Source organism: Mustela erminea, chromosome X (assembly GCF_009829155.1).
Source record: "Mustela erminea isolate mMusErm1 chromosome X, mMusErm1.Pri, whole genome shotgun sequence".
In the NCBI taxonomy this organism is placed as follows: Eukaryota; Metazoa; Chordata; class Mammalia; order Carnivora; family Mustelidae; genus Mustela; species Mustela erminea.
Window position 1 is genome coordinate 30,133,727 of NC_045635.1, and position 72,089 is coordinate 30,205,815.

Genomic DNA, 72,089 nt, shown 5'->3' on the forward strand with positions numbered 1-72,089 from the left:
CTTTGCTAAAGCAAAATAAAAACATAAAATCTAAGTTGAATCTAATATAGAAATAGTAAGATTCAGAACATATGAATGCCCTGGGCATGGAGCCTGCTTTAGATTCTATCTCTCCCTCTCACTTTGTCCCTCCCATCTGGCCATTTCTCCCTCTCTGGGAAAAAAAAAAAATTCTTATATTATCATAGTGTTAAATGGACTTAAACAAGTCCCATCCATTCATTCATTCATGTACTTCATTCAGTTTATTAAAAATATATGTACTGAGCAATTACTATGTACCAGACACATTTATTAACTGATATGTTATAGCAGGAAAATGGAATACAGACAAATATCTTTGACATCACAAAGTTTATAATTTAGTAAGGAAAAGAGAAAATTGGGGTGCCTGGGTGGCTCAGTGGGTTAAGCCTCTGCTTTCAGCTCAGGTCATGATATCAGGGTCCTGGGATTGATCCTCACATCAGGCTCTCTGCTCAGCAGGAAGCCGGCTTCCCTCTCTTTCTCTCTGCCTGCCTCTCTACCTACTTGTGATCTCTCTGTCTCTGTAAATAAAGTAAATAAAATCTTTAAATCTTTAAAAAAGAGAGAGAGAGAAAATTAACAAATAAAAAGTATGATATATATTGTATGTTAGTAATTGTTGGTCAGTTTAAGGACTATAGGCTGGGGTGGGGGGAGTGTGAGTTTTCAAATTAAGATACCAGAGAATTTTATTCTCACCCAGATGAAGTGACAAAATACTCTCTCACCTCCAAATAATTTTGCCTGTAGACGAGCATTCACTATATAGAAGGCAAAGCCTCCCAGAAATTAGAATGTAATTTATATATATATATATATTAGTTATATAACCATTAGTTCACCCTTACATTATTTCACATGCCTTAGCAAATGGTTGATGAAGACCCCAGAGTTCTACTTTACGGAATACAATATACATACTTTCCATAGAAAAGTTTTAAGTACATGTGTATTTAGTGATTCACCTTGGTCAGAGGAAAATTTCAGTATTTTTTCTGTGGAGGTAAAAAAAAATTCTGATTTTTGTGCAATACCATTTCTCAGTGGCCTGTAGGGTTTGAGTCAGCTACTAAATATACATTGAAATAACTAAACAAATTGTTGCATTGGCTTCATTAGTATTCACAATATGACCTTTGTAAAATATCTACCAAACACAATTTTGGTTTTGGCAGATTTACTATTATTCTGTCATTTCTGAAAGTAATTGGAAAATAGGATCAGTTATTTCTAGAAACAATTTCTGGTTCCTGACATTAAGACCATTTAATCTATATTCAGAATGCCTGTCATCCTCTTTGTTATTACAGGATACACATCTAATTAATTTAAAGTCTGCATCAGAAAATTTAAATATAACCCAAGGTAAAAGGAGACTAAATTTTGGCCTTATTTTCTTCTTTATGATATTGAAGCCTTATGAGAATACCCATATGAATTCTTATACTTATATTCAAATGCAAGTTTCTGTAATCATGAATACATTATATGGATCAAATTATGACTTTTAAAAAGTTAAAAATGACTTATAGAAATATAAAATAAACATTTTATTCAACTCATTAACTAATGAAGAAAACCACTAAGATAGTAAAACTGGCTCCAAGAGCATTTCATGAGAAGGAGTTTATATAGTCTAATAAGAAAACCATCTAAAATTTGTCAAAGTAAGGCTACTAAGTCATTATTGTCCTATGGGACAGTCAAACCATAACCATTAGGGTTATCTTTTCTATCAGAGAGAAACTTACATTTTAGCAAGTAACTTTATAGTGTCTAGGCTCTAATCAAATAGTAAATAGTAAACTCAAACACAGATACATTCCCCTAGAAAACTGTATAATTCTAGGTTGAATTTATTAAACAGTGTTAGAATCACATTGAAAAGACATGCTGCCCACCTTTACTGCTTTTTTTTCAAGTATTAATGATTTTCTTAACAATCTCCCTGTCTTAGTTTGGGCCAGTATAACAAATAAAAGACTGGATAGCTTAAACATTTATTTCTCACAGTTTTGAAGGTTGAAAAGACCAACATCAAGGTATCAGCATGATTAGGTTCTCATGAGGATCCTTTTCTAGTTTGCAATTGGCCATCTTCTTGCTGTGTCTTCATGTGGCAGGAAGAGAGAGATTATCTCCCTCATGTTTCTTCTTGTAAAGGCTCTAATTCCATTAATGAAAGCTCCACCTTCACCTTTTGCATTACAAAAGTCTCATCTCCAAACCCACTGGAATTAGGGTTTCACCATATGAATTTTGGGAGTACACATTCAGTCCAAAGCATTCCCTGTTTTGGCCATAAATAGTCTCCAAATATTGATCAGAAAAAAAAGTTGGTCTCATTATAGTTTAGACTGTTTATTTTCACAAATGCAATGAGATGTTAAATCACCCCATAAGATTTTTTGATCATGTAGTATTTAACAGATACTGAAGTAAAACTATTACCTTTTGTTTGTAAATTTTTTTAAGAATCCAAGATTGAACCATTTAAAGGTTTCTGTAAAATCTAGGCTAGGAAGTCAAGACCAAGAAAATCTCCCCTAGATTTTACTGTTGAATCTGTAGAGTAAGTAAATTCCTCTTTCCTCAAAGTCCCCAAAATATTCTCTGATTCTTGGCCTGCCAGGAAGTGACTGTATCACTTGTAAGTTGAAGCTGTATAAGCTAGGTACCAGGCCAGTTTCCTATGAAGGTTTTGTAGGCATGAGTGCCTTGTTCTTTAATGGTGAGCTTGCTATACCTGATTAAAAGTTATTCATTCCCAAATATAATACAGCAGTTGGTTTTTGGTTACATGATCAACTTTTCCAATCTGAGGTAAAATAGAGACAGATTCTTATGATGATAACTATTACCACAGAAATAAGAAAACTAAAAATATTTGTTTCTGAATTATGAGACTTCACTGAGAATAAGATTTCATTATTAAAATGCTTCATTTCAAGGGTTGGGAACAAGATGGCAGAGCAATAGGAGACCTATTTCAACTAGATAGTTATCAAACTGTTCTGTACACCTACAAACTCAACAGAAGATCAAAGAAAAGAATAGTAGCAATTTTATGAACAGAAAGCTACTACTTCCTGGAAGGTAAGACATGTGGAGAAGTGAATCAGAGGTGATATCTGGGAAGATAAACCACACAGGAAGGGATCCTCTGTCAGATGGCTACCGGCAAGTGATAGAGCAACGGAGCACAAAGTCAGAACACTTAGAAATCTACTCTACTGCAGGATGTCACTCCAGTGGCTAAGCGGGGTTGGAGGCTGGGGGAGTAGAACCCTTGCTGGGACAGTGTGGCCTCAGGACCCTCACGGTCACAGAAAGACTGGGGGTGCCTGAGTGTGCCACAGCTCCAAGTATCAGAGTGGGGAAGCTGGCTGCAAAGACAGAGATGAGGAGTGGAATCTCAGCTCAGGTCTGCCTTAAAACATGATCTGCAGCATAGCTGGGCCACTACTCTTCGAGCAGGAACCTAACAAGCAGCAGATCTGGGAGACTTCCCTTTTTTCCCTAGGAGGAGCAGCATAGGAGTGCAATGCAGGAACCTGCTGGGTTTGGAGACTCCAAACAGGGTCTTGTGCCAGAGACAAAAATGCTTGGTCATAGGCCAGATGAGCACAGAGTGCTGCCGGGACCAGGAAGACAAAAGTGATTGACTGTTTTTCTCTAAGGGCTCACTGAGTGGGGTCCTGAGTTCTTGGCTCCTCTGGGGCCAGAGATTGGTAGGCTGCCATTTTCATTCTTGTCCTTCAAAGCTGTACTGAAAATGTTCAGAGAACAAAAGCTACTCAGAGCAAACCCAAGCAGATTACTTAGCCTGTCCCCTGGCAAGGGTGGTATAATTCTGCCTCAGGCAAAGGAATTTGAGAATCACTGCAACAGACCCTTCCCCCAGCAGATCAACAAGAACATCCAGCCAAGAGCAAGTTTCCCACTCAATGAGAACTGCAACTCTAGCAATAGAAGAATGCAGCACATAGAATTCTTGTTTTTTTCTCCCATGATTCTTTATTCTTTCAAAGTTAATTTTTAAAAAAATTTTAGAAGACTCATTTTATACCTAAAGACCTCCAGATTGAAAGTAGGGGGCTGAAAAACTATTCACCGTGCTAATGGACATCAAAAGAATGTGGCAATCCTTATATCAGACAAATTAGATTTTAAGCCAAAGACTATAATAAGAGATGAGGAAGGACACTATATCATACTTAAAGGGTCTGTCCAACAAGAAAATCTAACAATTTTAAATATCTATGCCCCTAACATGGGAGCAGCCAATTATATAAACCAGTTAATACCCTTTTATAAAAAGGGTATTGTATCAACAATGATACAATAATGGTAGGGGCCTTTATTACCCCCCCACACAGAAATGGACAGATCATCTAAGCAAAAGATCAACAAGGAAATAAAGACTTTAAATGACACACTGGACCAGATGGACATCACAGAGACCAGATGAACATCACAGATATATTCAGAACATTCCATCCCAAAGCAACAGAATACACATTCTTCTCTAGTGCACATGGAACATCCTCCAGAATAGATCACATCCTGCGTCACAAATCAGGTCTCAACTGGTACCAAAAGATTGGGATCATTCCCTGCATATTCTCAGACCATAATGCTTTGAAACTAGAACTCAACCACAAGAGGAAGTTAGAAAGAACTCAAATACATGGAGGCTAAAGATTATCCTACTAAAGAATGAACGGGTCAAAAGTTTAAAATAGAGCTACCCTATGACCCAGCAATCACACTACTGGGTATTTACCCTAAGGATACAATGTAGTGATCCAACGGGGTACCTGCACCCCAATGTTTATAACAGCAATGTCCATAATAGCCAAACTGGAAAGAGCCTAGAAGTCCTTCAACAGATGAATGGATAAAGAAGATGGAGTGTGTGTATGAATGTGTATATATTTGTGTACACACACACACATATACATACAATGGAATATTACGTAGCCATCAAAAAATGAAATCTTGCCATTTGCAATGACATGGAACTAGAGGGTATTATGCTAAGCAAAATAAGTCAATCCGAGAAAGACAATTATATGTTCTCACTGATATGAGGAATTTTTGAAACAAGATAGAGGATCATAGGTGAAGGGAGGGAGAAATGAAACAAGAGGAAACCAGAGAGTGAGAAAAACCATAAGAGACTCTTAATCTCAGGAAACAAACTGGGCAAAAACCAAAATTGCTTCATTTCTTTTTATAAAAGGGTAAAAAAATTGAGGGTAAGAGATCTTATATGTTAATAAAAAATGCTTCATCTCTTTTTATAAAAGGGTAAAAAAATTCTAAATTGAGGATAAGAGATCTAGGGGGAAAAAAAGTGATTCCTTGTATATTCATCAGTAAATAGAGAATTAAAACAACATCAACAATATTCCAGACAAATAACCACTAATCAGATTTTCTCATCAGTTTATTCAGTCCTGTGTAATTAATTCTTGTTCTCTTGGACCTTGGATCATTAGTCTTCCTCCATGAAGTCATCTTCTTGTGAAATAGTCTTAAGCCTAATTCAATCCTCTAGCAAAGCTATCCTCTTGGAAAGACTTCTAAGTGATATAAGCTTGATAATCTTTAGTTAAGAGTCTTTTCTTTCCTTTATCAATAGTTAAGGTATTTGGTAGAGTCCTTGTGTCACAGAGACTAACCTTCTTTATAGAATACAAGAGTTCTTTTTTTTTTAAAAGATTTTATTTATTTATTTGACAGAGATCACAAGTAGGCTGAGAGGCAGGCAGAGAGAGAGAGAGAGAGGTGGAAGCAGGCTCCCTGCTGAGCAGAGAGCCCGATGTGGGGCTTGATCCCAAGACCCTGGGATCATGACCGGAGCCGAAGGCAGAGGCTTTAACCCACTGAGCCACCCCAGCGCCCCTAGAATACAAGAGTTCTAACCTGTGCGTCTTAAAGTAAAAATCAGAGGAAAGTAAAGTTCACCTACAGATGAGAATAAATGGCTGTTGTTAATTTATTACAGTAATCAAGAGTATCAAAATGGAAGTGAGCTATTAGAGTGTACAACCCAATGTTACTTCATGAGATCCCAATCCATTATCATTTGAAGATAGTAACTAAATATTATAAATAATGAGCACATTGACAAATACCCAGGGCCTTGCTATGAAATGTAAAATCTCTTAAATTTTATATATAAATCATTTTATGTGGAAAGGTAACTTAGGTAAGGATGACCTTCTTTATTTTTTTGATTATTCTTTTTATTCATCTTATAATAGTATTAATAAACGTGGAACAGACCAAATAGCCTTAATTTTTATAGTATTTTTTTCTTGTTGTTAATAAGCAGAAAGAAGAAATCTTTGTGATTTTTTTTTAGGGCCTACTGGGAAATCTCAAAGATATTTTTTGGTGTATAGATATCTTAATTTTTTTAAATTAAAGGTCTGATTTGGGAAGACAAAATCAAAACAGTTATCAAAGGAGACTTAGATGCTTGATTAAGATGGGATGATGTGTACCTGATTTACAATATTTGCTTATTTATTTGATCTAAATGGCAATATAATGTCTTAAAGTAAACCAGAAAAAGGTGACAGTGGTTGTAAGATGTACCAAGCACTGAATTTTTTTTTTGAGTAAGATACTGAATTCTGCTCTCTTAGCAGATTACAGAGTCAACTTTTTACTCCTCCTTGTTAAGGCTTAAAATTTTAAGATCAATTGTCATTTTAACAAAAAGAAAACCCACTAAAAGATTCACAGCTCCTTTTTTTATAAATTATCTTGTGAAGAAGCTCATCAACATTGAGCAAAATTTGTCAAAATGTTAATACATTTCACTCTTCTTTTCAGTCCCATTATTTGTAGTTATACAAACCAAGACTAAATTTCCTTACTGCAAAGATTCCACAGCTTCCTCTATGGATCCAGGATTTATCTTTTGAAACAGACACCTTATTTTACAAACTTCTTTTTTCTTTTCTTCTTTTTTTTTTTGATAAAATACATTCCAAAAAAAAAAAAATACATTCCATTACCTTGCAGACACACCTGTGCTTTTCTACTATTATTACTGTAATAGAGTCTCAGTTACCCACAGTAACTTTTAAGCAAATTAACTTCTTTTTCACAAAGTAAACATCTATCATACAAAATAATTAACAGATGAACAAAACTCATGAATCCATATAAAAATCTTAGAAAATCATGTATAGTCATCCATACTACTTTATACGTAATCACTACTGTATGAGAATTTTTTCAGAATTAGGGCACCTGGGTGGCTCAGTGAGATAAGCCTCTCTGCCTTCAGCTCAGGTCATGACCTCAGGGTCCTGGGATCAAGTGCCACATCAGGCTTTCTGCTCAGCAGGGAGCCTGCTTCCTCCTCTCTCTCTCTCTCTGCCTGCTTCTCTGCCCACTTGTGACCTCTGTCAAATAAATAAAATCTTAAAAAAAGAATTTTTTAAGAATTATCAATATAGTTTTAAATTTTTCACAATTATAATCAGTATGTAGAAATAAATTTGCTACCTGAACAATAAGCCAATATGAAAAGTTTGTGAATTTCAGGATTATTAGTCTCTTCATGAAAAAACAAACAATATAATAAAAAGTAAAATACATTGCATTATATTTAACATATAAAAATTTGAGAAAAGTCATAAAATTGTTTTGAAACCAGTCTAATTTGTATGAAGATTCATTTTGAAAACGTGAACATAAACATGTTCACAGTTTCTGTAAGAAAAATGTTTTTCTCTTAAGAGACTAGCATAAGATTCAGCTTCTTTATTTCCTGTAAACATTTAGAAATGTTAGGTATAGAAACACATTCATAAATCTCTATAAACCCATTAAAATAAAGCTCCGTTAATTTTGGAGACTCTGTGACCTAATTTATTAATTCCCTCAGGAGATAGAAAAATATTTCAGATTACAAGAGGCTCTTCTCAGTTAGACACCCCACAGTAAGAGAGCTTATAGCTTCATTTCTCTACTTCAATCAGAAGTCAAAAATAAATGTAGACACATAAAAATGTACCTTTTCAGGTATCAAAAGTCTGTTTTTGGAGCTATGCTAAGTTGCAACAGGGTGACATTTTTGATGGTGTGACTAAGAATGCAATTGTCAAACTTTCTTTTATAACTTTCATAGCAGATGAAAAAGAGATACCCACCACTGGGTCCTGCAGGACAGGGGACTGAGAAGCCAAAACCTTGGTTGCGTTCTAAGAAGAATAAGATATAATATCCTTTGGGAAACCCCTTTATATTGGACTGAAAGAAAGCAAAATATACAACCCTAAAATATGTCTCTTTAGCATATTAATTATTTTAAGCTAGTTATTTTTAAGAAACAGTAGACACAGGTGAAGCTCTGAAAACTGAGTAGACCTTAATCTTTTGTAAGAAATAGTTACATTTATAAGGGAAATCTCCACTTGTAAAGGTCACTCTTTGTCTGTATCAGGAAGAGAAGGTTGACTCTGAACCTCTAGAAACTGATTGATACGGAAGGCAGTGACTTAAATCTGCATAACAACCTTATTACTGTTTACTGTCCTTTTTCTGGTAGCCTCTCATAACTGACTCCTCACCTACAACATCTTTTGTCTTTAGCTGGAGATAAGATTTAAGATGTTGGCTTGGTTGGGGGTGCCTGGGTGGCTCAGTTTGTTAAAGATCTACCTTCAGCTTAGGCCATGATTCCAGGGTCCTGGGACCAAGCCCCACATTGGGCTCCCAGCTCAACAGGGAAACTGCTTCTCCCTCTGCCCGTCCCCCTGCTTGTGTTCTCATTATCTCTCTCTCTCTCTCAAACAAATAAAATCTTTTAAGAAAATGATGGTGGCTTGGACCATTTGGAGGAAAAACTCGGTTTTTCTGGGTCTTCACTATGTATACGTGAGGTATACATGTTATTTAACTTCTATTTGTTTTTCTCCTGTTATTTTATTTATTTTTTTTATAGGAGGGTTTCAGCCAAGAACCTAGAAGGGTAGAGTTAAAATTGTTTTTCCTTCCCCACAGGATGTTGAAATTTCACTCAGAGGCAGTACCTATAATCTTTCCCAGTGGTTTCCACTTTCATTCATTAGTGCTTCCCTGGTTGCTTCGAAATGTTACTTCTACCTTCCTTCTGGTATGCTAGTTCTTAAAAACAGAAGTCATAGTAAGTGTATCCGAGTTGGAGAATCACAGTGGACCTCTCTACAGGAAAATATTGCAGAGTGGAAAGAGAAGGTAGTGCTCACACATACTTATTTAAATTCAATAATGAGGATTCTGAAAAGGAAATGACTCTTGATCACTCCCAGAGTGATTCAGAATCAAGACTTTAATACCATGTGCAGCCTTTATTGTGATATTAAAAAATGGGTGCTACTAGAATTTTTCTCAAGAATTACTGACTTCAAGAATGGCAGAGGGGCACCTGGGTGTATCAATCAGTTCAGCCTTGGCCTCTTGGTTTCAGCTCAGGTTGTGATCTCACAGTTGTGAGTTTGAGCCCCACTCCAGGCTCCATGCTCATGGAGCCTACTGTAGATTCTCTCTATCCCTCTCCTCCTCCCCAACACTGCTTGCGCACATGCTCTCTTTCAAAAAAAAAAAAAAATGGAGGAACATGCAGTTTATTAAGTTTACCTTCAGATTTATTGTATGAGTCTTCTATAAAGCTATTGTTTAAAGGTAAGAAACTAAGGAATCTTTTGTTTAGGTTTCATACCTTGTTTGTCTTAGGAAATTACTTAGCTTCTTACCAGTTTCATAATATTTATTGTTAATAAATCATATTATAAATTTAAAGACTATGAGGCAATATTTCATGTGTACTCTGATCGAAATATTCATGGTTGGTCTGAAAATAGAATTGAACTTCAGGTTGACTACTATTAACTCTGCACAGAGCAATTGTTATATAAGTGAACCATTTTTTTTTCTTAAGCAAAATATAGATAAGATATATGCATATTCTACAGGTAGCATCCACAAGTTGACTGAATGGTATTTATCTCTCTTTTCAGTAGTAAATAACTAAATGTACCAGGACAATAATGAAATAGATGGTAAAGCATATCGAACAGAGCCACTGAAATGCTGTTTTCAGTAATACATAATATTTTATGTATTACTTTGGTTGATTCCTTCTGATTTAGATTATGTAGTTTCTTTTTAAGATTTTTATTTTTTTGTTTGACAGAGTGAGAAAGCATCAGCATGGGGAGGAGCAGAGGGAGAGTGAAAAGTAGGGATCTCAATGCAGGGCTCCATCTTAGGACCCTGGCATCATGAACTGAGCCAAGATCAGATGCTTAACTGACTAAGCCACCCAGGCCCCCCTAGCTTATGTAGTTTTATTACTATATTTTAACCATTATATCTGGCAATGTGTCAGAAACGTCATAGAATACATTATTTTAAGCTCACCTTGGCAGGGGCACATGAGTCACATGGAATATATTTTGGCTAAGAAAATAAAATGTTGAATAAATGCTTTTGTTTTTCTTAAAAAAATTAAATAATGATATTTATGTTTCTACTTTTGGGGCAATTAAGCCAATGAAAATTAGGAATTAAATGTAAATGGAATAAGCTAATGAAGAGCAACTTTTGTGGCTATATAAGGTGGCCAAGAAAAAAATCAAACAAAATTTATGTGAAGCATGTATAAGGAATATTATGAAAATTTACTGTAAGATCTAAACAAATAGAGGTAATGGATAGGCGGATTCAGTGTCAAATACTCAGTTGTCTGAAATGCCATTCAAACAAATATCTCAGTTGCCTTTCATGGATCCTGAGATCTTGAGATTATGGTAACTGAAAATAATCTGTATTGGAAATGGCAAAAGATATAGCCAAGCCATTCTTAAAAGAGAAAACAAAAGCTGGAGGAGGCACATAATTTGCTAGAAAATTAGATAATACCAATCAGTAGTCATTATAAAGTGCTATACTAACATAGAAGCCAACAAGTGGAGATGGATGCAACCATTTAATAATGTTGGATTTTATAAATTTGGGGAGGTGGTGTCATAGATACTTATTTTATTATATGTTTTATAATAAAGTATACATTACATATATTCTTTTTTATGGCATATTGTCTATCTGTGGTGCACATTACTTCAAATCTTAGCTGGGCAGAAATTCCAGAGCAGCCTAGCAGGATGGATATGGCTTAGGGTCTTTCTTTCTTTCTTTTTTTTAAAGATTTTATTTATTTATTTGGTGAACAGAGATCACAAGCAGGCAGAGAGGCAGGCAGAGAGAGAGAGGAGGAATCAGGCTCCCCCCTGAGCAGAGAGCCCGATGCAGGGCTCAATCCCAGGACCCTGAGATCATGACCTGAGCCAAAGGCAGAGGCTTAACCCACTGAGCCCCTGGCTTAGGGTCTTTTATGATGTTCAGATGCTAGCCAGGGCTGCCAACATCTTAAGAATTGACTAAAGCTAGAGAATCTGCTTCTCTGGTGCCTCATTCACATGCCTATGCTGGCTTTTGGAAGGAGGACTCAGTTCTTCCCTACTTTGCCTATCCATTGGTGGCTTCAGTATTTTACCATGTGTCAGAGAGCTTCTCACAGAAGAAGTGATCCAAGAAAAAGTAAGGTGGAAATTGTAACACCTATTATGACCTAGCTTTGAAAGTCACACACCATCAGACATCTATTCAGTATGGGAGGAAACCACACAAGGGCATAAATATCTAAAATGTGGAGTATTGGGAGCCATCTTGGGTGTTGGTGATCACAGTATATTTCATATATTACATTTTAAAAATAAAGAAAGAAAAATATATTTTCTGAGTAACATATGAAAGACCAACTAATCTCCCCAATTATGCTTTGAACACCCTGATAGAATGCAACTTATATAATTATTTATAAAGCCATAAGCTCACCTATAAGAAAAAATTTCACAGGGCTTATGTGTAATATTTAATACTCACTGACTGACTGACTTTTATAAGATAAATTTACCTAAAAGTATTGGGTACCTTGATAAAATAGGAAAAGCCTGATGTCTTTACATGGTCATATGCCAGCATAATATGACAGACCATTTTCGTTTTCAGTATTTTGTTTGAGGTATGAACATATTTTTATCTCTATAAAAATCAATGATTTTTGAAGAGTATTTTGGTCATTCCATATACAATATACATCCATACATTATAGTCCATATGAGAAAATGATAGTATGACATTAAGTAAATTATCTTTATATTTAGACTCTAACAAATTTAACTTGAAAGAAATATCGCAATTAAAACTGTTTACTTATTGCATATCAAGAGGATATGTTTAACTTCTTTCTATATTTCAAAAACAGTAAAATTGTTATTTTTCTTTTGAAAAATGGATGTAAGTATTGAGTTAGCAAAGTTAATGGAACTTTGCATACCCATATATATCCTGTTAATCAGGTAAGCTATAGTAAAACTATGAAATTCATTATTATACTTGGAGCCAAAGTGTTTTTGTTTTCTCCTATGTTGTAACAGATGAAATTTCTATGTTGTTATAGGAGAGTTTTCATCTTTTACTTAGAAAATTAGTACATAAGTCAAGTCTTAACACACACTTAACATCTGCTTATTGAAAGCATTGTCATAAAGTCAAATAGTCAATTAACTTACTGAATTAAAATTTGGTATGAGGTTCACCCTGTTGTGTAGTAGCAGTAGAAGCTTCCCTCTTCTGTTCTCAGAACCATCAGCTCTCTCTTATGCTGAGTTGCTGCAAAGCCCCTGATGGTAAGCTCATAAGAGCTTGAAACTACAACCAACCCTCTGACTCTCATCAGGGAATGAAATTAGTTGAACCAGATCACCCAGGAAAGCTCTGCATTGGTGGCCTGAATACAGAAACAAATAAGGAAGCCCTTGAAGTCATATTTGGCAAATATGGACAAATAGTAGAAGTTCTATTGATGAAAGATCATGAAACTAACAAATCAAGAGGATTTGCTTTTGTCATGTTTGAAAGCCCAGCTGAAGCTAAAGGATACAGCCAAAGATGTGAACAGAAAGTCCTTAGATAGAAAAGCCATTAAGGTAGAACAAGCCACTGAGCCATCATGTGGAAGTGGTAGATATGGACCACCTTCACCTCTAAGAAGCAGAAGCCCTCCAAAAGGTCTTCGAGGTGGAAGAAAATGAAGTGGAGGAACCAGGGGACCTCCCTCATGCAAAGGGCCCATGGATCATGGTGGCTATTCTGTGATTTTTAATATAAATTCTTCCAAGGGACCACTTCCAATAAAAAGGGGACCACGACCCCAAAGTGGCTGTCCTCCTCCTAAAAGATATGCCCCTTCAGGACAAGTTCATATCAACAATGCAATGGAAGGTAAAGCTCCTGTACAACATGGAAGAGATAGTTAGGGAGCCAAAACTTGAAAGAAACCCCTTCCCTCTCATAGGGATGTTTATTTGTCCCCAAAAGATGATGGGTATTCTACTAAAGATAGTTATTCAATGAGAGATTTCCCAAGTTCTTGTGATACCAGAGATTAAGTACTACCACCAAGAAGATTATACTTACTGTGATTATGGTCATTCCAGTTCACATGATGATTACCCATCAAGAGGCTGTAGTATTAGAGATGACTATGGTCCTGATCTTAACTATTTAGATCATACAAGTGGAAGTTCCTACGGAGACTGATATAGAGTTATGGTAACTCACTTAGTGCTCTAACTACATGAGGACCCCGGCCATCTTGTAGGGGAAACAGCCACTGTGATGATTACAGAAGCTCGTATGATGGGTATGGTGGAAGTCAAGACAGTTACTCAGGCAGTGGAAGTGATCTCTATTCAAGTGGTCATGATCTGGCTGGCAGACAAGAAAGAGGCCTTCCCCCTTCTGTGGAAAAGAAGGTATCCTCCTCCATGTGATTCCTACACCACTTCAGGTCACAGAGCACCCAGAGGTGGAAGCTATGGAGGAAGCTGATCTGACAGAGGTGAGGCAGAAGCAGATATAAAAACAAACAAAACTTTGGACCAAAATCCCCATTCAAGGAAACAAACCAAAAAATTAAACATTTTCTGTCAGACCCAAGGACTACTAAAAGGAAAAACTGTGTTACCTTTTAAAAATTTCCTGTTAAGTTCCCCCAACATAATTTTTATGTTCTTGCGAGGGGAAAAGAGTAAAACCTGTTTAACCCTACTTGACTTTATGACTTTGCTTTCGACAACCAAATGTTAAATGTGTTAAGACTTTACTTGTGTACTAGTGTTTTAATTTTCCAAATAAAAGTGTCCCAAAGGCCACTTTCTATATCTGGTTTTTCCCATTAAATGATGCAAACAATTTTGAGACCTTCCACAAACATCTAGCTATCTAAAATGGAGAGGGAAATCCTTCTGCCTATACCCACAAGCTAGCTATTAGAGGGTGGTAGGAGTAGGATTTCAGAGGGTCTTCAGACTGATATCTCAATGTTCTTAGTATAAAAAACCTGAGAGTAGATGCTTACGTAAGGAGAGTGCTATTTGGCCCAGTAAATTCAATAAAGCAAATGGATAATGATGGCCGTATTTTGCCTTTCTGACATTTCCTAGGAATCTAGAGGAAACTTCCCTTTCCCTTCCCTCAATAAAACCATGTAAATGTGTGTTAAGCAACTCTAGAATACTAAATAAAAAGTTCAGTCAAAACCAAAATATTAAAAATTTGGTATTATTTCAATCTTCTTAAATTTATTAAGACTTGTTTGTGACTTACCATATGATCTATTCTTGAGAATATTCATGTGAAGTTGAGATGTGTATTCTGTGCTGTTGTATGGAATGTTCTATATTATATCTGTTAGTTTTATTTAGTTAAAAGTATAGTTCAAGTCCAAAGTCTCCTTATTGATTTTCTGTCTGGATGATCTATTCATTGCTAAAAGTAGGGTATTGAAATCCCCTACTAGTATTACATGTTGTATTTCTTTCTTCATATCTGCTAATATTTGCTTAATATATTTTGGTGCTCCTGTGTTGGGAGCATTTAAATTTATAGTTGTTTTATCCTCTTGGTGAATTGACCTCTTTATCATTATATAATGACCTTTGTTTCTTGTTATTCTTTTTAGCTTAAAGTCTATTTTGACTGATGTAAGTATAATTTACCCTGCTCTCTTTGGTTTCTCTTTTCTTGTAATATCTTTTTCCATCCCTTTTCTTTAAACCTATGTGTGTCCTTAAAGTTGAAGTGAGTTTCTGGTAGACAATTTTATTATAATGTATCTTGAAGAGGATCTCCTCAGATTTTTTTTGTTGACTATGAGCTTCATGAGCTTAGATATCCAAATATCTCCCCACATTTTGCAAGTTCTTAGCTGTTATTCATTTAAAAAATCTTTCTGCCTCTTTCTTCTCTTCTCCTTCTGGAACTCTAATAATTTGCAAATTGGTACTTTTGATGATATCACACAGATCTTTTTTCTTTGTTCTCCTCTGAATGGATAATTTCAAAATTCCTTGTAACTCACAGATTCTTTCTTCTGCTTTATTCGTCCTGATCTTCATGGTCTGTGTTGCATTTTTCATTTATTTCATTGTATTCTTCAGCTCCAGAATCTCTGTGTGGTTCTTTTATATGGTTTTTATCTCTTTGCTTTTCTTTTTGTGTATTGTTTTCCTGGTTTCCTGCATTGTCTTTCTGTGTTTTCTTGTAGCTCATTGAGTTTTCTCAAAACAGCTATTTTTGATACCAAATGTGTGTTTTCAGCTCCCCCTTCCCAGCTTCCCAGTTTCCTGTGGGTGGGTACAAAGGACCCTTTAAGTGTTTCTGGAGTTTGGAGAGAGGAATGTAGACATAAAGCCTGTCCTGTATGAATTCCAGGCTGGAGAGAGCAGGTTCACTGGACTCCTGGGCTCACCTCCAGTCAGCACTAGCCAAGCCCGGGACCTGGGGACCTGGGGGCTGGTGATTGGGGGGATGGTGCTACATTCTTGTCCACTGTTTGTTTTACCTTCCCCAAAATGGATCTTTTTTCCCAAGAGTCTTAGAGAATGGGAATTGTTCCTGCAAATATGTATTTTTAAAGGTAAAAAACAAAGACAGCTATTTTGGATTCCTTGTCAAGTAAATTACAGTTCTTCACGTCTTTGGGTTCAATTACTAGAATTTATTGTGATCTTAAGTGGTGTCATATTACCTTGATTTCTCATGAAGTTTGTGTTACTCTTTCCATTTGAAGTAGCCATCACTTCCTCAAGTCTTTACTATCTGCTTTTGGGAGAGAGATAACTTCTGTCAGCCCTTCTAGAGATTCTGAGGCTATCTCAAACTTTTTTTTTCTTTTTTAAGGTTTTATTTATTTATTTGACAGAGAGAGATCACAAGTAGGCAGAGAGGCAGAGAGAGAGAGAGAGAGAGAGAAGCAGGCTCCCTGCTGAGCAGAGATCCTGATGCAGGGCTCAATTCCAGAACCCTGGAATCGTGATCTGAGCCCAAAGCAGAGGATTTAACCCACTGAGCCATCCAGGCACCGATATCTCAAACTTTCTATGGACACACCTGTCCCATGCTTTTTGCTCCCTCTCATGGCAGAATTCTTAAGCTTGTATGCTTTCTCAGTATCCTGCTAGGCACCAGGAGAAGTGCTGACAACCTCTCTAGTTTTCTCAAAGGTGGAGCTAAAGCTCACAACTATGTTCTCTCTCTGGCCTGCAGATTTGGGCCAGCTTTCAGTTTTTCCATCTGCCAAAGCTTGTTCTCAGCACCACCATCAGGAACTTGCACAGAGAGCCAGTCACAGGGTGGAGTGGTGTGTGCATGAGGTACACTGCACACTGGGCTTCCCTGTGGGACAGCTGGGATGGAGGAGATCCATAAGTGAAGCATTCCTACCTGTGCATGGATGGGCTCCTTGATGAAATCTTTGAAGCACTTAGGAGGATCTGTGTATCTTGAATGCTTTCTGAGAGTCCTATTTGCAGCTCTCACAGCTTCTTTTCATCCTCTAGTCATGTGGTTCACAATTTAGTACTTTGGATGGGGTGAGAGAGAAATGAACTCCTTTGGCAGTTCCCGTACCAGGGGGAAAGCCAGGTGCTCATGTACACACTCTCCTTTTCCTCTGCAAGAGAAATGATGGGCTAGGAGACCTTTCTTGGCCATAGCTGTGTTGCCTTGGGATAGGGATGATGCAAAGTCAAGCCATTTCTCTTACCCGTTCTGTTATGTCCAAATATATATGTTTTTGTTCCAGAAATGTGCTGGGACTTCTCTTCTGGAGACCTGAATTTCTGCAAATGTTCTCTTGTCCATAGGCAACTGTCTAAGAGGGGCTGAAGGTTCCACAGCTGTGACTGAGATCTGTCTGCCTATTACCCAACACAGCTAGGCAAGCCTCCTCCCGGGTTCCTTGGTATATGGTCTAGAATTCCACAGCTCCCTCAAAGGCACTTTGAATGGATGCTGAAGTTTTATTTTGGTGGGGGGGATGTCCTTATTATACTGACATTTTCTCTTGTTTTCTCTGGAGACCTGCAAAACTGTCATTGCCCTGGTTTAACATAACCTGCTTTTTAGAACTCTGCTTGGCACATGGGAGACACTCAAATGTTGCAAAAGATGAATCTAAATTTCTGAAAGTAGCAGAAGTTTTCAATTTACAAAATCAAATGCCAATGTGCACATATATATTTTGCAATATATGAATGTGTAAGTTAATCTAAGTGTAGAAGTAAACCAAAATTGACATAGAGTTGAAGAGATGTTTGTTTCTTCTTCTCTATTTTGTCCTTTTTTTCCTGAAATAATGTAAATTTCAAATATCTTTTCAATTTCCCAAATCATTGTTCTTTATAAATTAAGTATTTGGGCCTTTTTCCCTTTGCTTGGTAGATATTTCTTCAAATAATGAAAACGTTACTTCTTTTTATAGCCACTGCTTCAAATAAAATAAATTTCTTAGAACCATTATGTTTGAGTAAATGAAACTATAATCCTTTCATATATCTTATGTAAATAAAAGATTTTAAAATGATTTATACTGAAAATTTGAGAATGTGAATTGTATATTTTTAATCTGTGTATACCCCATGCCTCTTGACATAGTGCTGCTTATATAGAATATACATAGTAAATTTCATAGAGAGAAAAAAAATAGAAGAAAGGCAGAACACATTAAAATGATGGAAGAAAAAGGGACACCTGGGTGGCTCAGTTGGTTAAGCCACTGCCTTCGGCTCAGGTCATGATCCCAGGGTCCTGGGCTATAGAGAGGCTAGCTGCATTGTCCTTAGTCAGAAGGGGCTGAAAGCATGAGAACTCCCAGGAGCTCTCAGAAAAGGTGTCTAAATATCAAGGTGATGTCATTCAATAGCACAGCAGGAAGTGCCTGGGTCAAAGAGTTCCAATGGATAGCAGCAACTTGGATCTTTTAACAAGGCTTCCCTTACCTATGGCTGGCATATGTTGGGTGTGGTTTTGTGAAATATGCAAACCAAGCATGCTCTAAAAAGTTGAAAATCTGCTTGTTTGAATTGTAATATGTAAAAGAAATTTTGAAAAATTAAAAAAAAAAGAAAATATATATATATTAGACTGGTGAATAGAACAGAGCCACCCACTTAATTTTGGGAGTATTTTGGTCTCTTAGAAGAAACTACCTCCCAAAATTTTAAAGAAAGAAAAACATACACACACACACACATATAAAGGTAAACATGATGAAGGGATGGAATATGACTATAAAGATGAAAATTAAAAAAAAAATTCTAAAAAAGGAGTTGATAAGTTGGTTGGGAAAAGGAAGAAAAAGAAAAAGAAAGTGGAGAGAATTTGCTCAGGCTGGAGACTAGAACAAAGCCCTGTGCTAGATTTAGGGTATATTTTGATATATTTTGATGAAGAAGTTGTATCCCAAATTTTTTAGAAGAAAAAACCCTATGTGTATACAAAAAAATAAAGTTAGATACAGTGAAGGATAAAATATGACTATAATAATGAATGTTCAAAAAGATTTTTTTTATGAAAGGTATTGTTAAGATAAACTAGTTAAAAAACATTAAAAAAGGAAAGAATAAAAGTTTAAAAAAATTAGAATAAGGGGCGCCTGGGTGGCTCAGTGGGTTAAAGCCTCTGCCTTCAGCTCAGGTCATGATCCCAGGGTCCTGGGATCGAGCCCCGCATTGGTCTCTCTGCTCAGCGGGGAGCCTGCTTCCCTTCCTCTCTCTCTGCCTCTCTCCCTACTTGTGATCTCTGTCTGTCAAATAAATAAATAAAATCTTAAAAAAAAAAACTTGTTAGTTTAAAAAAATTAGAATAAGAAAAAAAATTAAAAAAAAAATAATTAACTTTGCAAGACTAATGAATCATGGGGAAAAAGCCATGAATTCCATGCTTTGCTTTCTCCCCTGGAATCCTACTGTACTCCTTGATAAGTGAGCTTGATCTTGGCTGGATTTCTTGCGGATTTTCTGGGGGAGGGGCCTGTTGCCGTGATTCTCAAGTGTCTTTGCCTGAGGCGGAATTGCACCGCCCCTGCCAGGGTCCGGGCTACATAATCTGCTTGGGTTTGCTTTCAGGAGCTTTTGTTCCCTGAACACTTTCTGTAGAGTTCCAGAGGGTGGGAATAAAAATGGTGGTCTCCCAATCTCTGGCCCAGAGGAGCCTAGAACTTGGGAGCCCCACTCCTCAATGTGCACTCAGAGAAAAGCACTCAATCACTCCCATCTCCCTGGCCTCCAGCTGCGCTCCGAGTTCACCCAGCCTGTGACCAAACGTCTCTGTCTCTGGCATGCAGCCCCGCCCTGAGTCTCCAAACCCAGCAGATCCCTACTGCTCTTCCGGAAGGGGGGGGTCCCCCCAGGTCTGCCACTTGTGGGGTCCCTGCTCACAGATCAGTGGTCTGACTATGCCATGGATCACAGTTTAAGGTAACCCCAAGTTGAGAGCTCACTCCTTGGCTCCATCTCTGTAGCCAGCTTCCCTGCTCTAATACCTGCGAGCTCTGTGACACTCAGACACCCCTGATCCTTCTGTGGCCCCCCGGGACCTGAGATCATGCTGTCCCTGTGTGGGCTTCACCCCAACTTAGCCTCTGGAGCGATGTGCCCCAGTGCAGCAGATTTTTAAAAGTTCTGATTTTGTGCTCCATTGCTCCACCACTTGCGGGGAGCCGGCCCCTCCCCATGGGGTCTATCTTCCCGTCGCTTTGGATTCACTTCTCTGCCAGTCCTAGCTTTCAGAAAGCGGTCGATTTTCTGTTTCTAGAATTGCTGCTCTTCTTCTCTTTGATCTCCTGTTGGATTTGTAGGTGTTCAGAATGGTTTGATAAACTATCTAGCTGATCTCCTGCTACCTGATGTCGTCTCAGCCTGTTACTCCTCTGCCAACTTGACTCCTTCCCCTGAATTGTAATATGTAAATGTATTAAATTAACATGTTGTATTCCTCAAACATAGACCGTGTTACATGTCAATTATATCTTAATGAAAAAAATAATAACTGGAATGTGGAAATATTTGAGGTGGGCTTCAGGGCCCTTTAAACTAATGGATCTAAACCTGCAGTGAAGAAATAAACAACATACAGAAGCCATTTTGGCTCATTTATATGACATGGGTGTTCTCCATTACATTAGAAAAGCCATGCCACGGGAGGTGCTAGCTACAAATGATCAGTTGGTATCCCATATCTGAAAGGCCTTTTTCATCTAGTAAAGTTATATTAAACTGACTTGAGTTTTTTCAAGTTCATCATGTTTTATAAACTAGTTCATTTACTCCATGAAGTGAGAAAAATTGCAATACACCCACAATGGTCAAATGATGAAACAGTATTTTTATTTTTTAATCTTTTTATTTTTTTAAATATTTTATTTATTTATTTGACAGACAGAGATCTCAAGTAGGCAGAGAGGCAGGGAGAGAGAGAAGAGGGGAAGCAGGGTCCCTGCTGAGCAGAGAGCCTGATGTGGGACTTGATCCCAGGACCCTGGGATCATGACCCGAGCCAAAGGTGGAGACTTTAACCCACTGAGCCACCCAGGTGCCCCAAAGCAGTAATTTTTTAAAAAAAAAATTCACTTGTGGGTTTTTTGTTTGTTTGTTTTTTGTTTTTGTTTTTGCTTTTGTTTTTGTTTTTAACAGAATGGGAAAAAGGAAGGAAAGAAGGAATATTATCCTTAGGAACTTAGAAATATTCCTACTATCAAGATTTGCTTACAAACAGAACCAAAAGATACACTTTTAAAGGATGGAACTAAAAACTTGGCTACATTAGAAATAGGTATCACAAAAGACTTAATTCAGTCAGAATAAGGAAGTACTAAGCCAATTTATTTAAATTAGAAGCACAGATGTGTGTGGGTGGAGGATAAAGTCAAAAGATCTCAAGAGGGAGAAAAATGTTCCATCAAATATTTACTCTAAGCTGGCATGATATAGAACTTGTATTATACTAATAGAAACACAGTTTAATGGACTCATTTCTCAGTGGGTTGTATATACAGGCCAATTGGAACACTAACAGGAGTGGCTAGTGAAAAACCTTACAAAGTAGTATAACAAAAATCAATAAATGAGAAATACTATAAATAAATATGTCAAAATGTCTCTTCTTTCTATAGAATTCAGTGACTGTACTAAGGCCTTAAATTAGAATTCAAAAATAAGCCAGTTTATGAAAGTGCAGGCAATGTGGGTTTTTAATAACTGTTCTTCAGTGCACTCAGATGTGCCCTTATTGGGCAATAAATAGTTAATTCTACTTTCAAAAATGAGTCTGTCATTATCAGAGTATAATTTTAAGTGCACAGAAACAATCTAGGTCTATAAATATAGTAGGTTTGAAGAGTTCTAACTTATTCAAAATAACTGTGTGAGGGGAAATTACTACCAAGACCTTTCAAGCTGGATTTTTAAAAGTGGATATTTTTGTAGTATTCAGATGAGGATTACTTTATATTGGAGATAATATCTGGGAGAATTTCTGAGGAAGATGAAGTGATAAGATATATATCCACTCATTTTGTGTGGTTGCCTGCAGTCAAATATGAGGGAGCTCACTTCTAAAGTGATTGGATTTCTTGTAGGTAATATGTCTTCAAGCAGCATTTCCAGTGCTCACTCTCCTGCTCATAGACTAAACGTAGCATCAACCATTTGATTTCATTGAGATCCAATTTTGTTTTAATTGAAATATATTATATAAAAAGTTAATAATCCATTGAAGTTGCAATTTACAAAATGGTACTCTTGTGACTTGAAGAGCTTACATAGCTTCCTTAAATATCTAATATACCACAAGGGAGTAGTCATGCCCCTGATGAAACAAATTGAAGATGTGGGTAAAATTCTATATATTGTTTGCTTGTGTAGTCTAATCAGTTTCATAAAAGTTTCTTTAATAAAGAAATGAATCAAAATCTAAGACTTTTTTAAGAGATTTTTTACTGATTTTTAAAATGGGAAGGAAATAGACATTAAATTTCTCTCTGTATATGTAAATATACATACATATTATATATTATAATAAGAAAAATATTTTATCTTTGTTCCTGTTTCCTGGCACAGAGCTCCTAAAACCACTGGAATTTTTTATGATAAAGGTGATAGGAATATCTTTTGTTCTAATGAGGCAAGTCATGATGGGCCAATAAATAGTTATAGGTTGGGGACTGATTCCAGAATGCATCAAGCCTTGATAAGAACTTTGGAAATTTCACCCTTATGCACAGCCTCAGGAGAGTGGAGAGGCGCTGGAGATTGAGTTAATTGCCACTGGCCAAAATTATGCCTATGCCTTGAATCCTCCTTAACAACCCCTAAATGAAGGAGTTTGGGAAGTTTTTGGATTGGAGAACACATCCATGTGCTGGGAGAATGGCATATCCCAACTTCACAAGACAGAAGCTCCTGCACTCAGGATACTTCCAGGCCTTGCCCTATGTATCTCTTATCTGGCTGTTCATTTGTATCTTTCATAACAAAAATAATAGTAAGTATAACTTTTGAGTTATGTGAGTCATTCAAGCAAATTATCAAACTTGAAGTAGGTGATGAGAATCTCAAACTTAGTAGCCAAGTCTGACAGAAATGAGGATAACCTCAGGACCTGATACTTGTGACTGGCATCTGAAGTGGAGGTAGTCTTGTGGGACTGAGCTCTCATACCTGTGAAATCTGATACTAACATCAGATAGTATCAGAATTGAATTGAATTGTAGTATATTTAGTTGCCCTATGTCTATATTGACAAATGTATTAAAATACTTTAATGCATGTAGACCTGAGACTTGAGACCAAAAAGCTGGGATTTGAGATTTAATGGCCATAAAATTTGTGCTAAAATAATCAAGTTGTTTTGTACTCCAACACAGTTGATTTAGATATCTTGTCTTGGTATTAAATAGAATCAGCATATTAGCATTAGAAGAAATTTAGAAGGACATGCAAAACAACTCAATTGTTTCACAGATGAAGGTACTGAAATCAAAAAGGTTAAGTGACTTGTTCAACTTCATAAAGCTAGAATCATCAAAACTGGAACTAGAACTGGATTAACTCAATCTACAGTTATTTTTCACCATTCTATTTTGCTTTCCCTTAAGATTTATATTTTAGAGTAGCAAGATTTCATTACCTAATAACCATTTAAAAACAAATATACAAATTAGTGCACAAAATCAACTAAAAAGTCTTTCGGTAAAAATGACAGACCAAGTATGCACTCTTTTCTCCTTTTCCTTCTAAAACTGCATTAAACAACAGTAAATCAAGAAAGGAATAAGAAAATTATATTTTAGAGAAAGTGGAAACAAAGGGATTTCTACAAGTTTACTGCAGGATAGAATGCTATTGGCTAGTGAAGAAAAGTGGAGGAAGCAAAAATCTAGAATATTCATGGAAGATAATGTAGCCAAAGAGATTAATCTTCCAATCAGAACCTGAAATAATTAACTCAAAAAATGAAAGTTTTACCTATATATGATAAAATACCAACATTTGAAATGCCATAAATATTAATTACCAGAAAGATGAAAAAAAATTCAAAGTCTTCTCTTATCCTTTAATGCCTCCCACATGGAGTATGGAAAAATAAGTTAGGCAGATGTACAGAGGCAAAAACTCTTGAGTGTCAAAAATAGTTAATTAAAATTGATACAAAGCATTGAGTACCTCAGAAAAGGGGTGATTACTCTACCAGTCTGTTCAATTACTTTCAGGAAGACATAGAGTAAACATGGAAAGAATTAACTAAGAATATATTACTGAATTCTTTACACTGAGATAGTAATTTCTTGCAATTAGGTAGATGTGACTAATTCATGAAGATGATTTTTGTCATTAAGTGGTTCTATAAAGGTTTAATTACTTTTCATTTAATTTATAATTACCTAAAACCAGCATTATTTCCTGTCTCTATGTTAAACAGTACTGGGACCAGGCATATGTTCTTTCCCTATATTAAATTATACCAATAGCAAGAAAAAAATGCCTTAGCTTTTACACCAAGAAGTACAACTCCCCAAAGGTAAAAGTATAAGCCAATTAATGAGCTTTTTTATGAAGACTAACATCCAGACTATTTCAAGCCCTTGCTTCACTGTGCCTATCAATTAATTGAAGGCTATTATGTTATAAACTTTGTCCATTCCTGGTCAATTTCCTACATTGCAAGACCCACCTTAAAATCATCTATCCAAGGCCCCAAAACCCTATAAAGATGTTTCCCTAATTTTCTCACTTTGAGATGCTGCTAACTGCCTGTTAAGGTATTCTCTCTAATTACAGTGTATCCAGTAAACTTAGACTTGCTTGATCAACAGTTATTTCTGGTGGTCTTTTGGGAGTTGATCCTTGACAAAATGCTCAACCAAAGTCTTTTGACATGTTATCAGTCACTGTATAAATGTCTCTTTTGTGCTTGGGATATGCTAGGGATGCTGGTGGGATCTGAGAGACTTGATCATAAATATGAGCTCTCAGTCTAGCATGAGCTACATCCTAGAATTAATCATTTCCAGACAGGGAGACCTTATTATCCTGCCTTTTTTTTTTCTTGTGCTGGACCTGACTCTGGCTTACAGGTATAATTTAAAACTTAAAGATAATTGATATCAGAGGAAGTTTGGGAGATGGGCTCAGCTTAGTTTATTAGTTTATAATCAAATCCATTTGTTTCACGCCAAATCCTAACATAATGATACTAATTCAGAAGAGTAGGGCATATATTTTAGACATTTTTGTAGTCAGGAGATATAGTTTTGCTGATTCATCCAGTTCAGTCTGGTATGCAATGCTTAGGTGATTGGCTAAATTTCAAGAATTAGCCTGAGGCTGTAGAACAGAACATACTCCATTGGTTCATAACAGATAATTCAGTCTCATTACTATTAAGTTCCAACCAACTGGTCAAATCTCCCTAAGGTAAGTTCCTATTTCTGGCCTATCTGAGCCCATGAATTTTCACTGTACTTCCAGAAATAGTTTGTAAAACAGAGCTGAGATGATTGGCATGATTAAAAAAAAAAAAAGAAAGAAAAAGAAAAGAAAAACCCCACTCCTCTTCCCTGCACCAGTGCTAGTTTGTCCGGTGCTAAAATGGAAGCCAGACCTCAGTTTTTAGTTTAAAATTATTCCTGTGGCTCATTCTAACCAGAATAAGTATAGTAAATAGCAGCTTGAAAAGTACAGCTAAGTGTTGCTCCAATTGCTGTGGTAGTTTTCTAAAGAAATCGATTCTTGTTTTAAACCATTGAAGGCCCAGGGCACCTGGGTGGCTCAGTCAACTGAACATCTGCCTTTGGCTTAGATCATGATCCCAGGGTACTGGGATTAAGCCCAGCATTGGGCTCCCTGCTCAGCAGGGAGCCCACTTCTCCCACTCCCCCTGCTTGTGCTCTCTTTCTCTTTCTGTCAAATAAGTAAATAAATAAAATCTTTCAAAAAAGAAAAACATTGAAGGCCATTGAGACAAAACAGTTTTTATCCCTCTCCTTGACAAAAGGAATATCTGGCTTGAAATGTATGATAATTGTTGGGGTAGGAAGGGAGGTTACTTGAATGAATCTTTGAAAACTTTCATGTCATTCTCAGAAGACTATGAAAATCTACTATAGGAGTTAAATGTTTCAATAAATTGTAACTTCAGGTATCTTACATCTTGTTAATTATATTCATATTCATTACAGAAATCCTTGTTGTTGAACCCCAAGATACTTTATTCCATTACTTTTAATTACAATACTGGGTATCTGGGTGGCTCAGTTGGTTAAGCATCCAACTCTTGATTTCAGCTCAGGTCATGATCTCAGGGTCATGAGATAGAGACATATATTTGGCTCCACACTCAGCACAAAGTCTGCTTGATATTCTTTCCCCCTCTGCTCCTTATCCTGCTCTCACTCTCTCTATATCTCCCTCTGAAAGAAAGAAAGAAAGAGAGAGAGAAAGACTAAAAAAATTACAACACTTATGTCCATTATTTCAGTTGGAGTAAAATGTTTCTCTGCACTAAATTTGGTCTTCACTGTATCTGTCCTTATGTTTACCAGCCTTTTGTATAGGGAACATGTCCCCCTCCCACAGAAGGAAAATAGGACTTATGCATGGATTAAGCAATGAGATTTTATGGTCATAATACTGCTAAAAAATGTACTATATTTATAAAGAAAGAAATTTGGAGTTCTCAAACAAATTCTGTGTGAGGGCATATGAATGAAGGTGGTTGCAGGGGAGGCTGGGAGGCAAAGGAGGAAAAGAGAAAAGAAAAATAAAGGAGGAAAGAGAAATACAGACAATCCCCACCTTAAAATGATTCAATTTAAGATTTTTCAAGCAATGATATGAAAATGATATATATTACCTCAGAGTTTGAATTTTAATCCTTTCCTGGGGCTAGAGTATTGTACAATACTCCCCCATTATGCTGGGCAGAGGTAGTGAGCCCCAGCTCCCAGTCAGCCGTGTGATCACAAGGGTAAACAACTGATACACTTAGCAACCATTCTGCTTTTCCCTTTCAGTACAGTGATCAATCAATTACATGAGTCATTCAACACTTTATTATAAATTAGACTTTCTGTTATGATTTTGCTCCGTTGTAGGCTAATGCAAGTGTTCTGAACAGGTTTAAGGTAGGCTGAGCTAAGCTACAATATTTGGTGGGTTAGTGTATTAGATGCATTTTTGGATTAGGTTATTTTCAATTTAGAATGGGTTAATCAGGATGTAACACCATCATAAGTCAAGGAAGATATGTATTGAAAAGGGTGGACAGGCTTAGAAAGTTTTTATAATTTGCCTAAGTCTTTCAGCTTGTCAGTGGTAGAGTCAAATCTGAATTCAAGGCTGCCAAACCAGTAACTCATATTGCTTCTGGAATTTCTGTCACTGGTATCATTTCCACAGCAAATTGTTCCTTCTGTTGCTCTCTCTCCCTGAAGTTATAATTTTCCTTAGGTTTCTGCATTTTTCTGCATTCTGAAAAATGATTATTATAATCAAATATTTATCTACATGTTAGATAAGTAGACTTTGATTGTTTAACATGAGCTCCATGTCCTTAAACTTTGAATGTCTTTTTAACAGTTCCCTAAAATCTCATACTTCTGAGTTGTTTTTGTTATTCAGATTCTTTGATATTAACATGCCATATTTTATAAGGTTTCCAATCACTCATTACACAGAGTTAAAATCATTGATAATCTACTAAATGCTTATTGAAATCCAATTAGTAATTTAAATAATGCTTCACCAGTTTGCAGAGATTAATTTTCTCATCCATTATGACATTAAAATGTGTTTTACATTATAATTAACATTGATAAAGTAAGAAGTGAGCTTTTTCATCTCTTATGAGGAAAATGACATGAATTTTAATATCAGTGAAATGCAAATATTAATATCTTAAGTCTGGTCATGATGTTTATTAAATGTACACAACACTAAATTTATTGTATGTATTCAATTTTGTTGGTAGTTCCCTGGCAGATTTTAGATATAGTACATTATTTTAAACGTGGTCATCTGTTCTTAGAAGATATATGTGTTCATTTATTTATTTGTTCATTAATTCAATACCTATTTAGTGTACTTGTTCATGCTGTATCTCTTTTTGGTACTGAGTTTACAGTGATAAATCAAACAGAACAGGATCATGCCCTTTTGGTGCTAAATAAATAAACAAGTAGGTAAGTATCTTTTGGGAAGTCGCATAAGGAAAAACAAAGAAGTACATGGGACTTTGGGTGCTGTTCAATATCTTTAACAATTCATTGACAAATCAGATTAGACAAATGAACAACAGACTTTGTTTTGGAGCAGCATCTTTGAGGTGACCTTCTGGGCAGTTTCTTGATTGTGGAAATGTTTGAGGGGTCCTAGAGTGAAGTTTGGAAGTCTGGGCAGCTGAGGTCCACTCAGAGGGGCTTAGAATAGAGTCTCTTTAGTAATCTAAATAAGATTTCCTTAAAACTCCAATATAACATACTGTATGGTATCCAAAATTTTAATCCCATAAAATATGGGGTCACTCTATTGTGAGTGTAAGAAAAGAGTACGTTTTTCAAACAGCCTGTACTGTCAAAAGCACAAAAGCAAAGAGAATGAAGCTTATGCTTTACATAACTGACTGTACACTGAAGTCAGAAACTCCCCCAAAATACAGTAGCTATCACTTCCTAATCCTCTCACTCCCTCCCATTCCCAATATAAGATCTTTTCCCAGTTACATTAAAGAACAGGTTATAGGGGCGCATGGATGGCTCAGTCGTTAAGTGTCTGCCTTCGTCTCAAGTCATGATCCCAGAGTACTGGGATTGAGACCTGCATCAGGCTCCCTGCTCAGCAGGAAGCTGGCTTCTCCCTCTCCTACTCCCCCTGCTTGTGTTTCCTCTCTCACTGTCTCTCTCTGTCTAATAAATGAATGAAATCTCAAAAAAAAAAAAAAAAGAGCATGTTAGACAAAAGACAGAGATCAGGGACAGCAATCACTAATGCTATATCCAGTACACATTATCATTGAGTTTTACCCTATTTCGATATATTAACATCTGAAATATACTTTAACATATGGCATACATTCATGTTGAGCCAAAGATTGCCTTCTTATGACCACTTTTTTTTTTTAAAGATTTTTTATGTATTTATTTGACAGAGAGATTACAAGTAGGCAGAGAGGCAGGCAGAGAGAGAGAGGAGGAAGCAGGCTCCCTGCCGAGCAGAGAGCCCGATGCGGGACTCGATCCCAGGACCCTGAGATCATGACCTGAGCCGAAGGCAGCGGCTTAACCCACTGAGCCACCCAGGCGCCCTTATGACCACTTTTTGTTTATAACATTGTTATTGTGTGCAACAGGTTATAAAGACAGTTATAATGTATTTTCTTAGTCTTCCTTTGTCCAGGTTAACTGCTGTCTGTTCTTTCAACAAATTTGCTACCTGGTTTTCTCCTATGTCAGCTGTCTGTTCTTTCTAACATTCTCCTTAGTATTAATAATGTCAAGTATTTATATAAAGCTGTCAATCCAGATATTACTCTAAAAATTTATGTATATTATTTAATCTCACATAATCCTATGAATAATGTTATATTGTTAACCCCACTGAGCAGGGAGCCCAAGAGGCATAGAGAGGTTAAGTAAATTGCTCAAGGCAACACAATTAGTGCAGTCAGAACTAGAAAACAAACCCACACAGACAAGCTTCATAATCTGTGCTTTGAAAAAATGTCCAGAATCACTTTCCAAGATATAAAATCTTTATTATTGTTAAGTTATATTGTCATGGCAGCCTAACTAGAGAATGACCTGGTATGTAAGCATTGTGCTAGCACAAGTCTGCTCTTGTTTTTGTTCACCTGCTCTTGAGAAATAGGTCTCAAAAATGTGTGGCTCTCAGAAGGAACAGAAAACTTAATCATTATTACCAACCACCTTGATCAGTGGTTCTCAAATTTAAGTATACATAAGAATCAACTGAAGAACTTGTAACACAGATTACTGGTCTCCATTCCTGAGAGTTTCTCCTTCAATAGGTCTGGAGTGGGGCCAAAAGTTATTGCATTTCTAAAAAGTTGCCAGGTGCTGATGTTGCTGCCCAGGAATCACACTTTTAGAATTACTGCCCTAGAAGATTTGGGATTACAGTGCTTATATGTGTGCTTCAAATAATTGCAGGCCTGCATACACCTAGACAATATGAGTGGGCAGTTCTGATGCACTTCACTGATGAAGAATTGCACATTATAAAAAAAATTGTGGAAGAACAGAAAGCTGTTCTATAACTTGTATGGTTCATGGGATCTTTGCATGGGGTAAAAATGGATGACTTATATTCAAAGAGCAGTGACTCTAATGTGACTCATGGCAAGTAGGACTTGAGAGAGAAAGTGAAGTTACTTCTCTGGACTATACTATGAAGAAGGCACACACTGCTGTGGTAGTCATATTAATAATACATATTAAAGTTGTTTTTAGTTCAAGTAGTGTCTATGAATCTAGCTTTTCATGGTTGACCTTGGTCATAGTGACCTTAGTGAACATACACGAAGTATCCATGAGTGAGACAGATCTGGGCATGAGGAGACCAAATAAATGTATTACATCAATGTAATACACTATGCAATAAACATTAATCAGCCTTATTTATAAAATATCCTTCACCATATCACTGCCACAGAATTTTGACTGGTTGCTTCACTCCACCTAGTCCTTAGCTTCCTACTATTTTCTGAGAAGACATACAAATACACATGCACATATTTGCCTTACTAGCGAGTAAAGCAGTAAATCTATTTTGTTTTCTTGGGTGATGCTAACATCAGAGCCCTTATCATGATGTTTTCCTAATAGGGGATAATTGATTTTAAGGGAACTCTGGGATAGGCAATTCAGAATATAATTTTTTAATGACACATATTATATACATGCTAAAAATACATACCATATTGCTCCCCTTCCTAAATTATTTGACAGATAGTCAATATTGATTCCACCAACTTGACCTCTTCCTATAGTTCAAAATAATTCCATGATTCACATTTCCTGAATTATCTCTCTTTTCATAACCTCTTTTTTTCTGAATAGCTCCTCTTTGTGATCTTCTATTGAGTGCTTTTGAGAAAAGCCCATCATTGTCACATTCTTTTATGTATTTTCCCAAGAAAAGGTTGTAACAGTGACCACTAAGTTGCCATCATCAGAATGTCTGCATCTTTCTAAAGAGGCAGAGAATTTGTTGATTGCTTGCTCTCAAGTTCAATGCTAGAAAGGAAATTTGAGCTTGACTGGGGCAGAAACAATCTTCTCTCTCATTCCTCCATTACTGCTAGCAGATCTACTTCTGTTATTAGCAAGTAATATTTAAAGGTATGTCAGCAGTGTAGCTGTGAAGATTTTGCCAAAAAAAATGTGGTTTCTAAGTAATATTTAAAAAAATATTTTAAAAGATAAATGCAACAAAGATACAGAAAGTAGAAAATGTGAATGCCTGTCAAGTATAACATGACCAGTTTTCAGAGGCTCCCTTATCTATCTCATACTTCATTGTTTTTTTTAAAGTTTGATCATATATTTCTAGAAAATATACTTTTCTTTACCTATTCTTGAAATCCTTATAAACACAAAAATACAACTCATATCCTTTTATATTTGGTTTCTTTCTCTTAATATAAGGCTTGTTGAATGCAGCTGTAAATTGTTTGATTTTATCGTTGATACTGTTCTCTCATATGGAATATACTACAACTTACCATTTTAGTTTTAGTGTACATTTACGTTACTTTCACTTCAGACTATTAAACAAACACTGAAATAAATATTGTACAGAAATCCTCATGCTTATGCACATGCTTTTCTAAAGCGTTTGACATGTAATTGCAAAACCATCAGCTACATGCATCTTCAAAATTACTAGTCTATGACAAACTATGTTCTAAAATGGTTTACGATTTAAATTCCACACAGCAGTTTATAAGTTTATAAGCAGTTTGTAAGAGTTTCCATTGTTCTATACCATTCTCATCACTTGGGTATGTCATAGTTTTTAATTGTTTCAACAAACTGTGCAATATGGAAGTACATTGTAAGTTTACCTTTTCTCCAGCAACTCTTTTATTGATCCCTGTTCAATATTTTTCCCATCTTTTTTTCTATCAAGATATCTGTCTTTTTCTAATTAATTTGTTAGAGTTCTTTAAGTCACTTGCCAGTTGTATATATGATAAGTCTATTTTCCTACTCTGTAGGATATCTTTTTGCTCTTTGTCTTTTAATAAACAAAAGTTCTTAATTTTAACATTTTCAAATTTATCAGTCCTATTTCTGAATCATTGGTGCAAATGTGTCTTACTTAAGAATTCTGAAGGATTTCCTACTGTATTATATTTTAAAACCTTTATTATTTTAGACTTTACACTTTAGAGCATATATCTATGTGGAATTGATTTTTGTGTACTATGCGAATTAAAGATCCAATTTACTTTTATTTAATAAGGATAAACAGTTTTCCCCAAACCAAATATTAAAATGACCCTTTTTTGCCATTTTTATGCAAGAACTATATCTATCATGAATCAAGTGGCCATTTGACATACAACAGTCATTTTGGGTCTTTTTAGTCCATTCCCTTGCTTTGTTAATATATCATTGTGTCCAAATGACTTAATAACTTTACTTTCAAAATCACTTATCTGTATGTATCCCATTTTTTCCCAGGTACATTACAGAAACAGCTTATAAAATTCCATAAAAATTCTGTAAGGATTTTGACTGGAATTACATTGAGTTTATAAATAAATTTGGGAACAATTGGTATCTTTATATTATTGAACTTACCAATCCATAAACATGGTATACCTCTCCATTTATGTCTATTCCCTTAATGAATTTTGAAATTATATGGTTTTACATGTAGACATATTGGATACCTTTTGTTTAGATATATTCCTAGGTGATTGCAATTCTATATTTAAATGAAAGTTTTATTTGATTTTGTCCAAATTTTTGGCATAAAATTTTTCACATATTTTCTTATTTTTTTAACAACTGGAGGCTTTGTAGAGATGCATTCTTTTTCATTCCTGTAGTTAATTATTTGTGTTGTCTTACATATGGAATTTCTTAGTCCTCACCAATTTTTTCAAATTGTTAGTCATTTCAAAGAGTCAACTTTTGGCTTGTTCATGATCTCTAATATATGTTTATTTTATATTTATTAATATATGATTTTATCATTACCATTTACATTCTTCTGAATCATTTAGGCTTATTTTGCTAATTTTTGCCCCATAGTATTGATGTGGTCATTTAGTTTATTAGTTTTTAACCTTCCTTTTTTCATATATGCATTTAAATTTCTAAATTTCCATCAAACTACAGCTTTAACAACATTCCAAAGATTTTGATATGTAGTATATTTTTTAGCACTTTGATAGTATTATATTCTTTTCCAACTTTAATTACTGTTAAAAATCAGCTATAAGTGCAACTGCTGTTCATTTGAAGACCATCTTTTATTCTACATTGTTTTACTATATTATATTTGCCTCTTTAATTCTGAAGTTTCACTGTGATGTTACTTTTTGTAGGGTTTTAAAAAATTCATTTCTCTGCTTGGAGATTCATTGGATTTATTGAATTTATGGATTATGATTTTTCATGAATTCTGCACAATTCTTAGACATACTCCCATGAAATAATGCTTTGGTCACATTATTTCTCTCCTAAACCTTTGGGACCCACTAAAATCCAGAACTTGATATACATATACTTTTGAAGAGAAGAAGAGGAGGAGGAAGAGAGAGAGAGGAAAGGAAAGAAACAAACTGGCATGTGTTGCATGGAGCACTGGGTGTGGTGCATAAACAATGAATTCTGGAACACTGAAAAGAAATTTAAAAAATAAATAAAAATTTAAAAAGAAGAAACTAGCAAACTAAGTAAAAACAAAATAAAACAAAAAACTCATGGGAATTTCCTTTTTCCACCTTGTAGCTAGACCAGTAATTTAATATTCTTCATGATACAATGGATGGGAAAAGAGATGCAGGCACATCTAAAATCAGAAGAGGGAAAGAATTTATAAGTCCTTACCTATCTATAGCTCACTGAATTAGCAAATATTGACACTTCAACTGAAACATGCTAAATAATGGATAAGCAAAGCACTTCTGAGAATATAACACATCCCCATATTTGCTTTTCTAAAGCTCAGTGTAGATGTGCATTTTCAGAACTCTCTCATAAGCATTTTTTCAGCATAGTAAAATCTTGCTATAAAGCACTTTATTAAAATATCAATTTTACCTTTTCAGAAAGACTATGGCCTACATTCTTAGCAGTAGTGAGCTCTGACTGTAATAGACAAAGCCTGTAAGTAGGAATGTCTGTCCTTATTTTCCAATATCTAAATTAGGTCAAAGTTTTATAGAATAGTTATTGTTTAGTGAGTGCTGCTAACTCTTAGTGGGTAATTTTACCCTTGCTCCCCATAAAGGAAATGTCATTTTGAAGAGAACATTACTGAATATTTATAATAACTGACTATAAAATCCTATATTAAGAAATGTTGTTTGGTTCCTGTTTAAAAATGAACATTTATTGCTTACAAATGCTCAAAAATGAACATTTATATGCTTACAATATTATCTTAATAAGAATCACTTATAAATAGATTGAACATATGAAAGAACTTAATAGAAAATTTTAGAATTACAAATGTTAGTTTATTAAAATTTTGAATAAACAAAAGTTTGCAATAATAGAAAATTGTGTAGTTCTCCTAATCAGAAAATGGATGTACCTTTCAAAAAGAAGGGAAGAAATAAAAACATTTTAAAGTGGAGCATTAATAAAACATTAAAAATAAAACTCAATATCAATAATTATGTTTTTCAACATTATTAATAAAAAATAATAAATGATGAGAATAACATTCTTGTGAGTAGTTGGAAAAAGTCCTGCATTATGACTTTATAAAATGAAAATTGACCAAGTTCATATCCATAGTGTATGCCAGTATTTTTTAATTGATTTTAATATGATATGTATTTATCTTAATAGTCTCCTCCTTCCCTCCTTTCACCTTACCAATGAATTTGAAAACAAAATTTTCAATGTAAATGAGCATATATTTCAAATTTGATATTGGTCATGTTTTCAGGTTAAACTCTAATAGTAATAAAAATGTGAGATCAACTTATGAAAATATAGTTAGTTAAATAATGTAGAAAAATTTAAGTGACTCTGTACACAAGTCCAAATGGAACACATGATTTAATTTTCTAAGTACAAAAGTTTGGGACCTATAGTATATTTGCAATAAAATTGGAAATGATCCCTACATCATCCACTCAAAGGACATCATATAAAAATGGATATATACATTACTGTAATTGGAATGTGAAGTAGATTTTTCTGTTTATCATCATGATTGTGTATGGACAGAGAGATTGGAGAAAAAAATGCTATTTTGAGGAAAAATAGATATGCTACATGTCACGAAAACATCCAACTGCCTGAATGTCTTGTGATTTTCTGACATTTTCCATTTGTCACTATTTATAGTCATTTTCCATAGTCACTCTTTACTTGTTGTAACTTTTTGGGGCTTCACACTTAGATATGGCATAAAGGAAATCTTCACTTTTAAATTCTTTGGAGATAATGAATGAATTTAATCAAAAAATTTTTGAGAAACAAAAAAGCTGTACAAACCATTTTAAAGAGAGATGAAGAGAGAGTAAGAAACATAGATTCATTTATGAAGCAGCATCTGGATAAAAGTCATTATGAGAAATTCTGTAGGTTTTTAAAAATTCATTTAAGAACTACCAGCTCAGAAAGCTAGGGAATCCTCTCTGTTTTCTATGAATTATTAACAAAGTCTAGGCCAGTATACACATGTCCCTTTGGACCAATAGTAGAATACAGTCAATCGATTACTTACATATTGTTTGAAAACTAACTATGGGTTAGAGCAGTTTATCTCATGCTTGATTTTCCAAGAGTTGTGTATGAATAGGCACAACTAAAGAATAACTTAAAAGTGTTGCATTCTGATGTTTGAATTTATTTTGATTGCATTCTGTTTGATTTTAATAGCCTGCAGCTGTGTGAGTATAAGGGCCGACTGCTCCTTTACCCCAAAAAACAAACTCTACATGGCAGAAGATAATTTCCTGTAGTCTCACTTGGAACCACCAAGTAAGAAGATAAAATCATAGCATTTAGCCCCGACTTCCCTCCACTGTCTGTTTTATAGGAACAATAAATTCACCAGAGGAATAGCGTGAAAAAAAATCATGTAAATCTCAAAAGGTAGATTACTGAGGTTTCCATGGCAACTATTTCTTTAAAAAGCATTGCAATACAATTGAACCTGAAAGAAAATACTTGAGATCCTAAAGCCCATTGATTGCTTTGGGGCTATTATACTTTAGCTACCTCTTCTGGGCAATTTCTTAAGATTTTGAAGTCCCACCTGAGAGTGGCAACCCTAGATGTACATTTAGGCTAAGCATCCAACCGTTTAAATAGTATCTGTGTTATGTGGGGAAAAGATTGGAAGATGAAATCAAAGTTTTAAAAAACTGGTTTAAACTTTGATATAAACCTACATTAACTGTTCTTTTTGGCTCATTTTCTCCAGCTTCTGTTGACTGTTGAAAAAATTTTTCTTGATACTAAACATCTTCCTTTTTTCTGCTTTGCCTTCCTTGTCATGTTGTGGCAATCATTTCTATAAGAATTAAAGTCCAAGATTATAAAGTAATTAGTAGGTTAGCCAAAAATGACCCTTGAGCTAGATGCATTTTTTTCCCTTTCCTCATGGCTAATTGTATTACCTTAGGTAATTAATCTCTGTATTCTTTATTTCCCAGCTTACGGATGGTAGTAGTTCAGAAAGCAAGTGTGAAAATAAAACATACTTTAGGACTATTGGTTGAACATGTAATGAAGTAGGAGAATTTTTTCTACATATCCACTCTCAAATCTCCAAAAGGAAAATATAGAGAACAAAATGAAGGATAAACAATACAACAAATAATCTCCTCAACCCCATATGACCAAGAGTGAGAAGTCAGAACTGAAACAATGATGAAGATTACCAATGCCACCATAGACCTATTAAAAGTTAAGCACCAATATCCTAAAAGGTATTGCCAGTGTTCCTTTGGTTAGAACACATTGAGATCTAATGTCACAGGAAAGGTTGAAGAGGTCCCTGCAGAGTATTATACAGAACCACAGGGGAAGAGAGTTAAAGGAAAGCATGTATGCTTCAGGCCATAAGCCATTTTTCCTAGAAGGGGAAGAAAATTTGCCACTATGAAATATGTCTCTTTGGCATAAGGACAATCCTGAACTGGGTTAATTTTTAAGAAACAGCAGACACTGGAAAAAAATATGAAAACCAAGTGGAAGTTATCCTTTTGTAAGGGACATTTACATTTATGAGAAATCCTTATTTGTAAGGGTGTCTCCCTTTCTGTACCAGAATGAGATGACTGACTAAATCTCTAGAAACTTTGATGATGGAGAGGGCATGGACTTAATTCTGCATAACAACCTTATCCTTCATTACTATGCTTTGCCTGATAATCTCTCTTAACTAGCTGCCCCCCCAACATCTTGTTTTGTGTTTACCTAGAGATGGTATTTAAGGTAGTAGCTTGGGCCATTTTGGGGAATTACTCAATTTCCTGGGTATCTCCCATGTTTAACATGTTATTAAACTTCTGGCTTTTTTCCCCCTTTTAATCTATCTTTTATTATAAGGGGTCTCAGCCAAAAACCTAGAAAGGGAAAGGGAAAATTGTTTTTCTTCCCTATGTAGTATATAAAATCCAACTATAAAAATAAATTGTACTTCTATATATTACCAATGATGACTCCAAAAATGAAATGAAGAAGCAATTAATTCACAAAATATCAAACAGGATAAAAAACTTAGAAGTAAATTTACCAAAAGCTGTATAAGATTTGTATATTGAAAACTATAAAGTATTTCTGAGATAAAGAACAAGTAAATTAATGGCAATAGTCATGAATCAGAAGACTCAATATTGTGAAGATGGTAATTCTTCCCAAATTGATCTATTAATTTCTTCCAATTCTCTTTGTGAAACCAAATAAAGAAAACCTCATTTAAAATGGTGTTGGGAGGCCAGAATGGGGAGCTCTCTTCCCCTACCACTCATCATCAGTTGCAGACACTAACAGAAAGAAGCCTGCTTTACTCCTCCAGGGGAAGGAAGGACAAGATTCTCCATGCCCAGCAATAAGCTCAGCCAATAAGAAAATACCACAATTCAGCCAATGAGAAAAACATCACCACCTTGAGCTTTTGCTTTCCTCCAATGGACTTTCCTTCAAAGCAGCACTTCCCAACTTTCTCCTTTTCTCTATAAACTGATGTTCCTCTCCTTTGATCTCTGGACTTGGCAGAGGTTTTTTATTTTTTTCTTTAATTTTTTTTTTTATTTTCAGCATAACAGTATTCATTATTTTTCACCACACCCAGTGCTCCATGCAATCCATCCCCTCTATAATACCCACCACCTGGTACCCCAACCTCCCACCCCCCGCCCCTTCAAACCCCTCAGATTGTTTTTCAGAGTCCATAGTCTCTCATGGTTCACCTCCCCTTCCAATTTCCCCCAACTCCCTTCTCCTCTCTAACTCCCCATGTCCTCCATGCTATTTGTTATGCTCCACAAATAAGTGAAACCATATGATAATTGACTCTCTCTGCTTGACTTATTTCACTCAGCATAATCTCTTCCAGTCCTGCCCATGTTGCTACAAAAGTTGGGTATTCGTTCTTTCTGATGGAAGCATAATACTCCATAGTGTACATATACACATTACATATACACATTTTCCTTATACATTCGTCCATTGAAGGGCATCTTGGTTCTTTCCATAGTTTGGCGACCGTGGCCATTGCTGCTATAAACATTGGGGTACAGATGGCACTTCTTTTCATGACATCTGTATCTTTGGGGTAAATACCCAGGAGTGCAATTGCATAGTCATAGGGAAGTTCTGTTTTTAAATTCTTGAGGAATCTCCACACTCTTCTCCAACGTGGCTGCACCAACTTGCATTCCCACCAACAGTGTAAGAGGGTTCCCCTTTCTCCACATCCCCTCCAACACATGTTGTTTCCTGTCTTGTTAATTTTGGCCATTCTAACTGATAAAAAGTGATATCTCAATGTGTTTTTAATTTGAATCTCCCTGATGGCTTAGTGATGATGAACATTTTTTCATGTATCTGATAGCCATTTGTATGTCTTCATTGGAGAAATGTCTGTTCATTTCTTCTGCCCATTTTTTGATATGATTATCTGTTTTGTGTGTGTTGAGTTAGAGGAGTTCATTATAGATCCTGGATATCAACCTTTTGTCTGTACTGTCATTTGCAAATATCTTCTCCCATTCCGTGGGTTGCCTCTTTGTTTTTTTGACTGTTTCCTTGGCTGTGCAGAATCTTTTGATTTTGATGAAGTCCCAAAAGTTTATTTTCGCTTTTGTTTCCTTTGCCTTTGGAGACGTATCTTGAAAGAAGTTGCTGTGGCTGATATCGAAGAGATTACTGCCTATGTTCTCCTCTAGGATTCTGATGGATTCCTGTCTCACGTTGAGGTCTTTTATCCATTTTGAGTTTATCTTTGTGTATAGTGTAAGAAAATGGTCGAGTTTCATTCTTCTACATATAGCTGTCCAGTTTTCCCAGCACCATTTATTGAAGAGACTGTCTTTTTTCCACCGTATATTTTTTCCTGTTTTGTTGAAGAGTAATTGACCATAGGGTTGAGGGTCCATATCTGGGCTCTCTACTCTGTTCCACTGGTCCATGTGTCTGTTTTTATGCCCGTACCATGCTGTCTTGGTGATCACAGCTTTGTAATAAAGCTTGAAATCAGGTAATGTGATGCCCCCAGTTTTATTTTTGTTTTTCAACATTTCCTTAGCGATTCGGGGTCTCTTCTGATTCCATACAAATTTTAGGATTATTTGCTCCAGCTCTTTGAAGAATACTGGTGGAATTTTGATCGGAATGGCATTAAAAGTATAGATTGCTCTAGGCAGTATAGACATTTTAACAATGTTTATTCTTCCGATCCAAGAGCATGGAATGGTCTTCCATCTTTTTGTGTCTTCTTCAATTTCTTTCATGAGTGTTCTGTAGTTCCTCGAGTACAGATCCTTTACCTCTTTGGTTAGGTTTATTCCCAGGTATCTTATGGTTCTTGGTGCTATAGTAAATGGAATCGATTCTCTAATTTCCCTTTCTGTATTTTCATTGTTAGTGTATAAGAAAACCACTGATTTCTGTACATTGACTTTGTATCTTGCCATGTTGCTGAATTGCTGTATGAGTTCTACTAGTTTGGGGGTGGAGTCTTTTGGGTTTTCCATATAAAGAATCATGTCATCTGCGAAGAGAGAGAGTTTCACTTCTTCATTGCCAATTTGGATACCTTTTATTTCTCTTTGTTGTCTGATTGCTGTTGCTAGGACTTCTAATACTATGTTGAACAAGAGTGGTGAGAGTGGGCCTCCTTGTCTTGTTCCTGATCTCAACGGGAAGGCTGCAAGGTTTTTCCCATTGAGGATGATATTTGTTGTGGGTCTTTCATAGATAGATTTTATGAAGTTCAGGAATGTTCCCTCTATCCTTATACTTTGAAGTTTTTTAATCAGGAACAGATGCTGGATTTTGTCAAATGCTTTTTCTGCATCAATTGAGAGGATCATGTGGTTCTTCTCTTATATTAATTTGTTCTATCACATTGATTGATTTGTGAATGTTGAACCATTCTTGTAGCCCAGGGATGAATTATTTATTTTTTAAATTTTATTATTATTATTTTTTACTTTATTTGACATACTGATCACAAGTAGGCAGAGAGGCAGGCAGAGAGAGAGAGGAGGAGGAGGCAGGCTCCCTGCCAAGCAGAAAGCCCAATGTGAGGCTCGATCCCAGGACCCTGGGATCATGACCTGAGCCGAAGGCAGAGGCTTTAACCACCGAGCCACCCAGGCGCCCCTGCCAGAGGTTTTTAATAGCTTATATCCCAAATTATAATTCTGCTGCTATTCCCAAATAATTCCATTTTGCTGGTAAAATAACTGACTCTGACTTTTGAAATTGATATTCACAAAATTCCAGCAGGCTTTAATATAGGAACTGGCAAGCTGATTCTAAAATTTATGTGGAAAAGCAAAAGATCTAGAGTAGCCAAAACAATTGAAAAAGAATAAAACACTATTCAATTTCAAAACTTATGTAAAGCCATAGTCATCAAGGCAGTGTGGTATTGTTTCACAGATAAGCATATAGTACAATGAAAAAGAGTTAACAGTCTAGAACTAAAGCTTTACATTTATGGTCAATTGATTTTCAAAAAAGGTGACAATGAAAGCAATGCGGAAAGGATAGTCTTTTTTAGGAGATGATGCTGACCTGAAACTAATAAGATGTAATGTCAGTTATACTTTTATTTTGGTACTTGAGTATACTTGACATACAAAGTTACATTATTTTTATGTATACAACATAGTGAGTCAACAACTCTGTATGTTGTGCTCTGCTCATCACAAGTGTACCTACTATCTGTTATTATGCAAGACTATTATAATAACATTGACCATATTCCCTGTGCTGTACTTTTTATTCCCATGATTTCTTCATTCTATGACTGGAAGCCTGTATCTCCCATTCTCCTTTACCTATTTCACCCATTTCCTTCCCTTGTGACAGCCATCAGTTTGTTCTCTGTAGGTCTGACTCTGATTTTTGTTTGTTTGCTTATTCATTTGTTTTAATTTTTAATTTCACATATAAATGAAATCATAGGGTAATTGTCTTTCTCTAACTTATTTCACTTAGCATAATATCTTCTAATTTATTCCATGTGGTCACAAATGGCACGATCTCATTCTGTTTTATGGCTGAATAATATTCCATTGTGTATATATATACAACATCTCTTTATCCATTCATCTGGCCAGGGACATTTGGGCTGCTCCCATATTTTGACTATTATAAATAATTCTGCAAAGGATGTAAGAGTGCATATATCTTTCTGAATTGGTGACTTTAGTTTTTGGATGATAAATACACAGTAGTGGAATTATACTTTAAAATTTTAAAAAAAGAGAAAAAAAATGATGTTGAGACAATGGGATATCCACAAGTGAAAAAAGAAAAAAAAAAGAAGTTAGGCTCTTATCTCACACCATACACAAAAATTAACTCAAAGTGGGTCATATATTTAAATGTATGTGATAAAACTCAATTTTTTAGTGTTTATTTTTTTATTGTGGTGAAAAAATCCTACATAACATGAGATCTACCATCTTAAATATTTATCTGTACAATAACATATTGTTAACTGTAAATTCAGTGTTGTACAATAGACCTCTAGAACCTTTTCATGTTATATAACTGAAATTTTATACTCATTGAACAGCAACTCTCATTTCCTTTCCCCTTAGTCCCTGGCAACCACCATTCTATTTTCTGCTTCTATGAGTTTGGCTAATTAAATACCTCGTATGAGTGGAATCATGTAGCATTTGTGCTTCTGTAACTGATTTATTACACTTACTATATGTTTAAATACTGATGCAAATGTCCTAAAAAGACAATCTTTTCCCCTCCCTCTAATACTCTCTATAGAAACTTTTTTTTTTAAAGTAGGTTCCATGCTTGATGTGGAGCCCAGTGCAGGACTCAAACTCACAACCATGAGATCAAGACCTTAGCTGAGATCAAGAGTCTGATGCTTGGGCTCCTGGGTGACTCAGTTGGTTGAGCGTCTGCCTTCGGGTCTGGTCATGGTCCTGGGGTCCTAGAATCAAGACCTACATTGGGCTCCCTTCTCAGCGGAGAGCCTACTTCTCCCGCCCCACATACCTCTTGCTTGTGCGCTCGCTCGCTCTCTGTCAAAAATCTTTGAAAAAAAAAGGCTGGGGGCACCTGGATGGCTCAGTGGGTTAAGCCTCTGCCTTTGGCTCAGGTCATGATCTCAGGGTTCTGGGATTTAGCCCCACATCAGGCTCTCTGTTCAGCAGAGAGCTTGCTTCCTCCTCTCTCTTTGCCTGCTGCTTTGCCTACTTGTGATCTGTTTCTCTGTGCCAAATAAATAAATAAAATATTTTTAAAAATACTTTATCAAAAAAAGAAAGTCTGATGCTTAACTGACTGAGCAACCCAAGAACCCCTCTATAGAAATCTTTTAGACCTATTGTCTCCTTATAGTGAAAGACATATAATCTTAAATTTAACAGTTATTCCAACCTACTTTTTAGCTCTTCCTCCTCCATTAAATTCAAGTAAATTAAAATAAAGGTTGTATTAATTAGAAATGTTTTCCTGATTAGGAACATTTTTTCTGGGGCGGCTGGGTGGATCAGTCAGTTAAGCGTCTGTCGTTGGCTCAGGTTATGATCTCAGGGTCCTTGGACGGAGCCCCGCATGAGGCTCTCTACTGAGCAGGGAGCCTGCTTCTCCCTCTCCCTCTGCCTGTCACTCTCCCTACTTGTGTGCTCTCTCTTGTTCTGTCAAATATACTAAAAAAAAAATCTTTGAAAAAATCTTTTTTTAAAAAAGAAAGTTTCTTTGTTTTCTTACTCAGAAGTCTGGTTAAAAGGAGTTATAGGAGTTGCTAGCAAACCAACCGTATAACCACAGAAAATGGCTTTTTCATCCTTCCAGTCTACCACCTTCACCATATGCAGATTTGCCACTTTACAATCACATATGGCTGCTGCAACTGTAGGCCTCATATTCTCATAACAGCATCGCAAACATAGAGTAATACAGAAGTGTTATAGGACTTCTCCCCGAGAAAACAAAAATTTTACCCAGCAGACAAAAATCTTTTCAGAAGGCTCATAGAAATATTGTCTTGGATTTCATGATCCAAAAGATTATTCTAGTAAAGGATAGTAGAAAATTAGTATCTAGCATTCTTTGAGTCTAGGTGCAAAAAAGTGCCAGGTTTTTTTTAAAAAATTTATTATTTAAATTCATTTAATTGACATATACTATATTATTAATTTCAGAGGTAGAATTCAGTTATTCATCTGTTGCATACAACACCCAGTGCCCATTACATCACATGCCCTCCTTAATGTCCAGCACCCAGTTACCTTATCCCCCCCATCTACCTCCCCTCCAGTTAAGAGTCTCTTATAGTTTGCCTCACTCTCTGTTTTCCTCTTATTTTATTTTTCCTTCTTTTCCCCTATGTTCATCTGTTTTGTTTCTTAAATTACACATATGAGTGAAATCATATAGTATTTGTTTTTTTCTCTGGCTGACTTATTTTATTTAGCATAATGCCCTCTAGTTCCGGCCACATTGTTGCAAATGGCAAGATTTCATTTTTTATGATGGCTGAGTAATATTCCAGTGTTTGTGTGTGTGTGTGTGTGTACCGTATAGTTATCCATTTATCTGTCAGTGGATATCTGGGCTCTTTCTGTAGTTTGGCTATTGCGGACATTGCTGCTATAAACACTGGAGTGCATGTGCCCCTTCAAATCACTATGTTTGTATCCTTTGGATAAATACTTAATAGTTTAATTACTGGGTCATAGGGTAGCTCTATTTTTAACTTTTTGAGGAACCTCCATACTCTTTTCCAGAGTGACTACACCAGTTTGCGTTCCCATCAACAGTGTAAGACTGTTCCTCTTTCTCCGCATTCTCACAGACATCTGTTGTTTCCTGAGTTGTTAATTTTAGACACTCTGCTGGGTGTGAAGTTGTAGCTCAATGTGGTTTTGATTTGTATTTCCCTGATGGTGAGTGATGTTGAGCATTTTTCATGTGTCTGTTGACCATGTGTATACTTTGTTTAGAGAAATGTTTGTTTTTGTCTTCTTCCCATTTCTTGAACAGAGTTTTTGTTTTTTGGATGTTGAGTTTGATAAGTTCTTTATAGATTTTTGGATGCTCACCTTTATCTGGTAAGACATTTGGTACTATCTTCTACCATTCTGTGCGCTGCCTTTTAGTTTTGTTTCCTTTGCTGTGCAAAAGCTTTTTATCTTGATGAAGCCCAAATAGTTTATTTTTGCCTTTGTTTCCCTTGCCTTGGAGATGTGTCTAGGAAAAAATTGCTGCAGCCGAGATCAAAGAGGTTGCCTGGCTGCTTTCTCCTCTAGGATTTTGATGGATTTTTGTCTTGTATTGAGATCTTTCATCCATTTTGAATTTGCTTTTGTATATGGTGTAAGAAAGTGGTCTAGTTTCATTCTTCTGCATGTGGCTGTCCAATTTTCCCAACACCATTTGTTGAAGAGACTGTCTTTTTTTTCTTTGGATATTGTTTCCTTTTCTGAAGATTCATTGACCATGTTTTTGAGGGTCCATTTCTATGTTCTTTATTCTGTTCCACTGATCTATGTGTCTGTTTTTAATGCCAGTACCATACTGTCTTGATGATTACAATTTTGAAATATACCTTGGAGTCCAGAATTATGATGCCTCCTGTTTTGCTTTTCTTTTTCAAGGTTTCTTTGGCTATTTGGGGTCTTTTGTGGTTCCATATAAATTTTAGGATTGTTTGTTCCAGCTCTGTGAAAAATGTTGATGGTATTTTGATAGAGATTGCATTGATTTGTAGATTTCTTTAGGTGGTATATGTATTTTAACAATATTTGTTCTTCCAATCCATGAGCATGAAATGTTTTTCCATTTCTTTGCACCTTCCTCAATTTCTTTCATAAGTGATCTATAGTTTTCAGAGTACAGATCCTTTACCTCTTTCTTAAATTTATTCCTAGATATCTTATGGTTTTGATGCAATTGTAAGTGAGATCAATTCCTTGATATCACTTTTTTTTGCCTCATTGTTAGTGTATAGAGATGTACCTGGCTTCTGTGGGTTGATTTTATATCCTGCAACTTTGCTGAATTCCTGTACCAGTTCTAGCAATTTTTTGGTGGAGTCTTTTGATTTTTTACATTCAGTATCATGTCATCTGTGAAAAGCAAAAGTTTGACTTCTTTGCTGATTTGGATGCCTTTTATTTCTTTTTGTTTTCTGATTGCTGAGGCGAGGACTTCCGGTATTATGTTGAACAACAGTGGTGAAAGTGGATATCCTTGTCATGTTCCTGACTTTAGGGGGAAAGCTCTGCTTTTCCCTGCTGTGGATGAAATTAGCTGTGGTTTTTTTGTATGTGGCTTTTATGAAACTGAGGTATGTTCCTTCTGTCACTGCTTTCTTGAGGGTTTTTATCAGGAAGGTATGCTGTATTTTGTCAAATGCTTTTTTGCATCTATTGAGAGGATCAAATGGTTCTTGTCCTTTCTTTTATTAATGTGGTGGATCACATGGATTGATTTGCAGATGTTGACTCACCCTTGCAGCCCAGGAATAAATCCTACTTTGTCAGGGAAATAATCCTTTCAAGGTACTGTTGAAACCTATTAGCTAGTATATTGATGAAAAGTTTTGGTTCCATGTTCATCAGGGATATTGGTTTCTAATTCTCCTTTTTGGTGGGGTCTTTGTCAGTTTTAGAATAAAGGAAAAAAAATGCCAGGGTTTTATCAAGAAGGAATAAGAGGTGAAAAGATGTTAGGCAGTTAAGAATGTCTTCCAGAAATGCTTTTAACTAAAAACAGCATTTTTAAAAAGATTTTTTTATTTTATTATTTATTTGTCAGAGAGAGAGAGAGAACACAAACCAGGGGAGTGGCAGGCAGTGAGAGAAGCAGGCTCCCCAGTGAGCAAGGAGCCCAGTGGGGGACTTGATTCCAGGACCCTGGAGTCATGACCTAAACTGAAGGAAGACACTTAACCCACTGAACCACTGAGTCATCCCTAAAAACAGCATTATTAAATTGCCCAATATTTCTAAAGTTATGAATCTAAACTTTACCAAAAATCACATAGAAATATAAGCATTGATATTTACCAAATGCTGGTAGCACTTATTTCTGAATCATTGAATTTGAGTTTACATTTCTGTTTTCATCTTTATCTAATATTTGAATCATTATTGAGCATGTGTCAATTTTATAATGTATTATGTACCATGTGTCAATTTTATATTACAAATAATTATTTACAAACATTTATATTTATATTAATTAGCCATTTATAATTAATTATTTAAAACTTAAAATTTTTAAATTTAATTAATTCTAATTTTAAAATTTTAAATTAAAAATTTAATTGATTATAATGACTTATAAATAAATATAAATATAATATAAATATTTATATTATAAAGCATGTGTTAATTTTATAATATTAGTAAACCCAATTATTCTTTAAAAATGCTTCCTGTGAAAATTCCTGTGAAAACCAAGATGTTTTCAATAGCAATATTGTAATTGGGGATTCTACTGAATCAAAACTTGTGTTTGTAATTTTCTCAAAACCTTTTTTTTTTTAATTTTTTTAAGCTATGAATTTCCATTATTTGGTAGTGTACTAGACACATTCTAATGAATTCAACTTGTGAACCCATACCTCTTAAAGAGAGAGTTTCGATTTGGTATTAAACAATAGATTAGGGGCTCCTGGGTGACTCAGTCCTTCAGCATCTGCCTTCAGCTCAGGTCATGATCCCAGGGTCCTGAGATGGAACCCCTCATTGGTCTGCCTGCTCTGCCACGCTCTCCCACTCCCCTTGCTTGTGCCCCCTCTCTGGCTGTCTATCTCTCTGTCAAAAAAATAAATACAATCCTAAAAAATGAATAAATAAATAAACAAACAATATATTAATCTATTAAGCTATTATTGTGAATCTATTTAAAACTACTATTTAATTATTACTGTTTAAATCTATTATGTTTAATCTATTAAACAATAGATTAGCATTAACAGCACTCAAATGTCAAAAGGGTAAAGAAAGTCTCAAAGACTTTTCTTACATTTTTTCCTTTCTCCTCATACCTCTTTGTCAGTAGTCTGGAGAATCTTACCTGTGCTCATGAGAGTACTTAGTACTAAGACTCTATTTTTACCTCTTTGGTAATGATGTATACCAGTTTACCATTTCACACATCCAGAAAAGAAGAAATCAAGAGACTTCCTCAAAATAATAATGTTTATTTACACTGGAGTCCAGACCTCTATATATCCAAGGTCTATGTTGCCCTCTAAAAGTACATGATTCTGGAGATGACGTTTCTTTGTTTCCACAACTCTTAATGACTTCTCTCTTTTCTCCTAAAAAGGGAATAGTGGATGCAAGGGGAAAGGAAATAAAAAATGAAGGAAAAATTGATGGTTCTCACAAATGCGAATACATATTATTACATATGTAGAATTTTTATTTCAATTTTATGTTTTTTAAATATTGAAAAAAAAGCTATTTGAACTGTTTGGAAACTATTTGAATTTGAAAAAGATACTTGAAGTTCTTTCAACTTGAGCTTCAAGGTCACTGGATTAAGCTGTATTCTTTATTGTTGCTACTAGAGCAAGTATGACTATGCTATCATTAGCCATATATGTTTGTCAGCTCATTAGTATCACTCATTTTTTGCTTTCTCTTTATTCCTTCATATACATTTTTTTTTCTCAAAATACTTTCTTCAAGTGTGAAAAGCAAACCTTGGTATCTAAGTGGAAAACCAGTTTATAAAATTCCGTTCTCTGTACTTAAATGACACATAAATCATTCCCTGTTTTCCTGGAGACATATACTGCTTCCAGTTAAATTAACATTTTCTCAGGAAGATCTTATCTTAGCTAAAACTATGTTAATTTTTCCCTTCTTAAACTATTCATATTTAAATTCTCATTTCCAGGACTTCAGTTTATTGAAAAACTTGATTTGGATTCAAAAGTGACTCCAAATATATTTCAAAATTAAGGTTTTGAAATCTGTAAGTTTTGAAAGAAAAAAAAAACACTAAATAAAATATCTTGTTTTTGTTAACAAAATTCTCAAGTTATTTTTATGCTTTAAACGAATCTAGCTATATTAGTTATCTATTACTATATAATAAATTACTCCAGCTAATTTAGTACATAAATTTAGCAGCTAAAACTTGAACAGCTAAAAACAACAAACTTTATAATCTCAGAGTCTCTGTGGGGCAAGAATGCAGAAAGAGTTTCACTACTTGCCTCTGGCTTAAGTGTTCTTAAGAGGCTACAGTTAAGCTTTTGGTTGGGGCTACTCATCTGCAGTGTTAAGTGGTGTGAGGGTTGGGATGGATATCCAAACCCCCTCATGTGGATATTGGTAGGCCTTAGTCCCCTTCCACGTAGGTCTCCCCGTGGGACTTCTTTACAACATGATGGCTGGCTTCCTCAAGGGTAAGCAATATGAAAGAAAGTGAGATACAACACCAAGACAAAAGCTGTCACTTTTTTTTTTAACCTAATACCAGAAATCACACTTTATCACTTCTTCCACACTCTGTTTATTACAAGTGAGTCAGTAAATTAGCAAGTCTCAAGGAGAGAGGATTACACCAGAGAGTAAATACCAGGAGGCAGGAATCTGGGGGAACCAATTTAGAGGCTGCTCACCACACTAGGATACTAATGCTTTCTTCTCCAGATTCACAAAATTTGCTAATAAACTAGGAATAATATATTTTTCTGCATAGAAAACTCTGAATTTGCATTTTTGGGAAATCATGTACATAATTTGATATCACTGAGCTGTAACTAAGAAAAGCATGAAGACTGGAATTTTAGGAAGAGATATTTAGGAAAGAATTTTAGAGATAGAGACAATAAAGGCAGAGATACAAAAAGACAGATATATATATATATATATGTGTATATATACACATATATATATGTCATTTTATTTATTTATTTATTTATTTGTTTGACAGAGAAACAGTGAGAGAGGGAACACAAGCAGGGGGAGTGGGAGAAAGAGAAGCAGTCCTCCCACAGAGCAGGGAGCCCGATATGGGGCTCCATCCCAGGACCCTGGGATCATGACCCAAGCCGAAGGCAGACACCCAACAACTGAGCCATCCAGGAGCCCCTATATGTATATATTTATCAGCACAGATATATAGATATCAATATAGATAATATATTTCTGTATCATTAAGGTATGGCAGGAAACAGATTGTATACTCAAAAGCATTTAACTGGAAAATAGATTTTAAGCACACCAGTCTCTCATTCTCTACTCTGGCCACATTCTAGAAGTTACTCCTGTTGTTTTTTTTTTTTTTTTTTTTTAAAGATTTTATTTATTTATTTGACAGAGAGAGATTACAAGTAGGCAGAGAGAGAGAGAGGAGGAAGCAGGCTCCCTGCTGAGCAGAGAGCCCGATGCGGGACTCGATCCCAGGACCCTGAGATCATGACCTGAGCCGAAGGCAGCGGCTTAACCCACTGGGCCACCCAGGCGCCCACTCCTGTTTTTTAAATGCAACCAAAGCCAACGGCAAAGAAGGCTGGGTGGTATAGTCTGTGAGGAGAATCTCTCTGGGACCCAGATCAGAGTAGAGAGCCACAGAATATATAGGGCCTTGTATAGTTTCTTCACACATGTGCACATCAGTCCTCAGCTAAATAGTTGAGAAGGCCACTCTCTGGATCTCCAGGCTTCTCTCTGTTCAACTCTCCTCTCAGGTAATCTGTCCTATGAACTCCAGCTTCTTTGGTTTCCCAAAATTCTTATCTGTCTCTTCATCTCAGGGAGTCTTCTGGGCTCTACCTAGGTTCCCCTCTCTACACTATATTTTTGTTATTTCCAGGCTTTTTGGTTATTGCCAAGATTTTCATTTTTAGGTACCTACAATACATTGGATATTCCTAATATAACTGCCTGTTACAATATTTTTTCAGACAGGAGGGTAAGTCTAATCTTTGTTACTCCATCTTGGTTGAAAGTAAGTCTCTCACATGAATTACTGTTAATGATTTATTATTTAATCAGGGACACTCTTGGTTATAGAATCACATATTTAGTGTACACATTGAATCTAATAATATCTTTTTTATGATTTTATTTATCTATCAGAGAGAGAGAGAGAGCACACAAGTGGCGGGGGACAGGCAGCAGCAGAGGAGAAGCAGACTCCCTGCTGAGCAAGGAGCCTAATGTGGGACTCAATTCCAGGACCCCAAGATCACGACCTCAGTTGAAGGCAGCTGCTTAACCAACTGAACCACCCAGGTGTCCCTGAATCTAATAATATTTTTAAGGAAGATAAGGGGAGGAGGTTGGATAAAGGGTTGTCTTTCGAAATTTAAAAGGCAAGATTATATTAGTATTTCATAATTTAAAGCTTCATAATTTAAAGTCAGCAGTGTTAAAAGTGTGTTAAACAACAAAATTCAACTGAGTAAATTTGAAGATCTAATAGGCTTTATTAAATGATTCATGAATTGGGCAGCATCACCTCTAACAAATAGAAAGGAATGCAGTTGAGTTGCAGGAAAGGTAAGAGTTTTAAAGGCAGAAAGGGGAATGGAAAAAAGGAAATTATTAGCAAAGAATGCATTATTTTAGGCAAGATCATTTTCCTTAGGGGAATGGAATGAGTCTATCAATAAATTTCCTAGTGCTGACCAGGAAATTCTTGGTTGACAGGTTAACGGTTACATGCTTAGGGGACTTGAAACTGTAGTTAGGTTAGGTATTGAATCGTGATTTACTGACATGGGTCTCTTAACATAAGTGACTCCATTTTTGGCCTGTGGTTTTCTTTTGAACAAGTATATCAATAATTAACTCCCACGTTCTTACATATTCATTCCAATCTCACTTCCTGAATAGTTTTGCAAATTATTTAACACTTTTGTAAGGATATTTGATGACACATCTTGGTCCAAGTTAAGAATTCAAGATGTCTTTTAGGTATAAATAAAGTAAGTCAAGAAAATGTAATTTACAGGTAGGTGAAGAAAAAGAAAGTCAAACCAAAAACAAGAAAAATTCATGTAGTATGACATGTCTTATACAAATGTAACATTATAGGGGCGCCTGCGTGGCTCAGTGGGTTAAAGCCTCTGCCTTCAGCTCAGGTCACGATCTCAGGGTCCTGGGATCGAGCCCCACATCAGGCTCTCTGCTCAGCACAGAGCCTGCTTCCCCCCTCTCTCTCTCTGCCTGCCTCTCTGCCTACTTGTGATCTCTGTCTGTCAAATAAATAAATAAAATCTTAAAAAAAAAACCCACAAATGTAACATTTTATAGTGGTCAGAATAGTGGTTACCTTATGTAAAGTATAGATAAGGAAAGGAAGCAATATTCTGGGGTGCTGAAAAGATACTTTTGAATGAGGTGGTGAATTCATGTGCATGAAAACTCACACAACATAAAAATTCCCCAATCTGGGGTGCCTGGGTGGCTCAGTGGGTTAGAGCCTCTGCCTTCGGCTCCATTCATGATCCCGAGATCTTGGGATCGAGCCCGCATCAGGCTCTCTGCTCAGCAGGGAGCCTGCTTCCCCCTCTCTCTCTGCCTGCCTCTCTGCCTACGTGTGATCTCTGTCAAATAAATCTTAAAAAAAAAAATCCCCCAACCTATATGCTGAAATTTGTGGCCTTTGTTATATAGAAATTACATCTCAAAAAAGTAATTAAAAATCATTGACTCCTGCATATTTGCCACAGATCAAACTGAAATCTACCTCTGAGCTTCCCAATAGCCAAAAAACAGACAAAAAAAAGAACATCTATGTAATTTCACAAATCACAGTATAGAAAAGATAAAAAGAAACATACCATAATTAACTATAACCTACTTGCTCAGAATATTTAGAAGTCTATACAGAATTGCATAGTAATACCTGCTTTTATTATCTGTTCAGGGGGATGGAGGGAGAAGGATAGAGGTACTGGGTATAGATTGAATTATAGAAATAATTTATAAAATTAATTAACCAAACTCGCTTAACATTATTTCTTATGCCTTTTTTTTCCTTATGCCTTTCTTAAGCACATTCTAAAGCCATGTCCTAATTATGTTACAGGAAATAAAGGTCATAGTTGTCCCAGGAACAAACAGGAAATGATTCATCCAGCTATTGTGGAATGTACTGAACATTCCACAAAAATTCCTTTCCCCTTTCTGAGACAAATACTTTGGATCATATGAGTCTCATGAACAGATGTGTAAGGCTTCCTGCAATTTCCTGTGATATTGTATATTGTGTCACACATTCATGAAAATTCCCTTATCATTTGTAACCTAATAAGGTAGAGAAAGTATGGTTAAATAATCAGAAATGTGTTGGCCTCTGTTAACAGTGGCCGCCTATCCACTCACACAGACAGGAGGAATGGCTTGAAAGTTGGAAAGCATAATAAAAATAGGCTGGCCTGGAGGATTTATAGAGCTATAAAAAACCATGACCTCTTGGAATAAATATGAAAATCTGCATGTGCTTGTCAACATTAAAGGCACAATTCTCAAAGAAATATTAACCGAACACCAAGGGAAAATGATGTCAAAACTGTTTCTTAGTAACTCATTTTCTCCTCAGAGTTGAGATGATAAAATAAGTTTTAAACTAAGCCATTTAACTAGCTTTAGACATTCAGAGCAACAAGAGTCTGGTTTCCCATTACCAAATATTGTGGGATGGGTAGCAAGAAACAGGTGAAAACCAGAAGGAAATAATTTCTTCTAGCACTTTCCTTTTCCTTAAGATAATTTTGCTGTTCCATAACCTCTGTAACTGAAGTTTCATTAATTTGTAATAAATTCATAAAGCAGGAGACCTTTCTACTATGTTCCTAAAATAATAAACAATAATAATTATTTTAAAATAATAAAGTAATTTTTTACAAAAATGAAACATAATTTTCATAATAATTAAAAGCAAATGGATTCAGCTTTCAGTTTTGCAGTTAGCAAAAAGCCACTGCTGTTAATATAATAACATTTATTGTCAGTGTGAATTTTTCCCTTTTCCTTCCAAAGAGTATTTTAACAAAGCTACTCAAAATAATTGCGATCTTTGGGATGTTTTACCTAAGAGCAAAATTTATGACAAGCAGAGATGCAGCCATATAATAATAAAAGACATTGTAGTACATTATTTTAGGCTAAATTGCTAAATTCTTCCTGTGGAATTACAAACTCTGCCTCAAGAAGTGAATTATCCTTTTGTTCTACTGGCATTTAGTATCATACCCTGACAAGGCTGAATTAGTCTGTGGTTTGCCATGTAACATAACCTCAATCTCTGCAAAAATTACAACTTAAGTAATATCCTTAGATTTGTGGGCCCAATTTTAACATAAATTAGAAGAGTAGTTGGGATCATTTCTTCTTAAGTTCTTCCCGTTTAATGAAATATATTTTATACCATCAATTATAGCTAGAGGATATCTTTTTCAGAATTCAATAGATCTTAACAAGCTCTTTTATTTGACCTCCCCTTATATTTCATTTTTAGCTTTGAGAGAGGTTAGATGCCTCTTTTCTTTTGAAGATAGTCTAATATATTTGTAAGTTATAATATGTAAGCTTGGCTCTTTTTTTCCTTTAAAAGAGAATGATAAATGGTCATGAATGTATGAGGGTTTATTCATTCTTTGGAAATAATTTTCATTGTGTTTTTCACATATAATCCCAATTAACTCTAATTGGAGTTTTGCACATGTATCAGAAAGGGAATTTTCCCTTCTAAAGGTAGGAACAAGAGTGTTTTAAACAGCTAAACAGATGGTCACTGCCTAACCATTCTTTTGTAAGATAAGCGCTGCTGACCAGAAGTGCATAAACAGAAACTACATCTCTAATAAATGATGTTGTTGCTCTGATATCCCCACTTTCTTCTTAAGAGAACTATCTGGATAATCCTGGGCAATTTAGAGAATATAATATTTTAGGACTATGTAGACAAGTGATTCAATTAGAAGAAGCAAATGAAGGATACCTGCTCTGAGTACAGCAGATCGGTTTGTCTTTGTGTCACAAGTCAGAAAGTATTTTGGGGGCACAGTCTTGATTGGAAAATATGTTTACCTCATCACTTGCCTTTTAGTTTTTATTGGAAGTGTTTGCTACTTTACATCATCACTAGTCTACTATCCAATTTTCCTTTGTCCAATTTCTACTATTATATACATCTCTTAATTATCTCAAAAATAGCATTTTTATATTTTCACTAAGCTGCTTAGAAGACTTCTTGCTCTCTTACCACTCATTGTTAGAAATTTAAGTCCTGTCAAGTAACAAAATAAACAACTTAGTAACAAGTTTGGTGCCCCTTATTTAAGGGGAAAAACCCATAATTTGATGAAATACAGTGCCTCACTAGCAGTGAAGTACTGTTTCTGAGGGATTTGCGGCAAGACTGAGTTTTATAGAGCATTAAAGAGATAATACAGAAAAAGGGCACAATTGGCCAGGAGATCAGGGATTTTCTTATAAGGCTACCAGGTCCTATTTTCTAGGAGAAGGTAAGCTAACTAAAGCTGAGTTGTAGGATTGTGATTGGTATAGGTTTGGATTCCTCCACAGGTGTTTTTTTAAGTGCAGGCTGATTTAGGTTTAGATTTGTGATTATAGGCCAGGCCAATAGGGGCACCTCCATCTTGTGGTTCCTGATATACAAATTAATTTTATCAGTCTAAAGTTCTGAAACTGTATTTCAAGTCCCCTGGCAGCCTAATTTCCAGCCTTTATCTCTCACTACTTACCCGCAATGGAAACCCTTAGCTGCATCTATCCCAATGTACTCCTCATAATTTTTCTATTCCCTTTTAAGAGTTATTAACTTTAAAACATCTAACATTTGAATTCTTTTTCTTTTTTGGTCTCTCCACACTTTAATGTTTTTGTAACACTTCTAAAAACATATATGCTAAATATTTATTTAGTATCTAGTCTCATACTATGTATAACAGATTAATATTACACTGCAGTTGCCAATCATGTATCAGATTTCTTACTTTTATGTTACCTTGATTTGTTAAATTCTTTTTTATTGTCATTTCATGTCCTCATTTTTTTTCCACATAGAGAATAAATCACTAGATTCCTTGAGAGTAAGCAATAGAATTTTGTGGTATTCAAACCATTTAACTAAAATGCAATGAAAAAGAAATACATTTCATGTTCTATGAATTTTATATTCCAGTGGGAGAATGGACAAAAGTATACAATTAACCCCATGATTATTATTTAATTGCAATTGTAAATGGATGCTCTGGGGCATAAAAGTACATTATGAGTATTCTTTTAATCAGTGTATTTTTATTTTAAGTGAGGAAAAACAATTTTGTCTTTACTGTTCTAGGTTTTTGACTGAGACCCCCATAATAAAAGACATATTAACTAAGAAAAATAAACAGAAATTTAATAATATGTATACCTTCCATATAGATGGGAGAGACCCAGGAAAACTGAGTAACTCTCCAAAATGACCCAAGTCACCACCTTAAATACCATCTCCAGCTAAAGACAAAAGATGTTTGGGGATGGGGGAGCCAATTTATGGGCGGCTACAGGAAAAGCACAGTAAACAAAGGTATGGTGTTTTACACCATATGTTGTTGTCTTCTCCATTGGTAAGAATTTCTAGAAATTTAGAGTCATCCTTCTCTTCTTGGTACAGAGAAGGAGACACCCATCAAATGGAGATTTCCTCTATAAATGTAAGTATCTCCTATAAACAAGTAACTTCTACTTGGTTTTCCAAAGCTTCTCCCATGTCGGCTGTTTCTTTAAAAAAAAAAAAAACAGTTCAAGATAATCTATGTCTCAAAGAGACATATTTTGGCGTGCCAAATTCTGTTCCCCTTTATTATTAAATTACTACTATGTACCAGTCACTATACTAAATGCTGGAGACAAGACCCCCCAAAATTTACCTTCCTGCACCCAGTGTTCTATTAAGGAAGGCTCATAATAATTAATTAACAAATGTATTTGTTAAATAAATAACCCTTTTATAATGTGATAGATGATATGAAGAAAATTTAACACAGAAGGATTAGAAGTGGGAAAGGAGAAAGATTGGGATCTTTCTGATAAGGTATTCAACAAAGGCCTTTCTAAGAAGATGGCATTTGAGCAGAGACCCAAGTAATGATAAGGACTCAGATTGGGGAAGAGCATTCCAGAATGAGCAAACAGCAATACAGGAACAAGTAGATCTTTATGCATGTTAGGCAGGCAGTAAGCATTCATTATTATACAGATGTACACTTCTTTAAGACGATGAATCTGTAAAATATTCTCAGGCAGTAAGTGAAAATATTCACGAGTTCCTTAGAAACAGAGTTCTGCAACTAACTGAAGGATGCTTGAAGAAAGCCCTGAAATACTTAATTCCCAATGAATCTAAAATGTTAGATCAATTTCAACAGCATGGATTTATAACCTAAGTTTTATTTCATTCATTTATCTAACTCTGGAAACAGCAAATGAAGGAAACTTAGCCAAGGAAAATAACCTCTTAGCCTTGTTCTGCGTCTTACTAATGGTATGACTTTAAACCAGTCATTTCCTCTTTTGGATTCTTTATTTCCTAGTGTGTGAGAAAATGAATATTAATTCCTATTTTACTTAGCTTACTGGGTGGCTTTGAAGATTAAATGCAATAATAAATGTGTAATACATTTCTTGAACAAAAAGCAATTTCAAAAAAAGAACTTTATTTGAAACAAAATGGCATTTCATAGAATCTGCAAGTAGTTGTTAACTGATTATCATAGCCTCAAATTCATGAACCAAATAGGTGAGCCCTGCCACACTGCCATAGCCAACTGTTCCATTCTGGGGAATCCTGAGGGGGCTGGAAAAGTCGAAATCATAGCTCCTGGCTGGGTTTGCCAATACTGTTGTATTGGCAGATAAACTCATACCAGGAGAAGCCAATAACTCAAGATGAGTTTGGAAAAGAAAAAGGGTGAAATTTATTTTAGGTGCCAGCAGCTAGAGGAGTTGGCAGGCTCAAGCTTTACTACCTGACCTCTCTGTCAGCAAGATGGACACCTAGAGTTTTAAAGGGAAAGTTTCAGGGGGTACAAGCAAGACAGAGGTAAAGAGTGCATGATTGTGGTTAGGGAGCAGTATGTATTCAGCACAGGCATGTTCATCATGGGCAGGGAAAGGGATGTGTGGAGTGTGGTCTTCTAGGCCTTGTTGCTGTCAAGGTTTTTCTGGCCTGGTGGTTGGAATGTTCTGGTCATTGCAAAACATCTTGTTCAGTGCCTAAGGAAGTACAATAAGAAATAAGCACAATGGTTTTCAATTAGAGCATGAGTTGAGTGGTCTTGTCTATTTCTGGTTTCAATTGTTGGGGTCTATAGTTGAGCAAGAGGCTTACTGACATAATTAGATGAAAAGAAATAATATTTATTGAGCAACTACTAAGCAACAGGAATGTTCTTTGCACCATATATACAACACATGAAAAGGGCAAAATTCTTGCCCTTATGGGGCTTACCTTCTAGCAGAAAAGCCAAACAAGAAAAAAAGTTTTAAAAAAATTGTAATAAAAGAGTGACAAGTGTTATAGAGAAAAAGCAGAGTAAGAGGATAAAATATACTTAACCAGGAGTGAGTTATTCAGTTTTAGATAGGTTGGCCTGGGAAGAATACACAGAGGTAATATGAGGAAGGGAACTTCGTGGATAGCTGGAGGATGCATAGGCAAGGCAGAGGAGACATTAAAAGGCCAAAACCTTGGAGTAAGAATTTGCCTGTCACACGTAAAAACATTGCTGACGTCAGTAGGACTATATTGGAATGAATTCTGAGGACAGTAGCAGGAGATAAGATCAAAAGGAATTACAGGCCAGAAATTAGAGGATGTTATTAGCCCCTATAAAGATTTGGGTTTTACTGATTAAAATGCAAGCCCATTGAAGGGTTTGAGAGGATGAGTTGAAATAATCTGACTTAATTTTTATTTATTTATTTACTTATTTACTTAAGATTTTATTTATATTCAAGATAGTTAACATATAGTATATTATTAGTTTCATGGTTAGAATCTAGTGATTCGGCATTTGTATATAACACCAGTGGCCATTATATCAAGTGCCTTCTTTAATGCCCATCACCCAATTATCCCATCATCCCACTTGTCTCCCTTGACTTAATTTTAGAGGAATCACTCAATTTATGTATTATTGTTATTTTATTCTATATATTATTGCCATCATTCCAAATCCTTTGTGAAATAGAGCAGAATACATAAAAATAGAATATACTAATAGTTAACATAAGTAGAATATTTAGTTGGGTCTTATGGATGTAGTACATGTCTACATTTTTAAAAAATTTTACTCAGAAACTCATGGAGTAGATTTTAGATGTTACCCCCATTTTATAGATGGAGAAACAGAGATCCATAACTGGCCCTAAATCATATATCTGTTAAACTGCAGAGCCAGAATTTGAACCAAGATCTGTCTGACTGCATAGCTGATCCATAGACCAATAAAAAAATTGTAGTCTGATATGAAAAAACAGATACAACGTATAAATTATCTTTTTGTATTTTTAATATTGTTTATTGAAAGTCTATACAAACCTCCAGTTTTCCAAGGCATGTATTTTCATTAGTATTTATACTACTCACCAATGTAGGGAAGGAAAAGCAATTTTCCTTCTACTCTTCTAGGTTCTTACAGAGATTCCTTCCCAAAATCCCGTAATAAAAGACAAATTAACAGAAGAAAAGCAAACAGAAGTTTAATAACATGTATACCTCCTGTAAACATGGGAGAGACCCAGGAAAACTGAGTAACGCCCCTTAAATACTATCTCCAACTAAAGACAAAAGAACATGTTGTGGGGGTGGAGCTGCCAGTTATTGGAGGTTACCATGAAAAGCCTCATTAACAATGATATAGTTATGAAGATTTATGTTTTGCCTTTTTTACTAATCGAATTTCAAGAGATTTAGAGTCATCCTCCTATTCCTGCAACAGAGAGGAAGACACCCTTACAAACGGATTTCCCTTAAAAATAAAGTGTCTCTTACAAAGGGTAACTTCTCTGATTTCAGAGCTTCTCCTTTGCCTGACATTTCTTAAAAATTACCAGCTCCACTGGTGCCTGTGTGGTGCAGTCAGTTATGCTTCTGACTCTTCGTATCGGCTCAGGTCATGATCTCAGGATCCTGAGATCAAGCCCACTGTGGGGTTCTGTCTCAGCATACAGTCTGCTTGGGACACTCTCTTCCTCTCTTTCTGCACCTTCTTCGCCCAAATAAATTAATAAATCTTAAAAAAAAAATAGCTCAAGATAATCCTTATGCCAAAATGGCATATTTTAGGGTGTCAAATTCTGTTCTCCTTCACTAACAATCTAATATTTTCTCTAAAGATGAAAAATATATTTTTAGATGAAAACCTAAGGAGTATGGTGATAGTCACTTATTTTTATTCTCAAATCCTAGTCATTCTTCAAATCCAGTTGTGAGCCCAAATTCCCCCTGGAGACTTTTCCATAAATATCAGACTTTAATGATCTTTCTCTTTTATAAACTATTAAACTTACCATACAGATTTTGCTTAACAGTTCTCTAATAAAGCTATTTCCATTTAGTGTATTTTCCCAAATAAGAACCAACTTTCCTAAAAGTAAAAACCATATCTTCTGTTTATTTTGCACTGTATACAACATTTAAAGAAATTTGGGGTCCGATAAACAACTTTTGGTAAGACTGCTTGAGAATAAGAAATTATTCAGATGACTTGTAAAAACTGGTGATTCTTGAGGACACAACTCAATAAAGTACCTAAGTATTGCAGTACAATTTCATATAACACTTTGCCAAGAATTCCAAGAACAATTTTGGTGATATTTTAACTTTGTTAAAAATGCTGTTTGAATTACAAAGCTTTCTCAATGTGTAAAGAATATTTTAGGGCTTTCCGATGTAAATTAGAAATTCATGAACTTCTGATGTTCATGATTTAGATTTTACCATTCTACTTGCAAAGGGAAGTAATTTTCACAATAGCAGGGAAGGCTATCTTTGCTAGAACCAAATGAAAAAATATTGATTTGAAGACCCTTAAAGAAAATTTTCAAAGCAGTGTGTGAACAGTATTGGAAACTTGTCAGAGCCATTTTTCAAGTTTATACTAAAAAACAAACACCATTTCCTACACCACAGTGAGGAGCTGAATAAAAGTTTTATGTGTTGTACATCATTTTTATTTTGGAGTAAGCTAAGTGCATAAAAGTAGTGTAAAATATCAAACCTCATTTTTAATTATATTCTTTCAACTGTAAATACAAAGGAATGAGTTGAGACAAAAACTCCCAAGTTTAATAACCATTATTTTGATGGCTTTATTATGTCTGAAGTATAGGTGTCAAGGAGCATATGATATTTCACAGTTAAGTCTTTATGCAGGTTTTACTTAACCAAGCAATGAGAAATGACAGGCCTCACTGGACTTGAAATTCAAATTATCTTTTTAAAATTCTCAGTGCCTTCTTCCAGCTATTATGTGCAGAAAATTATATTGAAGTGGTTGGCAAGTGACTGACATATCAGTTATCCCAAATAAAATAAATGCTTAGATCATATATTTAATACTAAAGTCTTAGATAAGTAATGATTATGAGTTCCTAATTTTAATTTGTCAAATTAGACATTTTATTTTATTTTTTAATTAATTTATTTATTTTCAGTAAAACAGTATTCATTATTTTTGCACCACACCCAGTGCTCCATGCTATCCATGCCCTCTATAATACCCACCACCTGGTACCCTAACCTCCCACACCCCCGCCACTTCAAACCCCTCAGATTGTTTTTCAGAGTCCATAGTCTCTCATGATTCACCTCCCCTTCCAATTTCCCCCAACTCCCTTCTCCTCTTTAACACCCCTTTGTCCTCCATGATATTTGTTATGTTCCACAAATAAGTAAAACCATATGATAATTGACTTTCTCTGCTTGACTTTTTCACTCAGCATAACTCCCCTTTTAATATGTTTCAATTATTTTCAGATTAAAATGTCTAATTTTAATTAGACATTTAAAATGTCTAATTTTAATCTGAAAATAATTGAAACATATTAAAAGGGGAGTTGTATTTCTAAAAAAATTACCCAAAATACCCCCATAACTGATTACTTATTTCAAATAAGTTGAGCAATGATTTTTAGCACCACAGAACAGAATTAGATGTTCAAAATTCATACATTCTTAGTTTGAAATTAAAAACTTCTGATCTTTCCTAATTGGTTTACAATAGCTGATGCACATTTAACTATCTATAAGTTGTTTAACTGAACATCTTTAAAGTTAGGGGTTTTTACTATGTAAAAAACGTTTGTTTTTCCTTGTTTGCTGGGGAAGAAGTTTTAGCACACAACAGTGCCTTTGGTTACACTAAAAATCTACACAGTCTTAGTCATTCACTAAATGGAAGCCAACTGATTACATATGAATTTATCTTGCCAAGATGCAGAGTTAATCATTTAGTTTTTGAGATGAATGAGGATACTAAGCATTCTGTAGCTGATTGGTATGTCAAGGTTTCTGTAAATGTATGCTGCAATCATCCATTCTTTTTAATATTTCAGAAGAAGGGAACACAATAACGGTTTGACTCTACATCAGAAAAGTCACAGAACCTATGCAAATCTGGTGTATGACAGAATAACAGAAACAACAAGTGCAGCCCTAATACCAACACCAGTGACAGTTAATACTTACTGAGAACTTAGTATATACCAGGCACTCTGATTTGAATTTTCCATGCATTAACTCATAGACTTTTCACAACACCCTACAGGGTGGGCACTATGTTTATTTTCACTATGTTTATTTTATATGACTTGCTTGAAGGCATATAAATAAGCAGCTGAGTGTGTATTAAAACCCAAATTCTAAATCCTAAATTCCTAATGGCTATTATTAATAATCAGAACACTGCAGAGTCTCTGAAACACAGTAGGGACTTAAAAATATTAAGTGAGAGTGGTTAAATGCTACTTTTATGAATTAGTACATTAAAAAAGGGTAGCTTCCTATTACATGCAGGCAGGCTGGGAAATTTAAATCACTCCTATCATTTTTTTTTGTGGGTTAAGGATCCTCTTGTTATTATTTTTAAATTTGAGGCCGATGGGAGAAAATGGAGAAAGGATAAAATGCATTCTGGAAATGGGTTCTTTTGTTTAAAATATTTTAAACCCTGTCTTAAATCCTGTATTAGATGCTAATGATATAACCTGTGTAATTCAGGAAGGGTCCTTCCCTTCTCAGAGTTCACAGTGGAGCTCTTATCCCACAATAAAATAGCCTACCAAATCTTTTCCAGGGAAACTGTTATCAAAGTACAATCTGTTTCTTTTGCTTAAAATGCCCCTCATTTCTTTTCATCCTAGTGGATGCCTATTCGTTTGTTCACCCTGCAAAATTTGTTTAAATATTAATTTCTCTAATGAGACTTGCTAATGATAACCACTCCCTTCTTAGTAATATCATTTTATTTTAGTTTTTATTAATTATTTTTATTAACATGTAATGTATTATTTGCCCCAGGGGTACATGTCTGTGAATTGTCAGGCTTACACACTTCACAGCACTCACCATATCACATATCCTTCCCAGTGTCCATAACCCAACCACCCTCTCCACACCCGCTTTCCCCCAGCAACCGTCAGTATGTTTTGTGAGATTAAGAGAATCTTATGTCTCCCTCCTGATCCCATCTTGTTTAATTTTTTCCTTCCCTAACCCCCCAAACACCCCACTCTGCCAATCAAATTCCCCATATCAGGGAGATCATATGATAATTCTCTGTCTCTGATTGACTTATTTCGCTCAGCATAATACCCTCTAGTTCTATCCTCATCATTGCAAATAGGAAGATTTCATTTCTTTTTATGACTGTATAGTATTCCATTGTATATATTTACCACAACTTTTTTATCCATTCATCTGTTGATGGACATCTAGGTTCTTTCCATAGTTTGGCTATTGTGGACATTGCTGCTATAAACATTCAGGTGCATGTGCCCCTTCAGATCACTACATTTGTATCTCTAGGTAAATACCCAGTAATGCAATTGCTGGGTCATAGGGTAGCTCTAAACTTTTTGAGGAACTCCATGCTGTTTTCCAGAGTGGCTGCACCAGCTTGCATTCCCACCAACGGTGTAGGAGAGTTCCCCTTTCTCCACTTCCTCTCCAACATCTGTCATTTCCTGACTTGTTAATTTTAGCCATTCTGACTGGTGTGAGGTGGTATCTCACTGTGGTTTTGATTTGTAGGTCCCTGAAGCTGAGTGATGTTGAACACTTTTTCATGTGTCTGTGGCCATCTGGATGTCTTCTTTGCAGAAATGTCTGTTCATGTCCTCTGCCCCTTTCTTGATTATATTATTTGTTCTTTGGGTGTTGAGTTTGATAAATTCTTTCTAGATTTTGGATACTAGACCATCATCTGATATGTCATTTCTGAATATCTTCTCCCATTCTGTCAGTTGTCTTTTGGTTTTGTCTACTGTTTCCTTTGCTGTGCAAAAGCTTTTGACCTTGATGAAGTCCCAGTAGTTCATTTTTGCCCTTGCTCCCCTTGCCTTCGGTGATGTTTCTAGGAAGAAGTTGCTGCACAGAGGTTGAAGAGGTTGCTGCCTGTGTTCTCCTCAAGGATTTTGATGGATTCCTGTCTCACACTGAGGTCTTTCATCCATTTTGAGTCTATTTTTGTGCATAGTGTAAGGAAATGGTCCAGTGTCATTCTTCTGCATGTGGCTGTCTGATTTTCCCAACACCATTTGTTGAAGAGACTGTCTTTTTTTCCACTGGACATTCTTTCTTGCTTTGTCAAAGATTAATTGACCATAGAGTTAAGGGTCTGTTTCCAGGCTTTCTATTCTGTTCCACTGATCTATGTGTCTGTTTTTGTGCCAGTACCATACTGTCTTGATATGATGCCCCCAACCTTGGCTTTCTTTTTCAACATTCCTCTGGCTTTTTGAGGTCTTCTCTGGTTCTGTGTAAATTTTAGAATTATTTGTTCCATTTCTTTGAAAATAATTTGATGGGGTTTTGATAGGGATTGTATTAAATGTGTAAATTGCTTGAGGTAGCATAGACATTTTCACAATATTTGTTCTTCCAATCCATGAACATGGGATGCTTTTCCATTTCTTTGTGTCTTCCTCAATTTCTTTCATGAATACTTTATAGTTTTCTGAGTACAGATTCTTTGCCTCTTTGGTTAAGTTTATTCCCAAGTATCTTGTGGTTTTGGGTGCAGTTTTAAATGGGATTGACTCCTTAATTTCTCTGTCTTCTGTCGTGCTGTTGGTGTATAGAAATGCAATTGATTTCTGTGCATTGGTTTTATATCCTGACACTTTATTGAATTCCTATATGAGTTCTAGCAGTTTTGGAGGGGAATCTTTTGGGCTTTCCACATCAAGTATCATATCATCTGCAAAGAGTGACAGTTTGACTTCTTTTTTGCCGACTCAGATGCCTTTTATTTCTTTTTGTTGTCTGATTGCTGAGGCTAGGACTTCTAGTACTATGTTGAATAGCAGAGGTGATAGTGAACATCTCCGCTATGTTCCTGACCTTAGGGGAGAAGCTCTCAGGTTTTCCCCATTGAGAATGATATTCGCTGTGGGTTTTTCATAGATGGCTTTGATAATATTGAGGTATGTACCTTCTATCCCTACACTTTGAAGAGTTTTGATCAAGAAGGGATGCTGTACTTTGTCAAATGCTTTTTCAACATCTATTGAGAGTAACATATGGTTTTTATTCTTCCTTTTATTAATGTATAGTGTCACACTGATTGATTTGTGGATGTTGAACCAAACCTGCAGTCCAGGAATAAATCCCACTTGGTTGTGGTGAATAATCCTTTTAATGTACTATTGGATCCTATTGGCTAGTATTTTGGTGAGAATTTTTGCATCTGTGTTCATCAAGGATATTGATGTGTACTTCTCCTTTTTGGTGGCGTTTTTGTCAGGTTTGGAAATCAAGGTAATTCTGGCCTCATAAAATGACTCTGGAAGTTTTCTTTCCATTTCTACTTTTTGGAACAGTTTCAGGAGAATAAGAACTAATTCTTCTTTAAATGTTTGGTAGAATTCCCCTGGGAAGCCACCTGACCCTGGGCTCTTGTTTGTTGGGAGATTTTTAATGACTGCTTCAGTCTCCTTACTGGTTATGTGTGTGTTCAGGTTTTCTATTTTATCCTGGTTCAGTTTTGGTAGTTTATATGTCTCTAGGAATGCATCCATTTCTTCCAGATTATCAAATTTCCTTGTGTATGGTTGTTCATAATATGTTCTTTTAATTGCATTTCTTTGGTGTTGGTTGTGATCATCTCTCCTCTTTCATTCATGGTTTTATTTATTTGGGTCCTTTCTCTTTTCTTTTTGATAAGTTTGGCTAGGGGTTTATCATCTTATTAATTCTTTCAAAGAACAAACTCCTAGTTTCATTGATCTGTTCTGTTCTTTTGGTTTCTACTTCATTGATTTCTGCTCTGATCTTTATTATTTCTTTTCTCCTGCTGGGTTTATGCTTTCTTTGCTGTTCCTTCTCCAGCTCCTTTAGGTGTAGGATTAGGTTGTGCATTAGAGACCCTTCTTGTTTCTTGAGAAAGGCTTGTATCACTACATATTTTCTTCTCAGGACTGCCTTTGCTGTGTCCCACAGATTTTGAATAGTTGTGTTTTCACTTTCATTTGTTTCCATGAATTTTTTCAATTCTTCTTTAATTTCCTTGTTGAACGCATTTCCTCTTCAGTAGGATGCTCTTTAGGCTCCATGTATTTGGGTTCTTACCAGATTTCCTCTTGTGATTGAGTTCTAGCTTCAGAGTAGTGTGGTCTAAAAATATGCAGGGAATGATCCCAATCTTTTGGTATCAGTTGAGACCTGATTTGTGCCCCAGGATGTGATCTATTCTGGAGGATGTTCCATGTGCACTAGAGAAGATTGTGTATTCTGCTGCTTTGGGATGGAATGTTCTGAATATATCTGTGATGTCAATCGGGTCCAGTGTGTCATTTAAGGCCCTTATTTCCTTATTGATCTTTTGCTTGGATAATCTGTCCATCTCAGTGAGGGGGATGTTAAAGTCTCCTACTCTTATTGTATTATTGTTGATGTGTTTCTTTGATTTTATTATTATTTGGTTTATATAGTTGGCTGTTCCCCTGTGAGGGGCATAGATATTTCAAATTGTTAGATCTTCTTGTTGGACAGACCCTTTAAGTATGATATAGTGTCCTTCCTCATCTCTTATTATAGTCTTTGACTTAAAATCCAATGTATCTGATATAAGAATTGCCACCTCGGCTTTTTTTTTTTTTTTGATGTCCATTAGCATGGTAAATTGTTTTCCACCCCCTCGCTTTAAATCTGGTGGTGTCTTTGGGTCTAAAATGAGTTTCTTGTAGACAGCAGATTGATGGGTTTTGTTTTTTTATCCATTCTGAAACCCTTTTGTATAAGTACTGCACAATAACTGATTGCACTACTGGAGCATACCCTGTGCCTTTTGATTGGGACATTTAGCACATTTACATTCCGGGTAACTATTGAAAGATATGAATTTGGTGTCATTGTATTGTCTCTCAGGTGCCTGCTACTATATATTTTCTCTGTTCCTTTCTGATCTGCTACTTTTAGGCTCTCTCTTTGCTTACAGGACCCCTTTCAATATTTCCTGCAGGGCTGGTCTGGTGTTTGCAAATTCTTTTAATTTTTGTTTGTCCTGGAAGCTTTTTATCTCTCCTTCTATTTTCAATGATAACCTAGCTGGATATAATATTCTTGGGTGCTTATTTTTCTCATTTAGTGCTCTGAATATATCATGCCAGTTCTTTCTGGCCTGCCAGGTTTCTGTGGATAAGTCTGGTGCCAATCTAATATTTCTACCATTGTATGTTACAGACTTCTTGTCCCAGGCTGCTTTCAGGATTTTCTCTTTATCACTAAGACTTGTGTGTTTTACTATTAGATGACAGGCTGTGGACCTATTTTTATTGATTTTGAGGGGGGTTCTCTGTGCCTCCTGGATTTTGACCCTTGTTCCCTTTGCCATATTAGGGAAATTCTCTACTATAATTCGCTCTAATATACCTTCTGCCCCCTCTCTCTTTCTTCTTCTTCTGGAAATCCAATTATTCGAATATTGCTTCATCTTATAGTATCACTCTCGAATTCTCCCTTGGTCCCCCCGACCGCCTCTGCTCCTCACCGTATTCCTTGCCCCGGAAGGGTCTGTCTGTCCACAGCGCGCTCCCCCACCACGTGCTGGGGACCCTGTACTGGGCGGGGAGGACGGGGTCGCACCAGGAGGTCTCCCGGAGGCGCTGGGTGTAGGCTGTAGGGGGAAGGGGCTAGGTAGGTCATCTGTGGCCCTGGCCCTCCCCTTGGGGCTGGGAGGGGCAGGCCGGGCCAAGCACTCACCGGAGGGCATGCTTCGCTCCCGGTGGCTGTGACAGCCGAGCTCAACTTTTGCTCAACTTCTTTATTCTCCATCATTTGGTCTTCTATATCACTAATTCTCTCCTCTGCCTCATTTATCATAGCAGTAAGAGACCCATTTTTTACTACACCTCATTAATAGCTTTTTTAAATTTCAACTTCATTAGATTTTAGTTTTTTATTTCTCCAGACAGCATTTCTCTAATATCTTTCATGCCTTTTTCAAGCCCAGCTATCACCTTGAGAACCGTCATTCTGAGCTCTAGATCTGACATATTACTAATGTCCATATTGATTAGGTCCCTAGCCTGCAATACTGCCTCTTGTTCTCTTTTGTGGTGAGTTTTTCTGCCTTGTCATTTTATCCAGATAAGAATATATGAATGAGAGAATGAAATACTAAAAGGGTGGCAAAGACCCCAGAAAAATGTATGCTAACCAAATCAGAAGAGATCCAAAACTGGGGGGAGAAGAAAGTGGGAAAAAAGAAATTTTTATACATACATACACATATATGTGTGTGTGTGTGTGCACGTGCATGTGTGTGTTGTGTGTTTATATAAATATATATATTAGATTGGTGAGTAGAACAGAGTCACCCACTCACCTACTTGATTTTGGGTGTATTTTGGTCTCTTAGAAGAAACTATCTCCCAAAATTTTAAAGAAAGAGAAACATATATATACAAAAGTAAGGGTAAACATGATGTAGGGATGGACTATGACTGTCAAGATGAAAATTTTTAAAAAATTCTAAAAAAGAAATTGATTCAATAAGTTGGTTGAAAAAAGAAAGAAAAAGGAGAGAATATGCTTAGGCTGGAGACTAGAACAAAGCCATGTCCTAGATTGGGGTATATTTTGATCTATTAGAAGGAATTTTATCCTAAAACTTTTTAGGGAAAAAACCCTATATGTATACAAAAAATAAGGTTAAATACAATGATGGGATAAAATATGACTATAACAATGAAGGTTTAAAAAGTTTTTTTAAGAAAGGTATTGTTAAGATAAATTAGTTAAAAACATGTTAAAAGAGGAAAGAGGAAAAGTTTAAAAAAAAAAAACAGGATAAGAAAAAAATAAAATAAAAAAAAATTAACTTTGCAAGACTGAAGGATCATGGGGGAAAAAGCCATGAAATTCTATGAGTTGCTTTCCCCTAGCTCTGGAATTCTGCTGTTCTCCTTGATCAGTAAGCTTGGTCTTGGCTGGATGTTCTTGCTGATCTTCTGAGGGAGGGGCCTGTTGCTGTGATTCTCAGATGTCTTTACCCGAGATGGAATTGCACCACCCTGGCCAAGGACTGGGCTAAATAATCTGCTCTGGCTTGCTCTCGAAACTTTTGTTCCCTGAACGCTTTCCATACCACTTTAGAGGACAAGAATGAAAATGACAGCCTCCCATTCTCCAGCTAGAGGAACTGAGAGCTCAGGGCCCCACTCCTCAGTGCACCCTCAGAGATAAGCAGTCAATTACTCCTGTCTCCCTGGTCTCTGGCCACACTCCGAGCTCACCTGGCCCATGACCTAGCGTTTCTATCTCTGGCACAAGGCCCCACCTGGAGTCTCCAAACCCAGCAGGTTCCTGCTGTGCTGATCCTCTCAGAACAGGAAGGTGAGTCTCTCCAGGTCTGCCTCTTGTGGGGTCCGTGCTCAAAGAACAGTGGTCTGACTGTGCCGTGGTTCATGGTTTAAGGTAACCCCGAGCTGAAAGCTCACTCCTTGGCTTCGTCTCTGCTGCCTGCTTTCTGGCTCGGATACCTGGGAGCTCTGCCACACTCACACACCCACAAACTTTTTGTGATCCTACAGGACCTGAAACCACACTGTCCCCAGGAGGGCTCCACCTCTGCTTAACCTCTGGAGCGATGTCCTCAGTGGAGCAGAATTCTAAAAGTTCTGATTTTGTGCTCTACTGCTCTGCCGCTTGCTGGAAGCTGGCCCCTCCCCCTCCAAGGTCTATCTTCCCATGGCTTCAGATTCACTTCTCTGCACATCCTACCTTTCAGAAACTGGTTGATTTTCTATTCCTAGAATTGCTGCTCTTCTTTTCTTCAATCTCCTGTTGGGTGTGTAGGTGTTCAGAATTGTTTGAGAACTATCTAGCTAATCTCCTGGGATCTGATGTCATTTCAGTCTGCTGCTCTTCCACCATCTTGCCTCTCACCAGTAGTATCATTTTATAATATATGTTTCCTGTGTTATAGCATAAAATATTGTGATCATTCAATTACACATTTGAAGGCAAGAGTTATTGTTATTACTTCACATCATGGCTTAGACTTAGCGGGTGATTTTCTTAGGTTTAGAAAAAGACTCTGGGACAAGGAATCCTGATGCAAGTGATTTATTAAGGTAGTGTGTCTGACTCAGAGGAAACTGGTAGGGAAGTGGGGCAAGCAGGACAGGCAAAGGGAGGAAGTCAAGCAAGGATGTGATTTCAGGGAAATTCCTATGGAAAGTAAAACATCACCTGATCCCATAGTGTAACTCTGGAGTGAAAGTTAATTCTCATGGTTATCTTGATCCAAGAAAAGGAATTGCCCTGCCAGTCAAACAGACTATACCTCCTCAGGTACTTCCAGCTCTGTGTGTGAACTAAAACAAAGAGGCACGAGTAGCCCAGGGGCAATCCTGTGGAAATGACCCAAATTTGCTGGCTGTTGGAAACAAAAGCACATCAAAGTGTACAAAGGTACACATGTATCTGGTAAAACAGAATCAGATGAATTTGGACACAGCAATGATATTATCAGGTATGGTACCTAATTTTTGTTTCATGAATTAAAGAATGAATGATCTATTATTAACTCAGGCCAAGACAGTACACTTGGAATAGGTTGCATCAAGAACCTATGGGCTAGAGGTTAGAGTTTAGGTAGGGATGAAAAACAAGCAATACCAGTTAGACTATGGACATCGGTCCCTCTTAATATGCTGCATCCTTATTCAATTTCCATTACATAATCAGCAACTCTCCCCATTTTCCACTATCAGCTAGGTTAGAACAGATGTTGTAAAGGAGCAGGTACAGAAGAAAGAATAATACTTGGTATAAGCATTTCCTCATCTGAAGGGCTGGGAGTCACAATCTGGGTCCATGGCCAAGTATTCTCAGATTCTTTTTATCCAAAAGAAGTGAAAAGAACTTTGAACATAACATCAATTTAGAGTCATTTATTTTTTCTCTGTTTTCTATTTTGTTGTATAGTTCTCAGGTTTATGTTAGCTGTAGAACTCCTCATTCAAGAAGTTGTATACCCAAATTGTGACTCTCACAACAGGTTTTATTCTCCAGGGGCTAGGCATAACAATGGGAACAGTATGCATAAAATGTTATACTCACAAACTTCTTATACCTCTCAATTCCTTTCTACCATAAAGCAAACTCCAAATATTATACCTCTCCCCTTACTTAGCAAACCTGTGTAATAGTAATTTATCAGCTAAGATTTTAACTGTGGGTAAATAGCAATAGTTTAGAATATGACAGGTGTGTGCCTCAATTTTTCCTCTGCCATGCATTGCAAGGAACATCTTATGGAATCATTTCACCTAAGCTTCAGTTTCTTCATGTATAAAATAAAAATCATCATAATATCTAACAGGCAACATTATAAGAGCATTCAATGAGATAATCTGTATAAACTCCTACCTCCAGTGTTTAACAAACAAAAAATAGCCCATATTGTGCTAAGCAATAAGTCAATCAGAGAAAGACAATTATC

At 35.9% G+C, this 72,089-nt stretch overlaps 2 long non-coding RNA genes across 2 annotated transcripts; both read right to left on the bottom strand.

Moving 5' to 3' along the window:
* Window positions 1-20,307: 20,307 nt before the first annotated feature.
* On the bottom strand, window positions 20,308-40,334 carry LOC116583597. Its single transcript, XR_004282798.1, has 3 exons — window positions 40,321-40,334; window positions 36,434-36,438; window positions 20,308-20,392 (listed from the first exon to the last, which is right to left on the bottom strand). It is a non-coding gene; the product is annotated as an uncharacterized LOC116583597 (long non-coding RNA).
* Window positions 40,335-59,965: 19,631 nt separating this feature from the next.
* LOC116583655 lies at window positions 59,966-62,532 on the bottom strand. The gene is made up of 3 exons (XR_004282824.1): window positions 62,522-62,532; window positions 62,296-62,298; window positions 59,966-60,064 (listed from the first exon to the last, which is right to left on the bottom strand). It is a non-coding gene; the product is annotated as an uncharacterized LOC116583655 (long non-coding RNA).
* Between the last annotated feature and the right edge of the window lie 9,557 nt (window positions 62,533-72,089).